At 49.0% G+C, this 65,284-nt stretch overlaps 1 protein-coding gene across 1 annotated transcript; it reads left to right on the top strand.

Moving 5' to 3' along the window:
* The first annotated feature begins 8,831 nt into the window (after positions 1-8,831).
* Positions 8,832-57,812, top strand: SLC6A5 (solute carrier family 6 member 5). Its single transcript, XM_066360552.1, has 15 exons — positions 8,832-9,353; positions 11,980-12,115; positions 14,988-15,119; positions 15,456-15,629; positions 24,404-24,545; positions 27,126-27,258; positions 33,686-33,820; positions 35,534-35,637; positions 37,040-37,164; positions 47,229-47,341; positions 48,096-48,227; positions 49,101-49,200; positions 51,363-51,463; positions 55,215-55,382; positions 57,657-57,812. The coding sequence occupies exons 1-15, from the start codon at positions 8,832-8,834 to the stop codon at positions 57,810-57,812; spliced, it is 2,373 nt and encodes a 790-aa protein (XP_066216649.1).
* Positions 57,813-65,284: the final 7,472 nt, after the last annotated feature.

The raw sequence follows: 65,284 nt of genomic DNA, 5'->3' as shown, positions 1-65,284 counted from the left end.
TAGAATTTTCTGCAGTGATGGAAATATTGCCTACACTGTCCAGTGAAAATAGCTACTGGGCATATAGTTGGTATAACTGAAGAATAAAATTATACATTTACTTTTGATTAATTTAAGTATAAGTAGCCATATGTGGCTAGTGGCTTCTATTTAAAAAATACATATGTGGAAATAATTATAATGCTCCAGGTGCTAAAGAAGCACAGAGAGTGGAGGTATTAACTCTGTTCATAAAAAGCCTCTGAGAGGAGATACATTTTGGGCAATAAGTCTAAAGGTATAGTTAAAGTACTTTAAATGCAAACACATTAAATTCTGGTTGGGGCTGGCATTTTTTAGACAGACAAAAAATAAATAAGTAAAAGACACCAGGAAAAGCTCATGTCCCTCATCAAGAAAGATGAGGAGACAAAAAACTTGGCCAACAAATCCAGTAATATTAATATCTAGAGCAGGGGTCCCCAAACTTTTTACACAGGGGGCCAGTTCACTGTCCCTCAGACCATTGGAGGGCCGGACTATAAAAAAAAAAAACTATAAACAAATCCCTATGCACACTGCACATATCTTATTTTAAAGTAAAAAAACAAAACGGGAACAAATACAATATTTAAAATAAAAAACAAGTAAATTTAAATCAACAAACTGACCAGTATTTCAATGGGAACTATGGGCCTGCTTTTGGCTAATGAGATGGTCAATGTGCTCCTTTCACTGACCACCAATGAAAGAGGTGCCCCTTCCAGAAGTGCAGCGGGGGCCGGATAAATGGCCTCAGCGGGCCGTAGTTTGGGGACCCCTGATCTAGAGAAAGGACTTACTTTGTTACGTCTAAGGGAATAGTGTCACTTTTGGTAACAGTAACACTGTTGCTACCTTTTAAACCCACTAAAACCCACTATATCTCAAGGTAAGGAGGAGATAGTGCCAAACATTGTGCTGGTAACTTCCATACACTTTATATCATTTAATCACAACAGAAACCCCAACTGTACTGAAAAGGAAATCAAGGTTCAGCAGATAATTAAGTGGCCAAGTACACACAGCTGGTAATTGGTAGAACTTAGATTCAAACTTTTGACTCGTATTTAATTTTAAAGCCCTATTTCCACTATTTCATGTTGCCCCCCCCCCAAGTAAGATGTTTACAGTGAAATTAAAAACACTCCAAAATAAAATGTAGACCCTAACAGATTATGTTAAAATATGTCTAAGCTCTAAAGGTGACATCTCAGGAAACAATTACCATCATGCTTAATTGTCTGTCAAAGATGGTAGAGTGGGCTAGCCATTGTTGGATGTGGTCTCATTTTTGTATTGTATATGGGCAGATTACTAGAACCAACAGTACCTAATTCAGTGCCAATGTCCATAGCACCTTCTGCCCAATTTACAAGGATACCACTCTGTGACAAATCGTAAGATCCTGAAATTTATCAGTGCTGCCTGGCAGTTCCCACAGATATAAAGGGTCTTAAATTTTCACTGTCCTCATTATTGTGTCTTTCTGAACCTTATTCAGATTCGACTCTATAGCATTGCTTAACTCCATCAACTGCTTATAGCGGTACAATGAAGCTTCCCAACATCGGTTCTGCTCTACTTGTGGGAATTCCTGCTAGGTTTGTATGACATTGAACTCAGTTTTGTTTCTGGGTTGTTTGTTTTGGTTTGTTTGTTTTCTGTTTTTACCCCATTAAATAGGACAGCAACAGAAAGCCAGGGTGAAAAGAAATATTCAAGAGAAAAAGGAGAGAATCCTTGTTTTGAACACTGTAGACATAAAATATCAACTTTCTTACACCTTATGTATTAGAAATCTCTTATTTCCAATAAGGAAGATGTTTGAACTGGACTTTCTTTCAAAGTTGCATTCTCCCATTTTGGGGTTTGGGAAATTTGAGGAGATGATAAATATGGAAGACTTAAACTCAGAAGGAGATTGCCAAGTAGTTACACCCAACATTGGCAACTATCGTAAAGCGGGGCTACCCGAAGAACGATGAGAAAAGAAAGCAGAGGGAAGAAGGGAATGTTGCATCAGTGTTGTCGGTATGAGAAAACATTAAAAATCCGAACGCTTCCGGTTAGTGTCATTTGAGTTTGTTAGTTGGATGTCTATTACAAGGATGGGGGTGGGGGAGCGGAGCATGATCATATTTTCCAGACTCTGTCCTTTCAAGGCCTGATCAGGGCCTGCTTCCTCCCCAGCAAACCTAGGAGACAGAAACACCAGGACTTTACAAAGGAAGATTAGTCAAATATCGGTACCATGGATCCTTAATTAAATGGTGTTTTTTTTTCTAAGTTCTACTCTTTAGAGAAAGACAGCAAAATAGATGTAGGCTGAAATTTTCCTAATTAAACTACTGCATTTGGTGAATATCCTCATCAATTAAAGTAGTAGTTTCTAGTGCTGAATTTTTTCATTACATGTATATTTTACATAAATTTATAAGTATGACAATTACAACCATTTTTTAAAACAGTCTTTCCCTCTCTTTTCCTTTTTTGTTGTTTGTTCATCGGTCTGTTTACCTCTTCCCCTCCCTCTCCTCTCCTCCCCACTCACATCCATGCCCATTCTGCCCACCAGTAATCCTAGGTGCTACCGAACGTGTGGGCTTCCGCTTTGTACGGGGTCTTCCCTCACAATGCACACACACTCAGTGGAATCATATTATACACGTTTTCATGCCTCTGGCTTCTCTTATTCAATACCTCTTAAAAATCTGTCCAAGCCAACTGTGTGGCTCTAAATTATTCTTTTTAACAACTGCAAACCATCCCTTGCTTTAGCTACACTATTGATCTAACGTGGATATTCTTTTCCCCCTGGCTTCTGTTTACCAACTATGCTGTGACGACACTCTCGCCCTGTGCTGTTGTTTCTGGGGAATCAACTCCTGAAAGTGGGATGGCTGGATCAAAGGATGGCATAGTTCTTCTCTCTCCCTTTGAAAGAAGAGATGCCACAAGGCTGGTTCTGACTTGCAAGTGACCTTGCAGACTCATTTTTCCTCTCTGGACCTCTGTTTTCTCAATCCTAAAGCAGGCATGTGGGACTCTTCATGACCTTGAATGTCCTTTACAGCTTATTCTAAACTCCTCTGCTTCTGCACCTGCACCCACTGCCCTGTGTTTTGCTGCAGTGAAGTGAGAATCATCACTACGCTGACTCAGGAACAAGCATCCTGCCTGCCCGAGTCTCGGGATTTTGGACCTACATTTTTTTCTTTGCACACAGACTAGGTACTTAACTGAACCACTGATTTCCAAGTACAGATGCTATGGTGTGGGATGCTTGCCTTGATTAATTCGGGTCTTCCTGACACCAGGGTCTAGATGAGAACTGGACAGGGCAGCTGATTACAGAGCTCTAAGCCTCTGTCCTTATGTGGAGATTTACCTTGATGTAAACAAAAGGTGCCTGAGAGCACACTCGTAGCAGCCTCTGTGTCTGAGCACCTTTTCCAAATGCTCCCAGTTTTCTTTTAGTGACAATACAGACTTGATTATCGCACGATCAGACCCCTGAAGGAGGAGGGAAAATGTTGCACAGTGATTATCTATTTTGTAAGGCTTTCTCTTCTGGGCATGGCTCTCCATAGTAAACCTTTCAGACCAGGGAGAAAGGGCTGTTTTCTTTGTTAAATCTGAGGGGCTTTAAAACAGAAGATTCTCTCAGATGAAATAGTAACCATCGCTCATGAAAGGCCCACCAGGCAGCCAGCCTCGGCCTAGGCACTTTACGTGCGTACTCTCATTGAAGCCCTTGAGGTAGGTTAATATTCTTATTATCCTCGTTCATAAATCAAGAGTTTCCCCCGAGGTGGCAGAGCTAGGAGGTGGTCTGGTCTGTCTGAAGAACCCACACTCCTAGTAGAACACAACACTGCAGTGGAACCGGGCCGTGGTAGGCAAGTGGGACAAAAATACTGCATAACTTCTCGGCAATGTCACCCCAAACCCCCAGTGCGCCCTCGCAGCCATCAGCTGGAGAGGTTTTAGGTGTTTATGGCTCCCCTATGAAAATCATCCGAGCCCCGACACAGGCGTTCACATTTATCTGGTGTGCGGAGTGGAATGGAGTCGACAGAGACCTGGGCTCAAATCCTGGCTCTGCCCAGCTGACCTTAGGCGAGTTTCTTCGCCTTTCTGTCAAACTAGCCTGGCAGCTCTTTCTCCGCCTGCTGCCCTGAGGACCAGAGTAGGCGGGCGCGGCCGCCTAACACCAGAGCAGGCGTTCGACCACCTTTTCCCTCTCCTTCCTCTCTCCTTCCCTAGGGCCACAGGGGGCGAGAAGGCGCGAGTCTGCCCTCGGGGCCCTCTCCCGATCCCCAGCCTCGGTTACAGCGCTCCTCTCCGGTCTTAGGACAGACTCAGGGCTGCCACCGATGGCCTGTTTTTCAGTAGACCACCATCCCGTTCCATACTGCGGGGTGGACACAGATTTTTAAAAATAGCTTATTTGCTTATCTGCAAAGGCGTAGGTAGGGGCAAATGATCGAGGGCAAAATCAATTCCATTTTTCATCTTTGACAAAGTAATTAAGGCCATAGTGGCCGCCTAATTCCGGCCGAATGGCTGCGCCGTGATGGATGCGGATTTACGGTCTGCTCGGCGGCGGCGCGCGGTCGGATTATCACCCCGAACAGGCGGCCGCGGGGGGCGGGGCGGAGGCCCGCGCCCTGAGTGCGCCTTTTATTCTAATTATTTCCCTTAACGCTGAGACTCCGTCCCTGACACTCACGGAGCACGGACACAACCCGATTCACGACGAGCTGCCCCTGGCCCGCTGCCCCAGCACGCTCCGTCCCGTCCCGCCCTCGGACCCGAGCGCGCAGCGGGGCTGGAACCGGTCCCTCCGCCCCCGCGCGGGACTCGGAGAGCCCGTTCTAGGCCGGCGGGCTCTGGACCCTCCCTCGGCTCTCCACGCGGCCCCTCCTCTCCAGAACCCGGCGGCTGGCAGGGGGCCGGTGGGAGCCAGAGCCCCCGCCTCCCCACCCCGGGCGGCCGCACTCCTCCTGCGTCAGCCGCCTCTGACGGGGCTGCCACGTGGCGGCCCCACGCAGGAACTCCAGTGCGCACTTGGGTGGGAGGGTCTGCGGGCTGAGCGTCAGGCCCGGGGACTGAGCCGGGGCTGGCGTCACTCGGACCCGGAGCCGCAGCTGGGCCCTCCTCCTGCTCCCGCGCGCGCCGGGGGCGTCGGTGCGCCGGGACGGGACGCAGGTGCGCGTGTGGAAGCACCTCGCACACGGCCTTTCGCCGGCCTGGCTCAGACACAAATTGAGGAAACTGGCCAAAGCCTTTCGTAGTCGTGACTGTCCCTGGTACCAGCTGGCCCGCGGCCCGCGGAGGGAGGCCTCCACTGAGGGTACGCCCCGTGGTGCGGTGGCCCGAGGCTGCGGGCTGCGCCTTAAATGCTCGCGCCCTGATTTGGCTCTGTGGAAACTGGGGTCTGTTTTTGAGTGAAGCTTCGGACAGGGCCCCCCTCCTCAGTGTTCCCTGCGGCTCCCAGAGTCCAGAGTGTTTCCCGGCGCCCACCCACCAAAACCGAAGCACGCGGCGCGCGCCGCCGGGGCTTCTCGGCCCTGCCTGCTCTCCCGACCCTGCTCCCGCCGGAGCCCAGCGCAGCCCCGCCTCTGTCTCCCGCGCTCGCTGGGTCTCCTGCGGAGTGGAGCCTCCGGGGAGAGTTAGAGGCCCCACCTCCCCGCCCTGCCCTGACCCTGTGGGAGGGGAGGAAAGATTTTCCAGGATCAAAGGACAGTTTATGTGCCTCAATTTCCCCAGCCTTAAAGATGGGAGTTTCTCAACGGTTGTTGTCAATGCTGAGATAATCCATGGGAAGTCCTTGCACAGCGGTTCAGTACTGAGAGCTTTGTAAATGTTAACTCAAAGCTACAATAAAACGTGGCCCGAAACCCGCAAGGCAACTCTCCAGGAAGAACGTATCCTCCCTCAATACCAGTGCAGACCCTGGGTCCCCGGCCGTGTGCCCTCCGAGGGCTCGGGCGGGCCGGTCTGTGAGCCCAGGCGTCCCAGCACTTGCGAGTCCCTGGAAGGTGGCGAGAGGGGCCGTCACACTGCCCTGGGCACCACCGCAATCTGCCGCGGCAGCTTCCCCCTGCGGGCGAGCGCGGAATTGTCCTCCCGCCGCGCGGGGATGGCCCAGCCGCGCGCCACGGCGCCGACCCCGAGGCGGTGGGTCGAGCTGCTGGCAGGAGGGAAGGGACAAAGTGCTTTCTGTAGCTCCCCATCCCTGAGGCCAGGGGCAATCCGAACCAGACAGCCCTGGGAGGCGGGGAAGGGTACCCGTTTACCTACAAATCCTCTTGTCATCCCCAAACTACGCCTTCTTTGTAACGGTGCTTTCAATTATAGCCATTGCTGTGAACGAAAAATAAAGTCCATCTTTGTATCGCCACGGCCACCCCCGCCCCCTCCGAGGGACGGCAGCACCCCCCCCCCCGAGTGGCGGCCAGGAGCCGGCCCTGCAGCCTGGGGGGCTGGGGAGCCTGATTTGGAGGGTCCTGTGCTTCCAAACCAGGTCTGGCTGCGGTGGGTTTTTATTGGAAGGGCCAAGAAGAAAGAACGAGTCTTCTTTGACCTAAGAACCAGGTCAGTGTTGGAGATCATTTCCTTTTTATTTCTCGAAAATATTTTTTTTTTTTTCAGAGGAGCTAAACACATATAATGAAAACAGTCATAATTTTACCCAGGAATTTTCTCTCGTGTTAATAGAGATGAAAGAGGAATGCGAGTGCGAGCCCTTAGTGTGCAGGTGGGAACCCAGGACACCTCTGACCCAGGTTTCTGGCAGGGAAGGGCTGGGAGAATCTGAAGTCGGCGCACACGCCCGTGGCTACCCCCTTAGAAAAGCGGCGCCCGCGTGCAGCCGCCATCGCGGAGCTGTGTCTGCTACGAGCAGACCCGCGACCGTTTTCGGGGTAATATTGTGTCATCCGCTGCAGATCTGGGGCTCTAGTGGAAGAGAAAGACGGAAACATGACGGCGATTGAACTCCTTCCCCTGCATCCAATCCGCTCTGAGCCTCGTCTTGGGTGCAGTGGGACGTGTCCCTCCCATGTCTCCCTTTAATTAGGGAGAGGCGAACTTCTGTCGTCCCCTCCAGCCGGCTTCGGTTTAGTAATCAGACCCACATGAGTCACGCCGAACACGCAGCCCCCGTCCTCCGGGAGTGACAACGACGGGCCGGCGTACTCGCGGCTGTTGTCCCTTTAAAACTCGAATCCATGGGGGTAATGATTTGTCAAACTTGTATTATCAAGAAAATGTCAGACGAAGGGCACCTTGCTTTGCACTGACGCAAACCTGGCCTTTCCCAAGGAGATATAGAAAGCGCCTCTCTTGCTGGAGCCCGAAGCCAGTCTTGTCGATCAGCTGGTTTCGTTCTTCTACCCAGTCAATCTGTTGCCGGTGTCAGATATGGTGAGTGTTTGCTTTTGTTCTTTTAAGAGACGGTGCTGCGGGGCTAAGAAGGGCAGATTCGTTTTTGAATACTTCGTTTTGAAATGTTCTGTGCATTTTGGAAGGAGGGAGGACAGTTGTCACAACCGTAGTCTTTGCGCTTGTGGACATCACCTGAGATCGAAGAGAGGTTTCCGAAAGCTGTGGAGCTGAGAGGTTGGCCGCGTCTCCAATCCGCGGGATTCCGGACACTGTCCTCGGTGCTGAAATCAGAGGCTGGTACCGAGGCTAGTCGCTCTGGGTCCTAGAGGCTATTGAGATAAGAACGCTTGCGGGAGTCAAGGTACTTAGATGGATTCAAATTAAGGAGTTCTGATGTGCGCACTCGTGACAGAAGTGCAGTTAAGGTGAAGATCAGACTATTCTTGCAGTATAATAGTAGTTATTGGTGCTAAATTTAGGAAGCCTTGAAAAATAACTCGAGGGGAGAAAGCAGAGGGAAAAAAAAAAAAAAAAACCACCGCTGACAATTCTTTTTATTTGAACTCAACTAGGAGAAAGCAAATGAAATTAGTCGTGAGTTTTGGTGCCCAAGCATGTGTGGGGCCAGGAGGGATGTCAGACTTCCGTGCACAGTTATCTTGGATTGGGGAGGAGGGATGCTTTGCACATCCTTTTACATGTGTGAGAATCTGGGATTGACTGTGGATTGTATAAAATAACAAACCTGGTGACTATCTTGTGTTTTGAGTCTGGTTTATTATTGTTGTTGGGTTGTTGGGGTTGTTATTTTGGTCGTGATCCTGATTCCTGCTTTCTCCGCTACCTGGAGGCAGGGGTGGGTTTGGGAGCACTGGGATTCGCACAACCGATTCGGCCTAAAATACTCGCAGGTGCCAAGGCATCAGCTTTGTGGCCACAGCTTGTCTATCGCTTATGGGAAGAAAAAAAAAAGGCAATGTGCATTGTTGAATGACAAAGGAAATGGGGCGGAAAATTAAAGAATCTTTCTACAATGGTGACGGGGACATGGGCATCCTACAGCCGTGATGTGAAACCCAAAGAGGACGGGGAGCTCGTGGCTCTAGGGCTATTCCACCCTCCCCGTCACCACTCCAGAACGCACTTTTGCCTCTTTTCCTAGTACTGCTCTATCAAGGAGAGGAGCATGAGCTTTCTTATGTCATCTGGTTACTGACCAGCCGGGCAAATTGAAACTACCGATTGCAGTTGGAAAAGGGGGAGGAGATCCAGATTTCAGTTTGTGCCCTGGATATATTTCTAGACCTGATTTGTGAACGTCTCTATGTGTAGATACAAGTAATTTCAAAGCTGCCTTGATTTTTTTTTTTTGCACGAATTTTACATTGTATTTGCAGGATTGCGGTGCTCCCAAGGAAATGAATAAACAACCAGCCAACAGCCTGGAGTCGGCCGTGGCGCCGGGCCACCGCGATGGCTCGTGCGCACCCAGGACCAGCCCGGAGCAGGAGCTTTCCGTGGCCTGCGCCGCGCCGCCGCCGCCGCCGCGGGTGCCCAGGTCCGCTTCCATTGGCGCCCAAACTTTCCAGACTTCGGATGCACGAGTCTGTGCGGCCGAAAGCCAGGGACTGGGGGCTTGCAAACTCAGCGGCCCGAGAGTGCCAGCGGCCTCGGCGGCTCTGCGGGACTGGAACGAGACTCACGGCGTGCCCGCGGCCCCTCCGGCGGGCCCCGGGCCCGGCAACGTGCTGCCGTGTAAGATTCCGGCCCTGCGCGGCCCGGAGGGGGATGCGACCGTGAGTGTGGGCAAGGGCACCCTGGAGCAGAACAACACCCCCGCCGTGGGCTGGGTGAACATGAGCCAGAGCACTGTGGTGCTGGGCACGGATGGCATCACGTCTGTGCTGCCCGGCAGCGTGGCCGCCGCCGCCGCCACCCAGGTAAGCGGGTTGCGCTCCGCCCTCGCCTCCTGCTCCCCAGGCGCGCGAGGCGAGCGGCCGGCCGTCGCGGGTGCACGTGTGCTGATGGGGAGACTGGTTGGCAGTGCCAGGTGATGGATGCGGGGAGCAGCTTCGGGGCTTCGGAAACTTGCACTGCGCTGGGGTCTCCAGTTCAGGGCAGGGGGGCTGTCGTGGCCCTGCCAGAGGGGTCGCGACCTCAGGAGCTTCCACAACCGTCCCTTCCCAGCCCCAGTGGCATAGGAAATCCTGGCGCAAACTGATCGAGCAGTCGAGGCAGGTAGACTCCTACCCTTTATGTAAACACGACTCTCCCTCTTGCCAATAACTGGATCTTTAATTTTTTTTCTTAATTAAAGAAATATATATACAGAGAAAAACCCGGGGGGAAGTAATAGCTTAAGTCATGTAGTCTTTTCAAAGAGAGGTACCATTTGTCACATGAGAACTCTCTTGATGAGAGATGAGTCTACATGAACTCAAGCTTCAGGGCCCTTCCAAACCCCAGTACCTAATTTTAGCATTACAATTTTGTATATTCTTCTTTTTTTAATCTTTCAAGAAGATTCAATTGTATAAACTTCTGGCTCCACAAACCTGAAACCTCCCCTGCATTTGATCCTCATGGTCAACCAGAAGCACGAAACACTCACAGAGCAAACCTCAATCCTGGGTTAGGAATAAGCAACGATTATTGGTGGCCCCCTGTCTTAGATAGGCTTCTGTCTTCTTCTCATTTCTTCCAATCTCTCTCCCTCCCCTGATCTCTTCTTTCCTCTGTCCTGTTTCACGTGCTTCAGCTCTTCCCTTTCCATTGCCTGCCTTTCCACTGTCTCCTCTCCTCCCTGGGTTCAAGAGTTAAGCATGTGGACCCACAGTGGTGGGTCCCTAAACCAGAACATCTACATGTCTGAGATTTCAGGTCTATACAGCCCTTCGGTTTGTAGTCAGTCTAGTGTTTGTTCTCTCTCTCTCTCTCTCTCTCTCTCTCTCTCTCTCTCTCTCATCCACAGGCCCATGCAGCAGGAGCTCAGCTGTTGGAATAAATAGAAATGAACATACATTTCAGCTTTCCCACTCGCCCATTTTGGGGGTCCATTCCTGGAACGTTTGTGTGTGTTAACTGCCTCTGACTGCATGTGCTCAACAGTGTGACCCCAGGTGGAGGCAGAATTTTGTTTCACATGTCTTGTCTAACCTCCGCACTGCGGCAAAAGCAGCTGAAACTCCCACCCTTTGAGCTCTGGCAGGATTAAAGTGGGGTTGGGACTGGAGGTTGGATGCACCAGGAGGAGTGTAGGGGGATGGTAGAGATGTTCAGTATAGAGGGAGCCCTGCATCTGCCCGTTTCAGCTCTGCCCATCTTTCTGTTGTTGTCTTCCTGACACCTATCTCAGCCCTCCTTCTTTCTCCGAGACTTTTCCCCCTGACGGCTGCATTTTCCTCCTCCATGGCCAGTGGGACAGTGTGGGTCATACCAGGTTGTTAGAATAAGAGGTGGAAGGTGACTGAGGAGATGACAGCCGTGCAGTAGCTTGGGCTGCAGAAGCTTTGTGGGGTGTCTGGTGTCCTGTACATTTCCAGAGTTTTATTTGAGGCAGTTCCACCCCGCCAGCCTTTTCTGCTTAGTAGCGAGGCATTCCAGAACCAGGTGCTGCCCCAAGAGAACATTTTAGTGTGAGCTTGCAGAGGTGTGCCCCAAAGGCCCAGAGACTGCTGGGGCTGGAAGGTGCCCCAGGGCACAGTTATTCTAAAGCCCCTCATTTTACTGAGGCTCAGAGGGAGCAAGTGGCTTTTGGTGGTGGTGGTAGGGGGTTTATCCAGCTGGTTAATGGTAAATTTAGTACAGAATTTAAGGTGTTAGATGTCATGTAATTTACCACATCGACCTGACCTTCTGTTTAATCTTTCTTGTTTAACCCCCACATTTTCCTTCTGCCCATTTCCCTTAGCCCAGTGATGAAAGTGTCCCCCCCCCCCCCCCACACACACACTTAAATTAGCGGACCAAGCAGACTCTGCCTGTAGGCTTGAGCAGGGGAAGTGAGGCAGTGGCTCTGGCTGGCTTCAGGCATTGCAGCTTTCTTCCTGGGCTTAGCAGACTCCAGAGGGAGAAGGGGCGGAGAAAGGGGTCTGCTGAGCGACTTGGGGAGGGAAGGGTTGGTTAGGGACCTGCTTGCTGGAGACTCTAGGCATGATATTGGGGGCCTGCTTGCCTAATAAACTCTTGGTCAGGGGTTGGGGATGGAGGGACCTGCTTGTGATCGACAGACTGGTTCAAGGTTTGGGGAAAGCTGCTTGCTGGTGTGCCCTGACTGTAGGATCTGGGCAAGAGGGGCTCGGCGGTCTGTTTGAGATGGAGGTCAGATCAGAGACGGGAGCTTGCTTGAGGAAAGACTCTCAGGGCAGAGTTGAAGGGTGAGGGTCCTGCTTGAATATGCATTTTCTCTTTGGAATTGGGGTCCTGCCTGCTGATGCATCCTTGGTTGAAAAGTGGGGGCCTGCTTGCTGGGAAAAGACCCTCAGCAGGGGGGAGGCTTGGAATGGGACCTGCTTGCTGACCAACCGGGGGCTGTTATCCGACAATGTGCTTTTCCGCCCCCAGGAGGACGAGCAAGGGGATGAGAATAAGGCCCGAGGGAACTGGTCCAGCAAACTGGACTTCATCCTGTCCATGGTGGGGTACGCGGTGGGGCTGGGCAATGTCTGGAGGTTTCCCTACCTGGCCTTCCAGAACGGGGGAGGTATGGCTTTTCCAGTCTTTCCGCCGTGGCGCTGCGGGGTGGGGGCTCGGGGGCTGGGGGTGGGGCCCGGAGCCCTGGGGTGGGCCTGGAAGGGAGGCTCAGGACAGCCTCCCCGCACTCCAGCCCCAGCCCCTGAGGCAGCGGGGCCAAGCAGAGGGTAACTGGTACCAGACACCAGAAGATGGAGTTCAGGGAAGAGGTGGGCCCTTAAGATCCCCCTCTGTTTCTGTGGGGGCCAGGGGCCGGCTGGTCCAGAGCTAAGTGGGCATTGATGCAGGGAAGTTCTCTAATTCGTTGAGTATTGGGGGGAAGAGCTTACTTCACACACCTAAATGACTTTGGAGCCAGTAGTTTGTGCTGTCCCGGACACCAAGTTAAGTAAAGACGCTTTAAGATTATAACTGGAAATGTCAGCGGACAAAGGAGACCTTGGGAATGGGCACTTGGGTGGTGCTGAACGCTGGCTGCAGGCGAACCAGAGGCAGTGAGAGGGCTGGGGGTGGTGCTCTCTCTCAGGAACCTCTCAGAAGTACTCCCACCCAGTTGTCCTCTTGGACACAAGCAGGGCCTATTGGACTAGCAAAAGCATTTAGCAAAACGAGTTTCATTTCCTTTGTCCTAATTGGGTGGAAGAAAATGCTTTTGAAAGAAAACTATTTCTGAAATGGCGAGGACGCCAGTTGAACCAGCAGGAGTGGCCAGGCCTCTAGGCTCTGTGGAGCCCCTGTGTGCCCAGAAGCAGTTCCGTGACACATGCCAGGCCTCTCTGCTTGCCCTCCCTACGTGGAGGGGCCGCAGGGCCAGTGGCTGCTTCCATGTTGGTTGACACGTCATCCTCTAGGAATAGGAATTTGCGCCTAGAACCCCCTCCCCCAGCTGTTCAACTGGACCAGGGAGGCCTGACACGTGCCCCTCACCCATCAGGTTAGGCAGCCTAAGTTTTATTTCATTCTGGTTTTGGTGTTTTGGTCTCTTGGGTGGGCTCCAGGCGGAATCTGGTGCCTAAGGATTATGGACAAGTGCTCAGCCAGAGGACAATTAACAGGAGAAAATAAATGTTCATGTCCCCTCCTCCCAATTCCAAATTAGGACAAGTTGATAAGTACTTATGAGAACCACAGAGCATCTGCAGCCAGGGTTGCCCTGGAAACTGAAGAACGAGTGCTGGCCACCCAAATACACACAGCACTCCCGCAGGGCTTCCGCGGGGTTCCCTAGGCCCGCGTGCAGGAGGTGGGCGGGACGTGCTATCCCAGGGCTTTTGGTGAAGAAAGGCGTCCGCATACAGGATCCGGGTGGGGAGGAGGGTCCAGTTAAGCGGCGCATTTTGCCGGTGAAAGTGCCTGTGCTTTGCTAGGCTGGTGTCCAGGAGTGCGGCCCGCGCACGTGCGCAGTGGCTCCCGGAGCTGTGCGGAGCCAGGCGCAGGGAGGCAGTGGCCACCTTGCCCCGCACTGCGGCTTGCACCCCGTAGCCCTCAGATCAGGTTGGAGAGCTCGCCTGCCTTCTCCTTCTGGGGCGCAGAGGGGAAGGACTGCACCAGGGGTCCCCAAACTATGGCCTTCGGGCCCCAATGCGGCCCCCTGAGGCCATTTATCCGGCCCCCGCCGCACTTCCGGAAGGGGCACCTCTTTCATTGGTGGTCAGTGAGAGGAGCATAGTTCCCATTGAAATACTGGTCAGTTTGTTGATTTAAGTTTACTTTTTCTTTATTTTAAATATTGTATTTGTTCCCCTTTTTTTTTTTTACCTTAAAATAAGATATGTGCAGTGTGCATAGGGATTTGTTCATAGTTTTTTTTATAGTTTGGCCCTCCAACAGTCTGAGAAACAGTGAACTGGCCCCCTGTGTAAAAAGTTTGGGGACCCCTGGGCTGCACAAACCACTTCTTTCCCAAAAACCCTGTCAGGAGAGGACAAAGCAGGACCCCTATTTTTACTCCTTTGCAGCCCAAGGCTGCTGCCCGGCCTCCTGAGACCCCCTCTGACAGCAGGGGGGTCTTTCCGGACTAGAAGGAAGTGGGCAGAGGTGAGCAGGAGTGACTAGAAGAAGATGAGCTTCCCTTTTGCTGGGCACAGTGTGCTGGGCTCTGTTGTCTCTCGTCCTGGGATTGGCCTGACCCATGCAACATCACTTCCTGGTCCAAACCTTTTCAAAGGTCCTGGCTATTCCCCAGGCCATCAGAATAACCTCACAGAATTTTTAAAGGGAAAGAACTCCACAGTTTAGATAAGATACCAACATAAATATGGTCAAGTGCTCAGTGTCTGTGGGAGGAAAGAGAAGGGAGACTTCTTGGAGGATGAAGCATTTGAGTTGACCTTAAAGAATGGATTGACTTCTTATATGGAGAGGGAGGGACAGAAATGGGGACCTGGCTACCTGTATGTCAGAGCAGGCCCAACTCTGGTTGGCAGAGGGTGTGCAGGTAACTCAGTTTATAACCAAGGAGGACGTCCACAGTCTAGCTTAGCAGATATTAAACCCTCTGGGGTCAGTGGGTATGGAAGAGAGGATAAGATTTCACCAAATTTGACTCCAGCAATGAGTCAAAGGCATGGATTTGTGGAACACTAGAAAGGCTTACTTTTGGGACATGGCAGTACTACAGTAAGAAAAAGACTAAAACCCAACGAGCTCGCACAGCCTTAGCAACTCCTGCAGTGGGGAATTGAACAAAGGAGTGTGTTTGCAGGGTACCCTTGTACTTTTTAAACGAGGGCTCTCCTGTGTCCCTGGGTGCCCGTGGTTGGGCTGGACCTCCCAAAGCTTCCTGGGAAAGGACAGGGAGCCAGCTCCGCCACAGAGGGGAAACGGGCCCAGGCCTGGCCTTGGCCTCCCAGGGCTCTCACTTCCTGTTCTCTCTTTCCAAGGTGCTTTCCTCATCCCCTACCTGATGATGCTGGCTCTGGCTGGGTTGCCCATCTTCTTCTTAGAGGTGTCACTGGGCCAGTTTGCCAGCCAGGGGCCAGTGTCCGTGTGGAAAGCCATCCCCGCCCTGCAAGGTAAGTCCACCCTGCCTCTCAGCCCCACCCAGCTCCCTCTGGCACCACACGGCCCCAGGGAGGGGCACCGACTTTGTGATCAATAGAACTTACCCCTTCCTTTTTTATTTGATCAATTGCACCTCTGGGGCCCTCTGAAGAATGACCCAAGACCACTTCTGGCATTGTTCTATTCTTGGCAGAATGCCTCAATGTCCTTGGTTAACACAGAAGCCACTCCACTGTTAGTGTATCCATCTGTAAGAGAGCTAAAACCTAGGTCCCCACCCGTGCCCAGTGGTAAGAATGCCATAGAACTTGGAGTGAAACGAATCCCTGGAAATTTTGCTTCCACAGGCTGTGGCATCGCAATGCTGATCATCTCTGTTCTAATAGCCATATACTACAATGTGATTATTTGCTACACACTTTTCTACCTGTTTGCCTCCTTTGTGTCTGTGCTGCCCTGGGGCTCCTGCAACAACCCTTGGAACACGCCAGAATGCAAAGATAAAACCAAACTTTTATTAGGTAAGTTTGGATATGCCTTCATTAGGAGTATTCATTCATTTGGTCATTCAGTAAAGATGAATTAAGCACATATTATGTTTTCCAGGCCCTATGCTAGGGGCTGGGGACACAGAGATTAAAAAATACCAAAACACTAGGCCCTGGCCAGTTGGTTCAGTGGTAGAGCGTCGGCCTGGTGTGCAGAGGTCCTGGGTTTGATTCCTGGCCAGGGCACACAGGAGAAGCGCCCATCTGCTTCTCCACCCCTCCCCCTCTCCTTCCTCTCTGTCTCTCTCTTCCCCTCCTGTAGCCGAGGCTCCATTGGAGCAAAGTTGGCCAAGGCGCTGAGGATGGCTCTGTGGCCTCTGCCTCACGTGCTAGAATGGCTCTGGTTGCAACAGAGCGACGCCCCAGATGGGCATAGCATCTCCCCCTGGTGGGCATGCTGGGTGGATCCTGGTCAGGTGCATGCAAGAGTCTGTCTGTCTGTCTGCCTCCCCCTGCTTCTCACTTCAGAAAAAAAACAACACAAAAAAACCTAAAACCAAAACACCAAATATACTTAATTCCAATATTTAAGAAACTCATGGCCCAGAAAGGAGTAATCAACTTGTTATTTGCTCAAGAATAGCTGGAGTGTTTGCTAAAAATGCAGATTTACAGGCCTACCAGAGAGTCTGATTTGTTAGATTTGGGGCATGGGGGGAATTGGAAAATTTGCATGTTAGCAAGGTCCTCAGGTGACATGTATGCATGGTACGATTTGAAAAGCAGTGGTGTCCTAGAGTCTAGGAGAGTGATACGAGTGATCAAAATCCCGGGTCCATATTTCACAAAATACTGCTCAGTACATGAAGTAAATATGAGAACAGACACTTCAACTGAAGACCTGGATGGAAATGTACCTACTGTAAATGAGAAGCGGGGAAGTCAGCCTGGGGAGATAGGGAGTATTCCTGGAGGACTGTTCAGACCTGAAATCCACCAGCACTTGAGGACTTGGGCGAAGCTGCCAGCTTGTCGGGTCAAGGGCATGAGAGCGAATGTGGGGAGGCACAGGCACATCTGTCAGCGAGGCTTTCTGGTCCATAAAACATCTCGGCCCCTGAGGGTACGTGTATCTGTGTCAGGGAACTTCTTTTCTCCAAGTCTGAGTTCTCCTCAATTGAAAAGCAGAAACAGTAACAATATCCTTCGTGTTGCCTTCCTCATGGGATTGCTGTGAGGGGAAAGGAAATGAATGGATATGCTAGCAGCTGGGATCTGTCCCCTTCAAAGGCTCTGCTCATGTTAACAGGTGCTGTACACAAGTGGTTTCTTCTTTCCCTAGATGTTCTTCCATTTCCCTTAAACTGATCAGTGCTGAGGCCAGAATCCTGTGATCCCAGCACAATTGGCTCTTAGTGCTGGCCTCCAGATCTGCTCTTTGGCCCTTACAGAACTAGGAAATTATTTAATTCCTGAAGTGTATTAACAGAGAAAGTGCATCCTTCCCTCCCACACCCGCAGAGAGGTGCAATTACCTAGACCCAGTCATTCACACTGGGATGTTTTTACACACAGTCACGTGCATGCACACCATAACCAAGCTCTGCCTGGAGAAGCTTTGAATAAGACTGAAGAAAGCTAAAACTAGGAAACTAGGGACATATGACTATTAAAGTCAAACCTTGTGCACCTGGAAGTGCTCACGAATGGCAGATGGGGATTTGATAGATGGGGATTTGTGGAGGTTCCCAGGTGTGTGGCTCACTAGTAGTATGACCAGAAGTGTCTCCTAGCCTCTATGGATCTGAGTGTCCTCATCTTTTTTTTTTCTTTTGTGACAGAGACAGACAGAGAGAGCGACAGATAGGGACAGACACAAAGGAGAGAGATGAGAAGCATCAATTCTACACTGTGGCTCCTTAGTTGTTCATTGATTGCTTTCTCATATGTGCCTTGATGGGGGGGCTGCAGCAGAGTGAGTGACCCCTTGCTCAAGCCAGCGACCTTGGGCTTAAGCCAGCGACATTTGGGCTCAAGCCAGCGACCATGGGGTCATGTCTATGATCCATGCTAAAGCTAGTGACCCTGCATTCAAGCAAGTGATCCTGCGCTTAAGCAGGTGACCTCAGGGTTTCGAACCTGAGTCCTCTGCATCCCAGTCTGACACTCTATCCACTGCACCACCGCATGGTCAGACCTGAGTGTCCTCATCGTTATAATCTCCATGTTGACATATTCTTAGGACAGAGCAGTGGTTTTCAGCCCAAGCTGCTAAATGTTAGAATTACCTGGGGAACTAACAAATTCAACCATCACCGGTGTCCACATCAGACCAATTAATTTAAGTAATCTGGGATGGGGCCTAGGAGTCTGCACTGTTAAAGTTCCCTGGGAGCAGCCAAGGGTAGGAGACAAGAGGCTGCAGTCTGCCCATGTCCTAGTGGTCACCTCTGACCTGCTGCCGAGAGAAGGAATCCCACCTGGCATCTGTTTACAGATCCACGACCAAAAGTCAGCTGCCAAAGTGGCTCTCTGAGAATGGCTGCCCTGTTAAGCAAAGTGTGTTTTCCAGGATGTAAGGTCTGGCATGGAGAAATAGCTCAAGGTCATCCCAGAGCCCAGCTGTTCTTTCCAGATAGTACCTGGGAGGGGAACTGGGGAGTCACTTTCCAGGGGACTGCCTGCAAGAGGAGGCCTGTCACCTTAATTCGGTCTCTATGGGAGCTTCCTTGGGGACTTCCTTCAAGGATCATGTGGGTCTTAGTGATCTGTGCTGGGCCACTGTCCCCCAAGAGGGACAGTAGTTCAGAAACATCATTTTGCTCTACTAATAATATCCATTAATATGTGTGGAGCACCTTAACACCTAATAGGTAGCATCACTTACTACACACCGAGTGTCATGTTAAACCTTCTTGCTCATATTACCAATGTTAGCATGGACAACAAGCCAACGTATGGCTCCCAATATTATTTCCTTTTTACAGGTGGAAAAAATTGGAGCTCAAGGTCATAGAGTGGTAGACTTGGGATTTGAACCCAAGTTTGCCTGCCTCTCTAGGCCCTGGTCCTAACTACCATGCCAAATGCTCCCCAGACTACAGAATAGCATCATAAACAACGTCTCTGCTATTCCTGATAGGCCTATCAGCTCTGAGGAGCAGGTGACATGATTACTGTTTTATAGGTGAGAAAGTGAACTTGAAGGCTCGGAGAATGGAAGTGTCGGGCTGTAGTGAGAAGGGACAACCAGCACTGTGATCTGAGTCTCCTGACCCCTGGTACTCAGCTCATCCAGGGTTCCTGAGAGGCCCTGGGCCCGCAGGCTCTACTCCATTGGTCCCGACACCAGTGCAGGTGTTCCCTAACGATTTGTAGCTGAGGTTCTGTTGGGCAGAATGGAAGCTTGTCTGGACAGTAGTTGGACTTAGTAATTCTACTTTGGCGGATTTATCTTAAGGGGGGAATCAGAGGCACAGTTAAGGATTATACATGATAGTTCATTGCAGCCACACTTCCAATCCTGAAAAACACTGGAAACACTTAAGCATGTGACAAAAAATTCAAGTAATTACTGAATAGTTCCATGGTTCCAATAAATTATAGTGCATCCATATGATAACGTTTTCCATAGTAATTAAATATCAATATCCATAAAATATAGGAAAATCCTCACAACATTGTTAAATGTAAAAACAGGATACAGAGTTATGGTATATTTTTATTTATCTTAACAATACGTGCATAGATAGGAAACATGTAGGAAGGCGATACACAGAATGTTAACTGGCAGCTTTGGGGGCATGCTTGTCTAGATTATCTGTCATGGACATATATTTATTCTATCATCATGGAAATGTCTCTGATTATACCTTTTCTCTTAAAGCAGGCTGAGCACCTAGACGAGGCCAGGCATGTGAGAGGGGGTGCCCCTGGATCTGTGGTTTCCAGTCTGACTCACAATCAGCCAGGAAGCAGTACAGGTGGAATAAAGACATTACACAGCTAAGCTCCTGGTGGAGTGGTACGAACCAGAAAGACTACAGAAGCTCAGAGCAGAGAGGGACAATGGACCTTTTCCACTCTGATTATTCCCTAGGAGCATATGGACAGGCTGAGCAGATTTGACTTCATATGTTAAAAAGTGAGGGGTTTTGTGCGGCCCCCACCCCTGATCTGTTCTCTGTGTCATCTACACATGACTGTGCCCCCTTACTGGGGCCAGGCTCTCCCTCACAGAAGTAATATTGATCCTTTGGGGACTTGGGGTGACCTAGCAAGGGTGACTGTAGTCCGATTGCAGAGACATGGGTGGGCTTATAGCTCCACTGCTCTGATGGACAAGTCGGGAGACCAGTCAATGGATGTCCCAGACTCTCTCCCAAATGGCCATTCTGAGAGAGAAAAAGCAGCAACTCCTTCCCTTAGAACAGTGTTCCACAAATAACCTTCCAAGTTCACCCTCTCCCTCACAACCCTGTAACCACCTTACCCTCGTGATAGCAGGCAAGTAACTAGTCCCAGGAGAGGGGATAGATTGCCCGCCATTATGACCTTCAATCACAGCAGGAAGGTATTTACCCCAGAGTCCCCTCAGCATCTCTAGGGACAACTGCCCAGGGCTCTGCCTCACTGTCGAGATGCCAGAGCCCGGACACCCACGCCAGCCCCAGAGAAACTTGTTCTTGAGTAGAAGCAGAGTTTGCCACGTATTTCTAAGGTGTATTTTGTAAGAAAGACTGTCTTCCTTTGGGGGAATCAGCCACCTAGGTGTCTGTAATGGAGAACAGCTAATCCATGCCCTGCCAAGTGAGACCAGCGACTGCTCTGTGAAATTAGGGAGCTAGCTGGGTCATTTACAATGGGAACCACATAAATACCATTTCTATTTCTGGAATGGCTTAATTTTCATTAGAACTTTAATTAAATGATTCTTTTTCTCCCTAGCCTTTCATGTGCTTTCATTTATTAGTAATTGCCAGAGTAAAGAGAATCCCATTCGAACAGCTTCCAATTTAGAGTGATCATTATCGCTGTTCTTTGTTCAGGGTTGCTGGGCCGCGGAGCTCTCTGGTGACTCGGCCGCTGGCCGACCTGAAGGCGCGGAAGCTCGCTTCTGCCATCCAGTGGTAGGAAGGGATATTGCAGGGGGCTGGAGGCTGCAAGGCGCCCTGCTGCAGTGCTGCAAGAACGCCGTGACCTTGCACTGCTGCGGCTGCAGTGGTCCAGAGACTCTCTGGGGAGGAAGCTGCCAGCGTGCTTCCCAATGACACTTTTGGAAGCAAGCTATTTGGCGTTTGCCCACATGTTAGCGAGCTCTTCAGTCTTAAGGACTGGATGTGCTTTTTTTGGCAGGAGAGCAAGAAATAACTAATGTGCTTAAGTGACAGAAAAAGGGATATGGATGGGACTTTAAGTATCTTCATTCAGATCACTGCTACCACTATGCTTCCTCGATGGATATTTGATAGTTATGAGTTCAGAATTCTCTTGGAACACTGTTATTTGAGTAGACTAGAGAACAAAATAGTGAACAAGAAGTTATTTTGAAACCCTAAAAGCAGTGGTTCTCAAAACCAGGAGGTTTTACAGGAGACATTTGTCTGTGTTTATAGACACTTTTTGGTTGTCACAGCTGGGGGCTGGATGCTCCTGGTATCTGATGGGCAGAGGCCAGGGGTGCAGCTAAACGTCATGCAATGCCCACCACATCCCTGCAACAGAGAATTATCTGTCCAAAAGGTCAGTAGCACTGCTGTTAAAAAACTCAGGCCTAAAGAACTAATCAAAGGGAAGAGATTGTTCTAATTGTTATTTTAATTTTTATGCAGTGTTATGAGCTATTCTGGGGGCTGTGCAGGAGGCAGTCGGTAATTGATGACTGGCAAGCAGGATTGTGGGAGATGAGGATGAGGCCTAGAGGGGCTCACCCCATGAAATGGTACAACAGTAATGATTTGAGTTATAGATAAAGTTTATTGAGTCCAACTGTGTGCTGGGCATTGTATGAATTTTTTTTCATCTCTGCTCTCACTTAATTTGGTTCTTGTACAGATACAACTGTCATCCAAAAACGGAGACCTGCAGAGATAAAGGAACTTGTCTAAACTCTTAGGGGTTGTGGAATTCCTGAACCCAGAGTTGCATCCACTTTGCTATTTCACAGAGGGCAGAAATTGGAAGGCTATGCACCAGATTAAGACTGCAAGTGCTTTTTCTTTGACTCACAATATTTAAAAGCAACTTGAACTTCTATCTCACATTTTATTTATTTTATTATTATTATTTTTTTAGATTTCATTTATTCATTATAGAGAGGGGAGAGAGAGAGAGAAGGGGGGGAGGAACAGGAAGCATCAACTCTCATATGTGCCTTGACCAGGCAAGCCCAGGGTTTCGAACTGGCGACTTCAGCATTTCCAGGTCAACGCTTTATCCACTGCACCACCACAGGTCAGGCATATCTCACATTTTAAAATGAAGAGATTTTATGTAAATATCCAGGTGTTTTATATATATATATATTTTAATTTTTTTAATTAATTTATTATTATTATTATTATTATTGCCAGAATATCTGGAAAAGTGTATGGCACTGATTGGCTGGAGTACTCTTTGGGTGGCACTGATTGGCTAAAGTACTCTCTGGTGTGCCAGAGGCCCTACCTCTCCTTATTACCCCCTATTTTATGCCCTCCCCATCTGTGTCTCCAGTGGCTTCTGAAGGTGTTGAGTGTATGATCCCGCCTTGCTACCCCAGAGAAGAGTGTTTAAGTGCAAGGCTTTTAAAGAGGGGGTGTTTGTTAGCCTCCTGGTTTTGCTCTATGACCTTGGCCCTGGAGAAGTATCTTTCTCTGTAACGTAGAGATAACATAAAAATACCTACTTCATAGGGGTGATGGGAAGCTTCAATTAGTTAATATATATAAAGCAGCTAAAATAGTACCTGGGGAGTGCCACTTAAGTGTTGTTGCTGTAACTTTTTGATCCTTTATAAAATAGTATCCTTTGGGATAAGTGCTGGTAGACTATTTAAATTATCTGTCAAGTGATCAGTATTTATAAAGTCAGAAAGACAGTTTAGCATGGTCAGAAAGGCTTCAGCTTCTTTCTATTTAAAAGGAGGAAAATAATATATACCTCCCAGGTTTTATGAGGATTTCACAAGAAAATAATTGTTAAAGTGTCTAGTACTGTGCCTGACAGATTGAGACTCGCATGGATAGTTTCCTTTCCCCATTCCAGCCTGGGTCAGGCACTTTCAACCTTGACACGATTGACATTTGGACAAGGTTATTCTCCGTTGTGGGGGGTTGTCCTGTGCACCATGGGATATTTAGCAGCATCCCTGGCCTTTGCCCACTAGATGCCAGTAGCTTCCTGTCCTCTAGATGTAACAACTAAAAGTGTCTCCAGACAGTGCCAAGTGTCCCTGGGAAACACACTCACCCCCAGCTGAGAACCACCAGGGTCGGTCCTGCTGCAGGCTCACAAGCACACTGCACAGCCGCCGTCTCCTCTAGCCATGTGAGTGTGTTGAAGCAATGTTGCCTGTATCTTAGAGCAGTGGTCCCCAACCCCCGGGCTGCGGACCGGTACCAGTCCGTGGGCCATTTGGTACCGGTCTGCAGAGAAAGAATAAATAACTTACATTATTTCCATTTTATTTATATTTAAGTCTGAACGATGTTTTATTTTTTAAAATGACCAGATTCCCTCTGTAACATCCGTCTAAGACTCACTCTTGATGCTTGTCTTGGCCACATGATACATTTATCTGTCCCACCCTAAAGGCCGGTCTGTGAAAATATTTTCTGACATTAAACCAGTCCATGACCCAAAAAAGGTTGGGGACCACTGTCTTAGAGTACTTACTGTATGCTGGCCATCCGTCCAGGCAGTGGGTTCACGGTAAACTTACAGTAAGCTTCTGTGGCCATAGCTCTTCAGGAGGTTTGCTTACGTCTGATTGAATCCGCCTCTGGAAGCCTTTTACTTTCTCTGGAGTCCTAAGGATCTGGGTCTGAAATTGGTTCTCTTGAAGTCTCATTAGTTATGTGATTTCAGGAGTTTCTTAACCTCTTCTAGCCTTTTCCTCATTTAAAAGGAGAGGTAATAGTACCTAGGCCATTGTGAGCATTAAATGAGATAATGCCTGCAAAGTCTAAAGTGCTTAGCACAGCGTGTACCGCATAAGGAGTGCTCTGTAAATGAGAGCCACTGTTCTCAGTACAAATCACTGCTACGACTAAAGCATAATTCTGTGGTTCATCTCCATCTAGCTCAGCTCAGTTAGTACTTTCTCAAAGCTACTCTTCACTATATGGCAAATCTTTTTGGCTTTTATTATTATTATTATTCAGTGAGAGGAGGGGAGGCAGAGAGACAGACTCCTGTATGCACCCTGACTGGGATCCACCCAGCAAGCCCAGTAGGGGGCACTGCTCTGCCCATCTGGTGCCTTGTCCCATTGCTCAGCAACCGAGCTCTTCTTAGCACCTGAGACAGAGGCCATGTAGCCATCCTCAGCACTCAAAGCCAACTTGCTCCAGTCAAGCCATGGCTGCAGGAGGGGAAGAGAGAGAGAGAGAGAGAGAGAGAGAAGCAAGAGGGTGGAGAAGCAGATGGGCACTTCTCCTGTGTACCCTTACTGGAAATCGAGCCCAGGATGTCCACACACTGAGCCAACGCTCTACTGCTGTGCCAAGTGGCCAGGGCAGCTTTTGTTTTTAAATTGCTGCTAAGACACATATGTGTATTTTCTGCATAGATGTTGCCACGTTTCCAATCTGTCCTCTCCTAAACAGATTCCTGTATCATCAGTGACCATCCCAAAATACAGATCAAGAATTCAACTTTCTGCATGACTGCCTATCCCAACTTGACAATGGTTAACTTCACCAGCCAGGCCAACAAGACTTTCGTCAGTGGGAGTGAAGAGTATTTCAAGTAAGATGGCTTTTTAAAAAAATTTTATTTTTATTTTCTACAAGAAATCCAGTGAATTAATGATCCCTAAGCATGCAGACTGGAGGTGTCGGTGGCCAGAGGGTGGGTTGCCTCCCTCCGCACCCTCCCTAGCTATGCGCGTGATCAGTGAGGAAGACGTTTTCCCTGCTTGCTTCTGAGAGCAGACTGGTGTGCCTCTGGGCCTGGATAGCTGGCTGAATGCTGGTGGAGACAGAATTGCTATGGCTGTAATTCATGATGTTGATGACAAAAAAACTGCAAAACCTTCACACAGTGTGATCAAAGCAACCAACTCATGGTCAAGGATTGAAAGAACTAAAACCATTTTTTAAAAATCAGTTTCACCTCAGTTTTGAACTTTCTACATTTGTATTGCCAGACACAGAAGGTTGACATTCAGGGACACCAGAAGACCCTCAGCCACCACAGGAGGATTTAGTCGAGTGCATGGAGTTACTTCCAAAGGGAGGTGAATGTAGGCAGAGTTCAATAGATGGGTAATGAAGACTGTTCTCTGGCTAGGCCTTTAGTCAAGGGTGGTAAACTCAGGTGCTCAAGGACGTGGCAGGGACGATTGCCTGCTTGCCGGGCAAAGGAGCAGAGTATGCACAAACAGGCTGACAGGGAGCGGTGGGGCCTGGGGCAAACGCAGGGGATGTGACCACGTTCGAGAGAGGCTGCCGGTGCTCGGCTTCCCATCGTGCCTCGTGGGGACGTGGGCACTGCCGCTGGAGCGTCCCTGTGTCACAGGAGAAGTCAGAGATAGAAATCCGAATTTTTATGTATCTCTCCCACTTGAAATGTTAGCAAATGGATTCAAATAAAACATGGGGCAAATAAAATGCGTTATCAGTGGGGACTTGGTTTGTGACCTTTACTTAGTTAATAAAAAGTGGTCACTACTATCCCTACTATGTAGTTGCCCAGTTGCCACCGACGTCTATGCCAGATGTCTCTCCTGTACAGACTCAGAGGGTGCATGGTTGTCCCCTGCAGAACGGAAGGAGGACTGAGGCTGAATGATGAAATAATCCCACGTGGAGATAATGCAGGTGCGGTGAGGGTGTGCGTGGATTCACCCCGAGCTCTGAGAAACTGAGTCCGACCTGGTGGTTAGGTGAAGTCTGACCATGTGATCCACATGGTTTGGTATATTGTAAAATGATGTGTGACTCAGCTTTTGGTGGTCTTTACTAATCCTCTGAGACCAGTCTTAGTTTCCAAGAGGAAAAGTTATTAGGAGCCTTTAGGGACTCATCCAAGAGTCCTTATTTAAGAGGGGAGCATCTGAGGTGGCCGAGGTGCTGTGGAATTGTTGACTAAGAAGTTCCCCTACTGGGAGCTAGAGACATGGGGTGTGCTCCTTTTCACTACTCGGGAAGGTCTGGGCGCCTAGGTCGCGTCCACCCTTGATCACCTCTACTCAGCTCTGAGCCCAGGTTGCCTCAGGGGCTGAGACTGGAACAGGCTCCGTCACCACTGGGCATCCCTGTTCTAACAGGTGTGGCTGTGCCCAGCAAAACAGCCTCCCAGGTCGTCACTTGCTAGCTGGCCCGAGGGGCGTGGCCCCGCTGTCTTCAGTTTCCTTGGCAGGCCAGAACATTCTGGGCTGTCATTTCTGCAAACCTGCGGAGTCTGGATTCTGGCTGGGCCTTTGCTCAGGTCACAAAGAACCACCAACCAACAAACACAGCCCTCTTTTCCCGGATGCAGGACTTGATTGTTGCAGAGTTAAAGGAATGGTTTGAGCTTTATCAGATCTCACTGCCCCTACAACGACCCGCTATCCGCAGGAGTGAGGCTGCTTGCCCACCTTCCGGCCAGGCTACAAGTTCCTGCCAGGGACGTGGTGGTCACCAGGCAGGTCATGACTTCTTCCGCATGTACACAGGTATCAGCAGCTGCTGCAGGTAACCAGCAGCACCCCCTGTCTGCGGCTGGCACCTGTCTTTGATAATGGTCCTTGAATAAAGTCCAGACAGCCTATTGTCATGCCAATCTCAGCCTTGGGATGTGCCCGGTGTGACTTGAACTAACATGCAGAGCAGCATTTTTAGTCATTTAGCATCATGACCCTGTACTCATTTTTCAAATTTAAAATTATGCAAATACTATTAGAATACATCCTTATAAGAGAGTAGAACAATAGAGGAAATAAAAGTCATCCTCGACAGTTTAGGGTTTTTATTTGTGATGTGAGGTTCTGTACAGACATCAATGTTGGTAATGCCTGTTGGGAGGCTGTGCCCCCCACCCCAGTGCTGTGGGATTTGTTGCACTTCTCCTGGGTTATCTCCAATGACGGTGGAGCTGACAGTCTTGTTCGGAGCCTGTCCGGGGCCGTAAGTGGCCTCCCAGCACATAGCGAAGAGCTGGGTCAATCTGGTCGGTCAATCTGGTCGGTCTCTCTGCAGACGGCAGTGGGCAGGAGCCCAGGTCTGGTCAGGTCCCTGATGGGCGCGGTGGGGTTGCTGGAGTTTGTTCCAGGCTGCGGGCTCTGCTGGGAGATCGAAGCCTGCAGACCAGCACCCCGCCGCCTCCTTTCTCTCTCCCACTCAGGTACTTCGTGCTGAAGATTTCTGCAGGGATTGAATATCCTGGGGAGATCAGGTGGCCTCTAGCCTTCTGCCTCTTCCTGGCGTGGGTCATTGTGTATGCATCTCTGGCAAAAGGAATCAAGACTTCAGGAAAAGTAAGCGCTTGTATTAACTTAAAAGAAAGCTCCGAGGCACCCAGCGGTGACTGTGTCCTGAGGAGGCTAAAGAGCACTGGAAAGGGAGTCGGGAGCTGTGGGCACAGTTCTGTCTCTGGGCCTCAGTAGCCTTGGTGTGTGACTTCACTCCTGCCTGTAAAATGGGACAATGGCACCTTTCCTTCAGGGCTGTTTTAAGGATTAAACACTCCCTTCTTCTCAACCCTGAGTACCACATTCCTGCCCTTTCATGCCCTTCTTTCAACCTTCAACCCAATGCTCTTCCCCCCCCCCCACGTGACCCCAGCACCAACAGGTGACCATCCTGCCACTGGGATCTTGGTCGAGCAAATACTTGATGACTCTTGCTGAGCCATGGCTTGGCTGGCCCTCTGGAGATGATGGAACGCCCATCTGAGGCTCAGTTCCAAGGCATGAAGTCAAGGAGTCCAGAAACCCCAGGGCACACTAGGTGCTGCCAGAAGGGTCACCGTGTTTCTGTTATTCTGCAGTGGTTTAGGGAGGAGTTATAGCCACTCCTTCCTCTTGACTGAGAATTAAATCCTGGGTGCTAGGTTCTACGGCAGGGGTCCCCAAACTATGGCCCACGGGCCGCATGCGGCCCCCGGAGGTCGTTTATCTGGCCCCTGTCGCACTTCCGGAAGGGGCACCTCTTTCATTGGTGGTCAGTGAGAGGAGCACATTGACCATCTCATTAGCCAAAAGCAGGCCCATAGTTCCCATTGAAATACTGGTCAGTTTGTTGATTTAAATTTACTTGTTCTTTATTTTAAATATTGTATTTGTTCCCGTTTTGTTTTTTTACTTTAAAATAAGATACGTGTAGTGTGCACAGGGATTTGTTCATAGTTTTTTTTATAGTCCGGCCCGCCAACGATCTGAGGAACAGCAAACTGGCCCCCTGTGTAAAAAGTTTGGGGACCCCTGTTCTACAGGCTTTCTGGAATGGGGCTTTTAGAGCAGCCCCGAGCAGGTCTATCTTTCAGGTCTGCTAACTTGTCTCTCTGCTTCACTGAGAAAGGGTGCCAACCAGGGATCCATGATCAACGTTTGAAAAAAAACAAGGAATGGGACCAGAAATTGTGATGCTGCCCTGGAGAGTGCAGACCAATCACAGAGCAGTGTTTGGAAGCCTGCGGAAGGCGTGGCTGAAGCATCTTATGATTATAATGGGCTCCTTGGTGATTGGACTGCCCTGCCCTGTCCTCCTCCTGCAGTGAGATAGACTCAGTTCCTCTTGCTCAGCGCCCTCGGAGACAAGACAGGTTTATTGCTTCCTGTGAGACCTCACTCTCCGGTTTGAGCAGCTAGAATTCCAGAGGCAGGGGCGACCAGCAGGCAGCCTGAAGGTCAAATGCAGCCCGTCTGACCTGGGTCTCTCCGCCTGAGAGCTATGGCAACAACACAAAGCTGACCTAATTAGCTAGCACAGGCTGGTGGGGCCTTACCTTACCACCTGTCCAGGGCTCCCGCTGTGAGGAGAATGCAGCCGGGTGTCAGGCCAGCAGGCTCAGACCAACCATCACTGTCACTCCTGCCAGGTGTAATTCATTACTGTTCAAGTTTAATCCTTCTGACAGTGAGTACTGGAACAGGTGCGTCTGAGCTCCCTGGCACAGCGGAACTAGCTGGCCTAAAGCCTCCACGTGTACCTGACTCACACTTAGGCAGCCCCAGGATTTATAAGCCAAACTGTGGGCCCTTTTAGTTCAGAAACATCACTATTTACAAAGTGATTGCATCATTCTACCCGCCAGGGCCCAGACCCAGGTGAGGCCAGCTAGTGCGTAGGGTGTGAAATTTAAAGTGGCACTCCCTCTCAGGGTCCTTCCCGTGCTGGTTGGACCCTGAGAGTGGGTGCCTCTTTAAAATTTAAGCTCTCCGCGCTTCACTGGCTCTCTCCCTAACCCTGGCCCTGCCTCATACACATTGCTGATGTGTGGCACATACAGGGGCATTAATGGGAAGAACATAGCAGTTAGAAAGCTTCAAGTTTGGATCTTGGCTCCAGCTAGGAGATCTTGAGTGAGATATTTAACCCCTTGGGAGACACAGCCTCAGTTTCCTTTTGTGCAAAGCGGAACTACTAATAGCCGGTCCACAGAGGGCGCTGCAGAAACGGTCATGTTTGAACAGTCTCCACTAGTCCAATGGGAAGAGCTGTCTCACGTGACTGTTAGACTGGTGTCCGAGGTGGGGTTTTCTTCCCGCCGGCCGGCTGTCCAGGTCATGTCCTCTCCCTGGTCTCCTTCCTTCCTCCTGTCCCACCAGCCCCATGCAGTCAGGAGATGGTTATCACTCTGCCCCTGCTGTCTCGGTGGGGTGGGGTGGGGGGTCAGATCAGGCAGGCCATGCCCTGCCCGGTAGCATCTCCACTCCCCAGCCCTGCCTCACAGCGGGGAGGACAGTTGGGCCATCCTGGGGCGGGCAGTTTTCTCCTGAGACGTCAGATGCCTTGGGTTTCATCATGTCCGTGTAGAAGGGTGTTTTTAGGAGGAAGGAGAGAAGCAGGTCTGGCAGGAGTCAGAGGCAGCAGGGTGCCCCTGTCCCACAGTCCCCAGCAGTCCGAGTCCTTCAGGGCAAGGAGCAAGGGGGACTGCTGGCCTGGGGTGTGGGGCAGGGGCCCCTGGTCAGCAGAGGAAGCAGGGCAGAGAAAAGGAGACCAGCCCAGCCCCGTTCTGCAGTTAGAACAGAGGAGTCTGGCCTTGCTGAGTAACTGGGTTTAGAGGCAGAAATAAGTCCTCATGTTCCCTTAACCTGCAGCCCGCCCCATTTCAGCTAATGGCAACACCACCCTTTCAGTTGCTGAGGTAAAAAGTTTTGTGGTCATCCTTGCCTCCCCCCTCTCCACCCTTCATTCCGCATTAAATCGGTTAGGAAACTCTGTTGGTTTTTCCTGCAAAATGTGTCCAGTGTCTGGCCATTTCTCCAAGCTCCTGTGAAACACGCTGGTTAGACCCATCGCCTCCCTTGCCTGCATTGCAGCCGTGGCCTCCTAACAGCTGTTCCTGCTTCTGCCCTTGCACCCTGCGGTTTACTTGCAACAGAGCAACTGGGTGGTGGTCAAAATGTGAGCTCCCGTCACTCTGCCCAGATTCCTGCAGCAGCTCCCGCTGCCCATGGAACAAAGGATCTACACGGCTCTACAGGGTCTGTCCCTCCACGCCGACTTCCTCTCCTGCCTCTGATCAGCCCCAGCCACACTGGCCTCCTTGCCGTTCCTGGAAGTCAGGCACAGTCCCTTCTTAGGGCTTCACTCCAGCTGTGTCCTCTGTCTCGAATGCTCTCCCAGATTCCAGCTGGCTCACTCGCACTTCCTCCAAGTCCTGGCTAGCTTCTCAGCAAGGCCTCCCGCCTGCCCATTGTAATATGGCCACTTCGCAGCATCCTCCCCTGCACACCCCATGCGCGTTACTCTGCTCTACTTTTCCTTTCCCCAGTGCCCTCATCACCGTCTGGTATGCCACAGATGGTGTTTTGACTGCTTCTGGCTGGCTATCTCCCTAGCTAGAATGTAAGCGATTCAAAGGCAGGGGTCTTTGTTGTGATTACTGATATACCCCACGTGTTTAATGAAATGATCCTACGAGTTTGATCTTAATCTCAACCCCAATTTACCCCCAACCCATCCCCTGCAAGTCCCCAAATCAGTCCTCCTCCCCTGAGAACCCAGTGCCTGCCAGTCACTGCCATTCTGGAGCCCCCTTGCCAGGCCCGGGAGTGGAGCAGCCAGTGCATGGTGGGGCCTCTGCTCCCTCGCAGGCGGCAGGTGCCCCAGGATGGAAGACTGCCGGTGGGAATGGAGTGGCTCTGACCAACAGTGTTCGCCCTGCTGGCTGTTCTCACCCACCCCATTGAGCAGAGAGGGTTTGTGGCCAGGATGAGAGCTTAAACTCATCCTTCCTAGTCTCTCTCTCTCTCTCTCTCTCTCTCTCTCTTTAAGTGAGAGGAAGGGAGATAGTGAGACAGACTTCTGCATGCTCCGCAACCGGCATCCACCTGGCAACCTCCGTCTGGGGCCAATTCTCGAATGAACTGAGCTATTGAGCTATTTTTATTTAATTTAATTTATTTTTTTATTTTTATTTTTTTTATTTATTTATTTTTGCGAGGGGAGAGAGAGACAGAGAGAGAGAAAGGGGGAGGAGCAGGAAGCATCAGATCTATATGTGCCTTAACCAGGCAAGCCCAGGGTTTTGAACCAGCAACCTCAGCATTCCAGGTCAATGCTTTATCAACTGTGCCACCACAGGTCAGGCAATATCGAGCTATTGTTAGCACCTGAGGCTGACATGCTTGAACCAGCTGAGCCATTCTCAGTGCCGGGGCCAATGCTTGAACCAAATTGAGCCACTAACTGCAAGAAGGGAAGAGAGAAAGAGAAGGGTAGGGGGGAGGAGAAGCATATGGTCACTTCTCTTGTGTGCCCTGACTGGGAATTAAACCCGGAATGTCCATACGCTGAGCCGATGCTCTATCCACTAAGCCAATGGCCAGGGTGTCCTAGTGTCTTTTAATGCACTTTTGGGATGCAACTGGCCTGTACACTGAAGGTTGTCAGTGTTACTAAGACTGGCAAGACCTCGGCAAGACTGAAGTGGCCCTTCTATCTCTAGTGCCCTTGAGCCTGTACCACTCTGAATGGATTGTCCTATGTACTCTTCCAATGGACCCAGTGAGGGGTATGCTGTTGTTATCTTCACTTTGCAGGTGTGGAAACTGAGACTCTGAGAGGTTAAGCCACTTGTTAAGGCCGCCCAGCTTGTAAGTGATGGAGCTGGGATTTGAACTTAGGCCCATGAGACCATGAGACTGTATAGAGCCTGAGTGTTCACAGCCTGCTTTTCTCTCCAACTACCAGGTCTTGATCCCAAGCCTTTCCTTCATCCCCAGGTTTGACAGATAAGGAAGGAGTATACCTCCCACCTACCCCCATCTCTATCTAACCATAGTCCCCAGGTTCTGCTGATATTACTTCTCAAGTGATTCTTGACTCTGGTCCCTCCTTGTCCTCCAGAATCCAGGAGCATCCTTTGGCTGGCATCCCAGGCCTCCTATGACATGGTCTCCTCCCATGTTTCTGGTGTCCACCTCCCCATCACTCTTAGCCTCAACTCTATTTTGTCCTAACAGTGATTAAAGCTTTGCCCTCGCACACCTGCCTGCCCCTTTCTTCCTTCACCTTCCCCCGTGCCTCACCTCGTGGGCCTCTCAGACCCAGCTCATGGTCGTCTCCATGAATCTTTCAGTAAACTCCAAGGTTGAGCACAGTGCCCTCTGCTGGACGTCACAGTGTCTTATGGGTACTGTTCCAGTGGTAGTCAACCTGGTCCCTACCACCCACTAGGGGGCGTTCCAGCTTTCATGGTGGGCGGTAGCGGAGCAACCAAAGTATAAATAAAAAGATAGATTTCACTATAGTAAGTTGTTTTATAAAGATTTATTCTGCCAAACTTAGCGAAAATCCGACATAAAGTCCTTGGTAAGTAATTATTATTATATGCTTTAACTTGCTGTAACTCTGCTTTTTAAATTTTATAAAGTTCCTTCCCTACTTTATAAATCACCATTACTGTGAAACCAGAGGGCAGTTGGAAAATTTTACTACTAACAGAGATACAGAAGTGGACGGTCGGTATAAAAAGGTTGACTGCCCCTGGAACATGAGCCCATTGTTCATACGCTGTCTCTGGGTCTTCTAGGTCACGAGTCCCTTCCTCTTCATGCATCTAGTAGCTGCCACTATGCCCCATTCATCGTAGGTCCTTGCTAAATGATTGTTGCACTTAATTGTATTTAATGACCATCTATTAAAAATCAGACACCATGCTGGGGATTCATTTGATCCTCACAATTACTTATTTTTGCGAAAGGTCTCCTTGTCCCTGTTTGTAGATGCAGAAACTGAGACTCAGGAATCTTATGAGCCTGTCCGAGTCCTCAGAGCTCCGCAGTGCCAGAGGTGCCGTTTCACTGGAACCTAAATGTGTCTGGTTCTCGGATCAGGGTCTTCACACCTCACCAGCTGCCTCACTTGGGGTGTCTGTTAGAGACAAGGATGGAAAGCTTGAGCTAAAAGGATTCATCTCCAACTCTGGCCTTTGGGGCCTCAAGCAGAGGGCGGGGTAGGCGTTAGGGAGGCAGTTATCACTCCGCAGGGGACAGGGCGCGGTCTCAGGAGCCATGCGCACTGGTGGCTGGCCCACCCCACAGCGAGTGTCCTCCCCCAGACTTCACTTTCGGGTCCCTCTGAGTCGCCTTTGGTCCCAGTGCCTTCAGGGTGTTGGCAGACTGCCCTCGCACCAGGCACTTGTATCCAGCTGGCAGGCCCCCCCACCCTGCGGCTGCCCCTCAGGCACGTCCTGCGGGCCTGCTCAGCCCTGTCCCTTGTCCGGTGGTTTTCCAGGTGGTGTACTTCACGGCCACGTTCCCCTACGTCGTGCTCGTGATCCTCCTCATCCGCGGCGTCACCCTGCCCGGAGCCGGCGCCGGGATTTGGTACTTCATCACGCCCAAGTGGGAGAAGCTCACGGACGCCACGGTGGGCTCGCGGTTTTGTTCCTGATCCGCAGGTGGGGGGAGGGCACACAGGGGTGGTTCCTGCGCTGGGATGCTGATTGACAGACGGGGTCAGCCCTCCCTCCATGGGGCTGTGCACGGTTCCCTCCCACAAGGTCCGGCTGATCTTGGCACAGTCTGCGCTCAGGAGATCTTTAATGAGAAGCGGGCAACTGGGGGTTTTCAGATTCCTGGAATAGTTGTCCTACATCTAGAGTGGCACCAGAGGCCAAAATGAAGAATGAAATCCCTTTAATAGCTCCGGGCCACCTCACACCACTTCCCTGTTCCTAATTATAGTGTGTTGGAAATGAAGTTTTGCTGGTTGGAAAAGAACAGCACTTAGGCTAAGCACAAGCTATTCTATTTTAAAGGGCTCAGACACACTTGGGTACTTCTGACCTGCTGATCTGGGGCCAGCACATGCTTGCACTTCCTCTGTGTTGTCTATTCAGGCACATCTTACTCTAAAATTCCCAGTCCTAAAACCTCTCAATGAGGAAGTTCTCTCACCTTAAAGAAATATATGCTTTTCTAGAATATGTTAAGAATGCATAGCTCGGAGTGAGTTTGCACATAAAGGAAAAATCCTCAGATAATGGCAACTTAAATAAGATAAAAGTTTATTTCACCTGCATGCACTGAAGCAGCCCAGTGGTAGATAGTCAAGGAAACACTGGTTGGGCGGTTCCATGGTGTCATCAGGGGCCCAGGCTCCTGTGTTTCTGCCCCAGCATCCTCAGCATCCATAGGGCTGCCAGAGATCCAGCCATCACATCAGCATTCTAGGTACCACAGGGGTCAGTAACGGGGTAGAGTTAGGTACCCTCACTCCCTTTAAAGGTGGAGAAACCCCAGAAGTCCCACATCATACTTGATCTTCACATCATTGGCCAGAAACTGAATAGTATAATCATCCTTCCCTAGCTACACATCCCCTTGATGTTGGGAGGTGGTCCTTACCTAGATGAATGGCTGCCTGTAAATAAAACAACAACTTTGTAACTAAGGGGTGTGGGAGAGTGGGTGCTGGGGTAGGCCCAGTCTTTGCCAGCATACACTTAAACTTCCTCTGTGCATGTTTAAAGCACAATTTTAAAACGGATTTAATTTATAAAAATGATGGGCGGTCCATTATACAAATCATATAAATTGGTAGCTCACTTTTAAGTGGCCTTCCAGAGTTTTATGAGGACAATTAGGAGAAATCACCATGAGAACCCAGAGGCAGTGTTGTACTATCAAACCCACTCCGCTCCGGCACAGAGGTTGCTCTACTAAAATGAGGGGCTATAGAATTCAGATTTTTCATCGCAGTTGTAATCTATAGGAATGTTCTGTTTTGTATCCATGGTTATATCTTGCTGTTGCAAACTGTTTTTCTAGAGTGATTGCAGCTAAAGAGTGGGCTCCCCCCTTCTGCATGGCTTTCCGAGGTAGGAAATAGAAGATGAAATGTCTGTGTAGCTTACTGAATTCCTCTTTGATCAGAGTGGAGTTGAACTCTCCCAGGTGATTCGCTGCCCCTCTGGCTTCCAGCACAAATGGTATTTCTCACTTACACTGGTGCGGAAGTCCTCACGTCCCCGACGGCCTTCGCCTGGGGAGATGCTGTGGCGTTGGTGACAGCAGACTCCCCTTGCGTGGGTGCTGACCCTCTTTTGGTGACCTTGCTCTTCTCCCCTTTGCCGGCCAGGTGTGGAAAGATGCTGCCACTCAGATTTTCTTCTCCTTATCTGCTGCGTGGGGGGGCCTGATCACTCTCTCTTCTTACAACAAATTCCACAACAACTGCTACAGGTGCGTGGTGGCCCTCCATGTCCCAGAGGTGGCTGGTGGGTGGGAATAGGATCTGGGGACAGGAAAGTGGACTGAGGCCACATCCTCACTTCGCCTGAGGAGAAGCCCCCTGCCAAGGCCTTGCTGCTGGCTTCTGGTGGCCGGCCTCCCAACCTGTCCCGCCGACTCTGACGTGGGGGATGGGACTGAGCCACCCTGGGGGTGCTGTGCAGCCAGCTGTGTCCTGGGAGAGCCGTTTTGTAAGCTTTCTAGTTCATGGGTATAAGTCCTATGGCAGGCACTGTTGAAGTGTGGTCATTTTAGTCATTCAGTAAATATTCCTCTAGAGACCCCTACAAGGAAAGAACACCTTGGGGATGGATGTGTTAATTAATTCGATGGTTAGGGATGCTGTCACAATGTATACAGCTATCAAATCATCACATTGTGCACTTTAAATGTGATACAATTTTATTTGTCGTCCAAAGCTGGGAAAAATGCAAATTTCGAGTCCCCCCCCCCCACCAACCTCAGATCTGTTTATCAGAGTGTCTGGAGGTGGGGCAGGCCCAGGAATCTACCTCTCCAGACAGGATCCTCGGGTGGTTCTGATGATGGCGACATTTGGATACTGTGATGTTGGGGGGGGGGGGGCTCCCCAAAGACCTGACCAGTTCTGCAGGAGATGGTATCCGAAAGTTAAATATGTCTATGATGGGCCACAGGACATAAGGCCGATTCTCTTGGGGAGCTGATGGATGGATGGATGGAAGGAAGGAAGGAAGGAAGGAAGGAAGGAAGGAAGGAAAGAAGGAAAGGAGGAAAGGGAAAGATGGACAGACTTGCATTTGAGTTATGACTTTACCATCTGCTAACACTCCCTGATGTGGATAAGATACATCACTTCTCTGAGCCTGTCTTCTCATCTATAAATTTCAGTTTATATTTTATTGAGTGGTAAGAAATGATGTGTGCAAAGTTTTCAGAGCAATATTTTATACATAGTAGGTGCTCAGTGAATAGCAGTTGCTCTCATTATTTTTAATAATGTGTGGGATATTTTGTGAACCAAGAAGACGATATTATAGCTAAGCCATGGCCTCAGATGGCTGGGACAGCCTCGCGGGAGTGAGATCTATACTGGGCCAAATTTCAACAGGTGGCAGAAGTAGCTCGAGGCGGGAATGGGTAGGACTGAGTGTTACAGAGATGTGGGTCCGGCACAGAGTCTGGAAAGAGCCTTTGTACTAATCTGCTAGAGCTGCCTTGACAGATACCACAGAGTGGGTGACCTAAACAACAGACTTTTCTCACAGTTCTGGAAGTTCAAGATCAAGGTGTTGACAGGGCCGATTTCTTCTGAGATGTCTCTGCTTGGCTTGTAGATGTCCATCTAACAGCCAACTCTTGTCTCCTCCTCCAGGGACACTCTGATTGTCACCTGCACCAACAGTGCCACGAGCATCTTTGCCGGCTTCGTCATCTTTTCAGTCATCGGCTTCATGGCCAATGAGCGCAAGGTCAACATTGAGAACGTGGCGGACCAAGGTACAGTGTAGTCAGTCATCACCTGCTGTCGCAGGGCGGGTTCCAAGCTCACGAGGTCACAATGTGTGCTCGACTGGGATGCTGGCCTTCTGGAACAGGGTGGGAGATAGGGCAGCCTGGGTCCCCCTTTGCAGAGGGACAGAGATATGTCCTCAGTAGCAGCTCATGCAGGCTTAGGGCTGGCTGGTCCCTAACCAGAGAGGTTGCTAAAAGAAAAAAAAAGCCCCTGTCCTGCTTCCCTCTCCTTTGCTTCACGTTTCCTTTCCCCTCTTAACTCGGTGCCAACCTAAGTAAGGTCTGCCCTGTTACACCTGCTAGGCGTGGGCAGAGGATCCATGCCAGGGGTGGTCAGCCTGGTTCCTCCCACCCACTAGTGGGCGCTCCAGCTTTCATGGTGGGCGGTAGCGGAGCAGCCAAAGTATAAATAAAATGATAGATTTAACTATAGTAAGTTGTTTTAGAAAGATTTATTCTGCCAAACTTAGCGAAAATCCGACATAAAGTACTTGGTAAGTAATTATTATTATGTGCTTTAACTTGCTGTACCTCTGCTTTATACATTTTATAAAGTAAAGTTACTTCCCGACTTTATAAATCACCATTACTGTGGAAACGGTGGGTGGTTAGAAAATTTTACTACTAAGAGAGATACAAAAGTGGGCGGTAGGTATAAAAAGGTTGACTACCCCTGCATTAGGCAAGCCCATGGGCCGAGTGGACCGAGCTGCTGCAGGACGGCATTCCTTGCAGAGGCGCTGTAGAAACTGAGCGCTCATGCTTCACAAGATCACTGGCTTCAGAGCAGCCTTTTCCTGACTAAGCGCTTCCCTGACTGCTAGGTCAAGCATGTGTGCTCAGGGCTTTCTGCTTAGTCAGCAAGGCAGGCCTGCACTTTTTTCCAGTGGGTAGAAAGGTTGGATGGTGGCAGGGGACAGATGTAGGATAAATGTTTACTAGCATCACCCCCTGTGTTCATGGCTCACATTGTGTGGCCCTCCCGAGTCTGCAGAGAGCTGTCTTTTATCTCATTTCATCCGTATTTCTAGCATAGTGTTTTGCAGAGTGTGTTTAATATTTTTATTTTTAACTTTTGATTTCTACCCAGCCTGCCCTCCCAAGAATTTGGGTGTTGGGTAGGGTTTGGGGATCGAGGGGTTTCCTGGCGGCTGTCACCTATCATTATGATCATTCTCTGGTTGACCTTTGGGGATGCCTCAGTGTGGGGACCGTGCCAGGGGCGGTAAGGACGTGACTGTGTGCCCTGGATCACCCAGAGCAGCTCAGTGCGGTTCTCAGAGAGTGACTCTGGTGCCGGCACGTGAGAGAAGTAAGACCTAGAAGTGACACCTTCTTGCTGGGGTGCCGGGTCTCTCCCCGCTCCCCAAAGAAAACTAAGTAGTGCTTCAGTGGCGCTGACGGTACTCTGCGGGCCTCGAAGGGTTAAAGCACCAGCATGTTGTGTGTGTGTGTGTGTGGGGGGGTAATTATCTCCCCCTGAAGAGCCTGTGGAACCCCAGGGAGGTTTGGTTCTGCAGCAGAGCCCTGAATTAGAGGGGCTGAGCCAGCGCCTCTCCCCCGTGGGAAATCCTGGTCCCTGGAGAGCAGGGAGGGAATGAGAGAAGGGAGAAGGCTCTGTCTTCAGGGGTGCCCACGCCACCCCAGCTGTCCTCATTCCCTTCCAGCAGAGGAGCCGAGCAGGTAGGGTCCTGCCCCACTTTCTAGCAGAGCTGAGGTGTCTTGTTATTTTTGTGACATTACTCTGTTCCTTGTGAACCAGTGGCCATGCCACATTAATCAACACATCTGAGCTCTTCTCTGCCCCAGGAAGGGGATTTGTGGGCACATGTCGCCAAAGCCCTAACGAGATTTTCCTTTTCCTTTACGTAAAAAGCACCAGACAATTGCCCTTTCTAGACTGCTTTAACTTCCTCTGATTTTAACAGGGAGGAGAGCACTTCTAACAGGTTCCGACATGTTGTGTTAACAGTAGGTACTTTCTCACTGTCGCCAGCACAGGGACAGTGGGCTTCACTCCCCACAGCGGAGGGGGCTGGACCCACGAAGACTCCTCCCGGACCCTGTGAGGCAGTTGGCCCTGCTTTTCTGAGTTTGCATGTAGTTCTGTATATGATTTGCAGGCTTGTCTGACTTCTACGGTACAGAGGAGGTTCTGTTGAATATAGGGCAGGGATTTGGGGCCAGGCAGCAGTAAATGCCAACCCTCCGCCCTCCTAACTGGGCAAGTTTGGTGTCGAGGCATGAGGTATGGTTCTGATGACCCGGCATTAGGAACTATGGTTCGGTCGTTAGACAAAAACAGGTTCTCTTTAATACCTAATAACACTCTATCTTGCTTTTGCCTCCCCTCTTTTTTTAAAATTTATTTTTATTTTTTATTAAGAAATTAAATTTAATGGGATGACTGATCAATAAGAGTACACGTGTTTCAGGTAAACATCTCTATAGCATTTGAACTGTTGATTGTGTTGTGTGCCCATCACCCAAGGTCAAACCATTTTCCATCACCATGTTTTTGTCCCTCTTTACTCCCCTTCCCCCACTCCTCCCCCTGGTAACACTTCACTTTTATCTATGTCCATGAGTCTCAGTTTTATGTCCTGCCTATGTGTGAAATCATACAGTTCTTAGCTTTTTCTAATTTACTGATTGCACTCAGTATAACATTCTCAAGGTTTGTCCATGTTGCCTTAAATGGTAATATGTCATCATTTCTTATGGCTGAGTAGTATTCCATTGTATACATGCACTGCATCTTTATCCAGTCCTCTGTCGAGGGACACTTTGGTTATTTCCGTGTCTTGGCCACTGTGAACAATGCTGCAGTGAACATGGGGGCTGCATGTGTCTCTGTGTACCAATGTTTTTGAGTTCTTTGGGTAGATACGCGGTACAGGAATTGCTGGGTCATATGGTAGTTCTATTCGTAATTTTTGAAGAACCACAATACTTTTTTTCCATAATGGTTGTACCAGTTTACATTTCAACCGAGAGTGAATGAGGGCTCCTTTTCCCCCACAGTCTCTCCAACACTTGTTATTACCTGTCCTGTTGATAACAGCCAATCTAACAGGTATAAGGTCGTATCTCATTGTAGTTTTGATTTACATGTCTCTAATAGCTAGTGAAGATAAGCATCTTTTCATATATCTGTTGACCTTTTGTATATCTTCTTGGAAGAATTGTTTGTTTAGGTTGTCTCCACATTTATTTTTAAGTGAGAGGAGGGGAGATAGTGAGATAGACTCCACATGTGCCCCCAAATGGGATCCAACTGGCAACCTTTGTCTGGGGCTGATGGCTCAAATCAACCAAGCTAATTTTAGTGCCTAAGGCCGATGCTCAGACGAATGGAGCTATCAGCACCCAGGGTGAAGCTCACACCAGTTGAGCCACTGGCTGTGGGAGGTGAAAAGGGAGAGAAGTAGAAGAGGGAGGGGGAGAGAAGCAGATGGTTGCCTCTTTTGTATGCCCTGATCAGGAGTCGAACCCAGGATGTCCATATCCCAGGCCAATGTTCTAATACACTGAGCAACCAGCCAGAACCCTCTCCCCATTTTTTTTTTCTTTACAAGGACAGAAAGAGAGAGTCAGAGAGAGGGATAGAGAGGGACAGACAGACAGGAACAGAGAGAGATGAGAAGCATCAATCATCAGTTTCTCGTTGCGACACCTTAGTTGTTCATTGATTGCTTTCTCATATGTGCCTTGACCACGGGCCTTCAGCAGACCGAGTGACCCCTTGCTCGAACCAGCAACCTTGGGTCCAAGCTGGTGAGCTTTTTGCTCAAACCAGATGAGCCCGCACTCAAGCTGGCGACCTCGGGGTCTCGAACCTGGTTCCTCTGCATCCCAGTCCGACGCTCTATCCACTGTGCCACCACCTGGTCAGGCGCTCTCCCCATTTTTTAATTGGATCGTTTGCTTGTTTGTTGTTGAACTTTGTGAGTTCTTTATATAATTTGGATATGAACCCCTTATCAGAGCTGTTGTTTGTGAATATCATCTCCCGTTTGGTTGGCTGCCATTTTTTTCCTATTTTTTTTTCTTCCTTTTCCAAGTGAGAAGAGGTGAGACAGAGAGACAGGCTCCTGCATCTACCTGGCAACTCTCATCTGGGGCCAATGCTCTGCCCTTCTGGGGGCATGCTTGCAAGCAAGCTATTTTTAGCAACTGAGGTTAGAGGCTCCACAGAGCTGTCCTCAGTGTCTGGGGCCAATGCACTCGAACCATTCAAGCCATGACTGCAGGAGGAGAAAAGCGGGGGGGGGGGGGGGGGGAGGGGTAGAAAAGCAGATGGTCACCTTTCCTGTGTGCCCTGACTGTGAATCAAACCCGGGACATCTATACACTGGGCCAATGCTCTACCACTGAGACAACTGACCTGAGCCATTGGCTGCTTTTTTGTTTTGTTGTTGGTTTCTGTTGCTGTGTAGAAACTTTTAGTTTGCTATAGTCCCATTTATTTTTGTTGCCTTTGCTTCCCTTGCCTTTAGGGTTAAATTCATAAAAGGTTCTCTATGGCCAAAGTCCATAAACTTAGTACCTATGTTTTATTCTATGTAATTTATTGTTTCAGATCTTATATTTAGGTCTTTGATCCATTTTGAATTAATTTTTGTGCATGGGGACAAGGATAGTCAAGTTCTATTCTTTTGCATGTGGCTTTTGAATTTCCCCAGCACCACTTATTAAAGAGGCTTTCTCCATTTTGTATTTTTGGCTCTTTTCTCATAGATTTTTTGTCCATATATATGTGGTTTTATTTCTGGGCTCTTGATTCTGTTCCATTGGTCTGTATGTCTGTTTTTGTTTGTTTGTTTGTTTTTTGGATTTTTTTTTGCCAATACAATGCTGTTTTGATTATCGTGGCTCTATAGTATAATTTGAAGTCAGGTAGTGTGATACCCCTGGCTCTATTTTTTTCTCCTCAGTATTGCTTTGGCTATTCGGGGCCTTTTATGGTTCTGAACAAACCTGATGTTTTTTTGTTCTATTTCTTTAAAATTGACATTGAGGCCTGACCAGGTGGTGGCATAGTGGATAGAGCATCAGCCTGGGGTGCAGAGGACCCATATTCAAAACCCCAAGGTTGCTTCTTGAGCACGGGCTCATCCGGCTTGAGCAGGGGTCTCCAAACTTGTTACACAGGGGGCCAGTTCACTGTCCCTCAGACCATTGGAGGGCTGCCAAATACAGTGGTCCTCTCACTGATCACCAATGAAAGAGGTGCCCCTTCCAGAAGTGCAGTGAGGGCTGGATAAATGGCCTCAGGGGGCCGTAGTTTGGGGACGCCTGGTTGAGCATGGGGCCCTGGTTTGAGTGTGGGATCATAGACATGACCCCATGGTCACTGGCTTGAGCCCAAAGTTGCTGGCTTGAGCAAGGAGTCACTGGCTCAGCTGGAGGTCCCTGGTAAAGGCATGTATGAGAAAGCAATCAATGAACAAATAAGGTGCTGCAATGAAGAATCGATGCTTTTCATCTCTCTCCCTTCCTATCTGTCTCTATCTATCCCTCCCTCTGTCTCTCTGTTTCTGTCTCTCTCGCTAAAAAATGACAGTGGGATTTTAATGAGGATTTTATTAAATTTATATGTTGCTTTGGGTAATATGCTCATTTTAACTATGTTGATTCTTCCAGTCCATGAACGTGGAATATTTTTCCATTTCATTTTGTCTTTTTCAATTTCTTTTAATAATTCTTTGTAGTTTTCAGTATATAGGTTCTTCACATCCTTTGTTAAGTTTATTCCTAGGTATTTTTTGTTATTGTTGCAATTGTAAAAGGAATTGTTTTTTTCAATTCATTTTCTGAAGTTATACTGTTGGCATATAAGAAAGCAATAGACTTTTGTATATTGATTTTGTATCCTGTGACTTTACTGTATTTGTTTATTGTTTCTAATAGTTTTTTGGTATAGTCTTTGGGGTTTTCTATATACAGAATCATGTCATCTTCAAAATGTGATACTTTTACTTCTTCTTTCCCAATATGGATGCCTTTTATTTCTTCTCTTGCCTGATGCTCTGGCTAAAACTTCCGGAACTATATTAAAGTGGAGAGTGGGCAGCCTTGCCTTATTCCTGATTTTAGAGGAAAAGCCTTCATTTTTCACCATTTAGTATGATATTAGCTGATGTTTTGTCACATATGGCCTTTATTATGTTGAGGTACTTTCCTTCTATACCCATTTTATTGAGTGTTTTAAACATAAATGGATGATGTATCTTATCAAATGCCTTTTCTGCATCTATTGATAGGATCATATGTTTTTTTGTTTTGTGGATGTGGTGTATTATGTTGATCAATTTACATGTGTTGAGTCATCTTTGTGCTCCTGGAATGAGTCCCACTTATCGTGATGTATCATTTTTTTCGTGTGTTATTGTATTTGATTTGCTATAATTTTGTTTAGAATTTCTGCATCTGCAGTCATTAGAGATATTGGTCTGTAGTTTTCTTTTTTTGTGTTGTCCGTGTCAGGTTTTGGTATCAGGGTTATGCTGGCCTCATAAAATGTGTTAGAGTATTGCTTCTTCTGTTTTTTGGAAGACTTTGAGAGGATACGTACCAAATGTTCTTTGAATATTTGGAAGCATTCACTGGTGTAGCTGTCTGGTCCTGGCTTTTTGTTTTGGGAGAAGTTTTTGATAGTTGTTTCTATTTCCTCCCTGCTTATAGGTCTGTTTAGGTTTTCCACTTCTTCGTGGCTCAGGCTAGGAAGATTGTATAGTTCTAGGAACTTACCAGTTCTCAGCTCCCTTTTAAGGGAGGCATTTTGTCATAGTCACTACCCCAAATATCAGCCATACCACAGTTTGGGGGGCTTAGGGTGGGATTGGTAATGAGACCAAGCTGTCCTCTCTTTACAATGAGCGCAGGAAAGGGGACATGGCCTTTTCTAGCATCTGCTCCAGAAAAGCAGCTTCCCGGACAGCCAATCTTTTATCAGCATCCCCATGGCTACCTGAGGAGCGGTGACTCATGGTCAGAATTCGACCTCAAGCCCCACCAAGACGCTCACTCCACAGCGGAAGCCTGGGTGAGACCAGAGTAAATGGACACACATGTGCATATTGTATTTTGAGTTGCCAAGTCCAGTGGTAACTGTCCCGTGACCTGACTACCAGGAAGCCCTGCCTCGGTTCCCTTGCCCCCTAATCCTTTAGAGACTTTGCTAATCAGAGTGAACACTCTCCAACAGGCCTGACCATCCGACCATCTGTCTATCACTCGGATGCCAACCCTTCTGCCCAAAGGCACAAGGGTTCAGGTGTATCTTCTAAGAACTCATCCGTTTGTAATAGGTTTCACAGCAGAGTGACCACTCCCTGTGTGCTGCGGCTTTCGACATATTGTGTTGACCTGCGCCCCTGGCTGTGTGTTCAGTGACTCTCTACAGTGGTCGGCAAACTGCGGCTCGCGAGCCACATGCGGCTCTTTGGCCCCTTGAGCGTGGCTCTTCCACAAAATACCACCTGTGGGCGCTACCTCGATAAGGAATGTACCTGCCTATATAGTTTAAGTTTAAAAAATTTGGCTCTCAAAAGAAATTTCAATCGTTGTCCTGTTGATATTTGGCTCTGTTGACTCAGGAGTTTGCCGACCACTGCTCTAGGGTAAAGATTGCTGTCACTATAGGCCTCTGGGGGTCTGCCCACATTGCTGGCATGCAGAGTCCCTTTGATCCCCTCTCACAGGAAGAGTACATGCTTACCACGTTCTCACTGTCTCCAGGCATTGCTCTGACCCCTTTATTTGTTTCAACACCTTTAGTGTTCACAGAAACTGGATGAGGGTAGGTACTAGTACCTCCATGGTACGGAGAAGGAAACTGAGGTTTGTGCAGAGAGAACAAGTCTCACCTAAGGTCGCACAGCTGGTAAGAGGCAGCGCCCGTATTCCAGTCCACGGCGGGGGATGGAGCCTGCACCCCACCGCTGGGCCGTGCTGCCCCCCAGTGGGAGTGGAGAGATGGCGCTGGGCCTCTGTCCGAAGGAGGGACCTCTGTTCAGAGGAGGGGGCCTCTGCCTGACAGAGGGACCTCATCTGGGGGACAGCTCCTCTGTGGCTCAGACACCCCATCTTGTGAGAAGAAATATCTGAACGCTACACAATAATATAAAGAGCCCGCTCCCCAGCCATCTTGGACGAACAGAGTTTGCTGACAAGGCTGCCTTCCCCTGTGGCTCAGACACCCCATCTTGTGAGAAGAAATATCTGAATGCTACACAATAATATAAAGAGCCCGCTCCTCAGCCATCTCGGACGAACAGAGTTTGCTGACAAGGCTGCCTTCCCCTGTGTACTGAGGGGAGGCTGCTGAGATGGAAGCAGGCCATGCATTTTGAGGTCATTTTCACCCTGGAAGAGCAGTAGAGCCCAAAGGGCTGAATCCTGTTAAAGCAATCAGCCGAAGTCCTCCGGTGGTGGCCATTTCAGGACCTCTTGTCCACTTTATGGGCCTGACAGCCGGCAGAGCACTGGCCGCCTTCCTCACTGTTCTGCATTTGAGACCCATTTCGAATGGTAGTTTAATATAGACTTTTCCTTTATGGTTCACGTAGGGAGCCCACTGGGCTCTACTGTGTGTTCAACAAATGCGTGCAGTGGGGAAGGGGTATCCAAGGCGTATGAGGCTCTATACTTTACCCCAAGGCCCTTGGCAACGTCAGGAACAAGCAGCCTGATAAATTCTAGTTTAAAAAGTGCCCTAATGCTTGAGCTGTAAAACGTCCAGGTGCTATGATGTCTGGTTTCTTGATGTGTGGGCCGTGTATTACCCCAGCATTCATTTGTCCCTGCCCATTACCATTCAGTTTTCTACGGACAAGCACATTCACAACTGCTGATCCTTAGCCACTTTGGGATACAGCGGTCTTCCAGTGAGGACGTGAGGCAGACAGGAACGGCAGGCAGGCTTTATGATGGCAGAGAAAACTGCAGCTCAGACCTCCTCCACCAAAACCATACTCAGGCTGAATCAGGACTGCTAACTTCCGAGTTCATTGCTCACTCACAGTAGAAGCTAATATTCTGTGAGTGCTGGTAATGAGTAAGTCATTGGTCTCAGTGCTTTGCCTGCATTTTCTCATCTGATCCTCATAACCACCTGGTGGGGTGCTTTTGTTATCCCCATTGTACAGATGGGCAAAATTGAGGCTCACAGGAATTAGATTACTTGTCTAGGGTGGCACAGCTGGTAAGTCATGGAGTGTGAATTTGGACCCAGATCTGTCTGACCATTAGAACCCAAACTTCCTTAACCCTTACACTGTGCTCCACCATCCCCTCTCCCCCAGCTAATTCCCATTCTGACATAGCCCCATCTTTACCAAGCCTCTGTAGGGCAAGATCCAAGAAGTGTTTTTGATGGATTTCTGTTCTATGTACACGGCTTCTCCTGGAGGTATGAGTAGGAGGAAGGGTAGTTAAAGAGGTAAATGATGTCGTTCTGGGCATAGTCTCACCTATAGAGCAGGGTTCTCACTCAGCCTTGGCACTACTGACGTTTGGGTCAGATAATTCTTTCTGGTGGGGACTGTCCCATGAAATGAAGGGTGCTGAGGAGCATCCCTGGTCCAGGCTCACGAGGTGCCAGTAATCCTCCCCTGCCTTCCCAGTTGTGAACATTAAAAATGTCTCCAGACATTGCCAAGTGTCCTCCGAGGGGCAGAACCACCCCTTGCCGAGTATCACTATTCTAGAGGATAATTAGTATATTCTTCCCCAACTCATTGGTGCAAAGATGGGGTGTTTGTGTTATTTTCATGGGATGCAGCCTGGCCTGGGCACTGTTTTTGAGCCTCTCCTCTGCATTCTGCAAGATCTGGACCTAATTTCTTGGTCCTTCCCTTCAGGGAGCTAGAGGTCCAAATGGGGAAATGGGTAGAAATGAGCAAAAACACAGAACAAACAACCAACCAGTGGGAGCGGCATATACTAAGTAACAATTCAGGATCTCTGTAGACTTCCTGAGGGCTTCCAGGAGGAGGGGGCCTGGAGCTAGGCCTGTCTTCAATCATTTGTCTTGTTCTTTCCAGGGCCGGGCATCGCATTTGTGGTTTACCCGGAAGCCTTAACCAGGCTGCCCCTCTCTCCATTCTGGGCCATCATCTTTTTCCTGATGCTCCTCACTCTTGGACTTGACACTATGGTGAGCCCCTACCCATTCCATCCCTGGCCCAGGCTTCTTCTGAAGACCCCCTTCTCCCGGGTGCTACATCCAGCCTGCAGTGGGGGCTGGGCTTTAGCGGCACCTGCGTTTTCCCCTTGAGCAGTGTAGAGATGTGAGGTACCTGCTCAGGGCTCAGGAGGACCTTGTATTTGTGGGTGACTCAGGTGATGGTGCCAAGGAGGGGTCCTCTCTTCCTTTATTCCTTGCTCCTCTTCCTGTGCAAGTTCTAGCCCATGAATTTCCCGCTTTGGTGTCATTTTTGGCAAAGCAAATTCGGTGGGGCTGGATAAGGGAGAATACGATGGAGGCAGTTTCCGGGAAATTGCTGAGAGGCTTAGACCAGGACAGATCATGCTGACAGGAGCGTAGGGGTTAGTACTCCGGTGCAGAGACGGTGTTTCCGCAAGCAGAAGACCGAAGGCAGGTAAACTGGGGGAGAGGAATTTCCATCTGATGAACACAAAGTGAAGCTTCAGGTATCCTGACGGGGAGGATGAGTGCAGGCTCTAGGGGGCTGGCGACACAGTTTCTAAGACTCAGATCCAGCTTGGAGTCCCCTCCCTGGCCTTGTGGGCTGGACCTCAGCATGAGCTCATAGTCCCATCAAGGGAGTGCCATCCTGAAGACCAAGCTTCCTACCGATACGGCTTTCCCTGGTGGGAAACAGAGGGCTTCTGGGAGCCTCCCGGTGGTGTGGTCTGTCTCAGACGCCCTCTCCCTGGCACCATTCCAGTTTGCCACCATTGAGACCATAGTGACCTCCATCTCAGACGAGTTTCCCAAGTACCTGCGCACACACAAGCCGGTCTTTACTCTGGGGTGCTGCGTTTGTTTCTTCATCATGGGCTTTCCAATGATCACTCAGGTAAGTTGGGTTGGGGTAGAGGGGGACCCGATGGCTACCTACCCTTCCACCCCTCGCTCTCAGACCTCCTCACAACAGCCAAGTCACCGCCACTTCCGTGTGCATGGCACCAGTCCATTAGGGACTCTGACCACAGAGGGAAATATGTCACCTTGGCTACTAGTGGTACTTCCAGTGTCTTCGTAATTGAGATGTTGCCTTCCTGAGCCAACGAGGCAGGTGTGTCCTACTTTCAGAGAACACGAAAATCCAAACGTAATGACCAGAGAAATTTCCAGTTGCTTGTTCATTATAAACAAGAGCCTATCACCGTTTGAGTTCCTTTGAGTCCTGAGTGTCTTGGTAAATCGAGTGTTAGCTCACTCGGTATACGGACTGCTTTTGCTCTCTGCGTGACCTTGAGCAAGTCGCCCTTTGGGCTTCGGTTTCTTCATCTGTAAAATGAGCTGGTCCTTCAGCCTCACTGGTTGTAGAGGGACTCACAGAGTGAAGTAAAGACGCAGGGTGATGCATAGGGAAGACCCAGAAACACCTCGAGGCCATAGGAAGGTCAATCAAATGCAACAGGGGTACAAATGATCACCTATTGCTTAAGGCTAAAAGCAAAGCAATCTGGCTGCTCTCACACATCTTTAGATGCTGGTCTTTGCCTTTTAAGAGTAAGATGTTAGGTCATTTTCTGTGCTCCTCCTGTTGATTGGCTCAGAGTCTCGTGAGGGACTGCTTGCTAACGCGGCAAGCCCCCAGCTGCATACTGGGTCGGCTGTGAGGAGGGCAGACCCTTTGACTCCTGTCCGCACCTGACTCTCCTCTCCTGTCAGAGGGAGAGCCCAGAGCCAGGCCCGTTGGTCTCGATTGTTTCTCGTCCCCTAGGGTGGGATCTACATGTTCCAGCTTGTGGACACATACGCCGCCTCCTACGCCCTCGTCATCATCGCCATTTTTGAGCTCGTGGGGATCTCCTACGTGTACGGTAAGGGACCGGCCGTGCCTGCCACCGCGGTAGGGCCTGGTGTCAGTAAGCGGATTTCCTGTATTTAGTAAGACAATGAAAGGGCCGAGTTCCTGCCACTGAGAAAACATCAGAGAGCGGCGCCTTTATTTCCCAGCTTGCCTCAGGACCACTGCGATGCCGACGTAACAGAGAAACAGCGTTGACTTCCATCCCAGAGGGTCTCATGTCCAGAGGCCACCCACTGCAGGTGTTGATAACACGAAAGGACAGACACAAACTACCAGCCAAGGACGGTCAGGCCTGCTGCTCATAGCATGTACTTCCTACCTGTGGACACAGGAAGGGGCCCAGAACCTCCTCGCCGCATGGATGGACCTCCCCAGACAGGCCCTAGGAGCTCATGGGGGCCTCAGTAAACCAGAGAGGACCCGGAAAGAGGAGTGCTGTCCCTGAGACCGCACAGTGAGGAGAGGCACAGCAGTGTTCAACTCGGATCCTCACTGCTGGTCCAGCGCTCTCTGCACTGCACGGTGTTTGTGGCTGACCCCCTCAGGTCTCCCTACAGCAGAGCGGGGACTCACTGCAACATGAGGACTTTCAGAGTGAGCGGGAGAAGCTGCCGGCCGTGACTCCTCGACACTGTTCTCAGCACAGACCGCGAGGCGTGGTGACTTTCCGGGTCTAGCTTGGCATGGAGTAGAAGTAAATGCCAGGCGCTGAGGGGCTACAGATGGTCTCGGGGTCCGTTTTCTGTTGCTGGTGGCTCCATGGGACTCCTCACCATAAAACAAGGGACTGAGGTGAACTGTTCGGGTCCTCAAAGGAACACCACGTCGCTGCTTTCTACTCCAGCAAGAGGCTGTCTTCTCACCTCACAGCATCCTCCCCACTTTCACAGCACAGAGCATGCATCGAGGAAACAGGACCAGGAGGAGAAGTCTGGGCTGGGGGGAGGGGTCCTGGCCAGGTGAGGGCAGCTAGGCCAGGTGGCACACCGGGCGATGGCACAGGGGCAGAGATGACAAGTGAGGCTGGAAGAGGCGCCCCCGGGACTGAAGCCTCCACTCCCCCGGAGTCTAAGGACCTGTAACTACAAGGGGGCCGAGTGAGCCCGGGAGCAAGAGGAGCAAGTGGCCAACGCCTCAGGGAAGAAGGCCCGAGGACGTGCAGGGGGTTATTCTCCACGGGAGAAGGCAAGGGGAAGTGGGATGCCTCTGCCCCCTTCACCTGCCAGCACCCACAGTCCGCATGGGTGGCCCCTGAGGGAAGGAGGGGATGAGAGGCATTAAGCTGACAGGCGGCTGGTCCACCTGTCAGAGATGCTGACTGTGAAGGCTCTTCCTAGTCACTCAGGTCCCCTCTGCTCAGCGAACCCACACTTCCGAGAAAGCTACATTTCTGATGAGTTCAGGGAACAATGCAAGAAATTGCATGATTTGAAAACATTTCTCAACCTTTTTCTTTCAAGGAGTGGTTTAGAAACTGTCCTAAACCAAACGTGCAAGGGGAGGGTGGTTCTGTGTGGCCGTGAGAGCAAATGTCTCCTCTGCGTGTTACTGAGGTTAAGTCGATCAGTGACCAAGAAGACAGCGATCCTTTGAGTGCCAGCAAAAGGGGTGTAGCCACTTGGAGATCACACTGGTTTTGGCCTGACATTATCATCTCACACACACACAGAGCAAAGAGACACTGACTCACGGAGGATGTCCTTGGCCGGGTGGGGGATAGAGAAACCAATGGACAGTGACTCAGTGTGGGTCCCAAGGCTTTCATAATACACTGTGCTTATTGACCACAATCTTAATTGGTTTTGCCAGAGTCGTTGCTCAGCACATAAGGCCACCTCCAAAAACCGCCACGCAGTGAATAAGCCAGGCTTTGGCAGTGCTGAGAAACCCGGGCTGGCACTGAGCTTTTTAGATGGCACCATGGGATGATATTTTTGAACTTCATGTGGAGAGGATTTAATATCTCTTTAACTGTCTAATTTTTTCCTAATCTTCCTGGCAGCGAGTCATTTGTCTGATAGTGTCCTGCACAGTAGGGGTCATGTTGACAGCAGGCTGGGCCACCCCAGCCAGGGCACTGAGGGAAGGAAGGGCTCAGGGCCGCCCCCGCAATGCCCCCGCAGCGCCCCCACCCCCGCACCTCACGCTTGATCTCCCCTTGTCTGTTCGCAGGCTTGCAGAGGTTCTGTGAAGACATAGAGATGATGATTGGATTTCAGCCAAACATCTTCTGGAAAGTCTGCTGGGCCTTTGTAACTCCAACCATTTTAACCGTAAGGATGGCATGCTTTCTTGGGCAGGTAGCACCTGGCATCTGCATGTGGCACTTTATGTTGGAAGGGGGCTGGGCCTACATGTGAGCCTGGGAAGCTGAGAGGATGGCTGTTATTCTTGTCTCTCGGACGTGGGAAAGGGGTGAAGCAAGCGCATGAAGGTGCTCAGCCATTGGTGGCTGAGCGAGGATCATGCAGTGTGGAGCAGCCTTCACATCTCCCGTGACATCAGTCTGCCTCACGCACCGCTAGCAGATAACGATCACACTTCCTGCTGCTCACCGGGGGCCCCGGCTCTGTTCAGAGTGCTTTGTACATATCACCTGAGCTCGCCCCCTGCAGCAGCTCTGTGGGGTCGCCTTATAATCAAATCCATTTTACAGATGAGGAAACTGAGGCCCAGAGGTTCTGTGATTTGCCTGGGACGGTACAGCTCCTAATCAGCAACAGGCAGTCTGGACAGACACTCTACACCTAATCTAGCATAAGCTAGACTTTTACTGTTCATTTTTGTTGCTCTGAGAACTATTTTGTCATCCTCAAGTATGGTCATGACATTTTGAGATCATTTGACATTCATCTTCTTAAAGATCAGAGCCCTTCATGTATCAGTAAATCTGCATAGGGACTTACATGCACATGCTGTCACCTCTTTCACTGTGCCATAGGCTGCAGGCTTGGCCTCTATCCATTCTCCAAGCACAGTAATTGACGGAGACCTCGCCTTTCTCCAGCCTTCCTCCCTGGCCTGTGGTCCTGGGTGTCCTCCCTGCAAGGATGGAGGAAGCCAGATGTAGTTCCCCTTATCCCCAGCAGGTGGCAGTAGAAACCAGATTAAGATCCTGAATTTACTAGTCAGTACCCGGCTTCTCTAAAAGAAAGACAAGACAGGATGGAAGTAAAAGTGTAAAGAAAATGTGTTTTCCTTCTTTCTTTTTAACTGCCGCAGAGTGAGTTTTATTCAAAACACCTCAACTTCTTTCTGAAAAGACAAGTTTACACAGAAAAGCCGTGCAGCACTGATCTCCCTCTGCAGGGACACAGGCTTGGTTCTGAGGCCCACACCTCACATTTCAGAGGCTGTGGCTTGTCTGAAAAGTCCCATCAGATTTGGGGCACAGAGAGTGGAAAAAAGTAAGATATACATCCCTGTCTCTTGAATTCAGGACTGAAATGTATACGAAGAACTCAGATTTACCGAGCTGGTGGGAAGAAAACTGGCGTTCTCCGTCTCTGCTGAGCTTGGCTTTGTTCCGTCACTACTGCATGTGACTGACTGTTGGGTGAAGTCAAAGTTAGAGTCTGTTCTAGAGTCTGTGTACCCTTCCCTCTGGTCCTGGAAGAGACTGAGCTTCAGAGAATGGATTATAGTCGGTATAAACATCGCATGATAACAGTCAGCACTGCCGCTGGCGGAGGTCTGGTAGGAGGCAGGCGCTTTATAGGACCATTGTCTCTGAGGCTCCCAGGCCCTCTGCTCACCGGGTGGTTCTTTCCCTTTCCCTTTTGCAGTTCCCTGCACTGAGGCTCAGAGAGGCCGAGGTGCTTGTCCAGGACCACCCAGCCTGCAGGCGGCAGAGCGGAGGGTGGAACTCAGGCTGTCTAAGCCGCACTCTATCAGATGTCTAAAAACCCAGGGCTTTTTACTTTTTATTTTTTGAGTCCCTCAGTGATGCGGTGTTTTACTTGATCCCCATTATAAAATTCCCATGACAGGCCTGTGGAGAGGTCCCAGGAAATATCCCGAGCCAGTTCCCTTTTTGTGCTTGGGAGCTAGGGACAAGCAGAAACGGCCAACTCCGTCACCATCGTGAACCAATGAGTCTCTCTCCTGGCCTTCTTGGCTGCCATCAGCAAAAGGTCCGGGTGGGCCTGACTCAGTGGCTAACTGGTCCTCTCTCGTGGACAGGCCTACCCGAGGGCCGGGCGTCATCAACACCGACTTGGCTCACGGGCATCTATCGTGAGAACAGTTTGCACAGATTAAGTTAGATGGTGTATTTGTCCAACTGAAAATGGGCATTAAAGGACCAAGCTGAACCCTTTTTTTTTTGCCATCTGCCCTGCTATAAAATGGATATTTGTAGTGTGCTGGAACAACCCCAGATGATGGGCTTAAATGACTTTGAAACCCCCTGAAATAAAATGGATCATTTTTATATGTGCCTTCATGGTTTTATAGGGCTATAAATACATTCCATGCAATTATTGTATATAGATGTAGTCAGATCACGTTACTGAATTATGCACACACATAAGCAGATGTATTGCTATTTATGTACTGAACGAAATGGAGCAACTTACCATAAATACATGAGGCCATGCTTCTGATAGACTGGTTAATAAAGCTAATAACTTGAGGGGCAAATGTTTAAGTAGGGGCCTAGAGTAAGGCACCTCTTTCCATAAGAGCAGTTTTTTTCAACAGTCGTCTTCAGGCTTGTGTTGCTTCGAATTGATGTATTGCGTCATTATTGCACTGACACACTCCCTCGCCCCACAGTCTGGGCTTGGCGGCGATAATACAGATGCCTTCCCTTTGTATGGCGCTTCACACTTCCCCCAAACACTTCCATATTATTATCTTTCCTGACGTAATTTGCTCCAGTCATTTTGGGGCAGATATTTTACTACTTAAAGAGAGAGCCAGAAAGGTGGGCGGAAGGAGGAACTCATGTCGTTCCTGTTAGGTACCTTCCAGGCCAATGCGCCGTAGGCAGGGCGACTCCGGGGAAGAACACGGTTTCTCAGGGCAGCGCCGCCAAGGCGTGGCCAGAGCGGAGGAACCTCCGTCCTGTCTCTGTTGGTGCCTCCCTTCTCGCGCACGTCTAGCCCCCCCCCCCCCTTCCTGTTTGGCCGCACGAACCACGTGGTCAGAGGGTCCTCGCCGCCTCTGCCAGCCAGCATGTGCAGGGGTGGGAGATGAGGGGCAGGAGGAAGTCATGACCTCTCTCTTAAGCTTGAGGGGGCACTCTGCAGTAAATGCCAGACTGTTGTTCCCAGAAAACTCCTGCGTGGTCCACAAGGTGTGAAATGGATCTGTTTGAGAGCAGAGACAGAGAGGTCCCTCAGTGAGTCAGTGGTGGAGCCACGATTAGCCTCTTGGTCTCCAGGCTCTCAGCCCACCATTCGGTGACGAGGCCCCTTCTCCTTGAGTGACTCTAAAGAGGGCTGTGCGTCTGTTGTATCGGGCCTACCACTCGTTATAGGACGCAGGTCCCAGCTCTGTCCCTGCGTGGGCACCGCTCCGGGTCTCACTGGGCCAGCTTTGTCGTCAGGCCGGTCCCCATTCAAGGAGAAGGAGTAGATTCAATTCACTTTTTAAAAATGAGGTAACGGATTTATTTCATGTAACAAAAGCTGATGATCCATCAGAGAGTACGACAACCCCTTGGAAGCACCCACCGCCCCCCTCCCAGCCCCGCCCTTCAGTCACCTGGCGTGCGTCCTCTACCCCGGTCCTCTCAGCCTGTCTGCCTGTGCACACCTGCAGGTGCGTCGCTCCGTTCCTGTGGGATGCCACACGCAGGGTCAGCAGCCGGGCGTGTGTGTTGGCGTCGCCTCTTTGAAATTCAGTTTCTTCCTTTGGCAAGTGGACGGCTCCTACTTCCCTTCCAGGGTCATTACGGGTGTAAAGGGAGATAAGAGACGTGAAGCATCAAACACACACAGAGCAGGGTTCAGTACAGGCTGTGGAGAGATGAAGGGACACTTCCCCAGCCTGACACGTGTGCTTCTCTTTTCTTCCTAGTTTATCCTGTGCTTCAGCTTTTACCAGTGGGAGCCCATGACCTACGGCTCTTACCGCTACCCTAACTGGTCCATGGTGCTTGGATGGCTAATGCTCGCCTGTTCCGTTATCTGGATCCCAGTTATGTTTGTGATAAAAATGTATCTGGCTCCTGGCAGGTTTATTGAGGTAAGTCTGTCGGCTCCTTTCCCCTGCCGTCCCCTCCCAAGGGAGGAGCTCTGAGAGCCCCTGTGCATTAAGAAACAAAAGATTTGGCAAACGTATTTCAGAGGGAGACTTGGTGATTAAGTGATTACAGTTGCCACCGTTTCTATTAAACCCATTTTTATTATGTATTATTCCCCTAATGGAGGCGCCGAGCCAATCCGCGGGCTGCTGTTATTATGCTATTCCTCAAGGCGGTGACAGCTCCGGGGAATGAGTGATGGAAGTGCCTCCTCTTTCCTGGAGTGTTCTCCTCCTCTCCCCTCACCCACGGGTTACATCCCAGGGTTTGGATCTTAACCACACATCAGATTCCGCCCTTCCTGATGTTCCTCTTTGTTCCAGGCTCCTCCCTCCACACATCCATTAGCATTACGTTCAAAATCACTACCCTTCTGATGTGCCTGTGTTAGGGATGGCCGAGGGGTCCCGGCTGATGAAAATGTCACCCTCCTGTAGAACGTAATGAAAGGTCCAGCGCATGGCTGGCAGAGATGAGACTTATCTTTCTTTGTTGGTTAATCCATTGCTGGACCTATTTTTTCAATTACAATGCAAAAAAAAAAAAAAATAAGAATAACCCCTACACGTTTACTCTAGAGTGGATGGGAAGGGGGGCTGACTGCCACTTGATGAGTCACTGCTCAAGTGTGGCCAGGCTTCTGTTATTTAGGACAAATCACTCGCTCGGATGTGTTAGGAGCGGATCAGCTCTGCCTCCCTCTGGAAGATCCCGAGGTCTGGCATTGTGGGCCAGAGCCGTGCTACTCAGGGTTTGGCCCAGGGACCAGCAGCATTGGCGCCACCTGGGAGCTCGTTGAAATGCAGACGATCAGACTGCAGCTTAACTCCACTGACCCAGAGCCTTGGGGAAGTGGGACCCTGGTGTCTGGAGTTTGACAAGCTCGCCCGGTGAGGCTAATGCACACTCACCTTTGAGGGGCATTGGATTAGACCCAGGTGCAGAAACAGCTGCTGACAGAGGGTAGGGCAGAACAGCTGTAGGGACTGTGCTTTGGGTCAGCCAGGTTGAGCAAAGACAGAGAAGTCTCTGGAATGTCCCACGGAGGCTCGGGAGGGAGAAGCCAGATGGGAAGGAAGCCGGTGAGTAAGTGTGTAGCCGGATGTCCACGTGCTGGGGGAAGCCTGTGTTTTCACTAAAGATGGAGATAGAGTTGGCAAAGGGGGATGCAGGAGTCTTCTTACTGAGGCAGCACGCTCTGGTTTTTGTCCCCAGGAAATTCTATTCATTGTCCCCTTGAGGTGAGTTCCTGTGGCTTCCTTGACCCCCAGGGAGCTTGCTTGTGTCCCAGATGAGCCTCCTCACCACTGACCGTGAAATCTCTTTCCCTCTGAAGGAAAGCTGGTGTAGCCTCTGCTACTTTTGTGTTAGGTTGAAATTCTCTAAACCGATGAGCTGGCTCTATAAATTTATTACGGCCGGTTTGGGACACATAGGTTGCAAACTGGTGATTAAGGGGAGATTAAACTAACAGCTATAAGAAGCAGCTTCACTTTAATAGTTAATAAACATATAATTGTTCCCTTTTATGTAGTGAGAAATATGTTTTCTTTCCTCTTTCAAAAATATGTTTCAGTCAAATTATGTTTTCCCTAAGAAGTTCAGCTGAAGGATTAGAGACCTCCCTGTGGTTTTGAGCTTGTCGGCAAGAACCCGACCCTGCTAACCAAGTCAGAAGCATATATTTTTCTCAACAGATAATTAAAATCTTTGCTCACTCTTGGCAATGTGTCTTTAGGGCTGGGATATTTTTTTTCCCGACCATTTATATACTTTTGGGAAATATGCTAAACAAAACCCAATTATTTTGGTGTAGCAACCCACTGTTGAAACTACAGAGCAAGAGTAATTGAGCGCACATGTCCTTTGCAAATTGTGCTTGGCAGTGGAGAGAGGAGCCTGCGGATTCTCTTCATTTGGAGGGAAAAAAATGTGTAATTAAAACGGGTCCTTTATCCTCTATTAATCTTGTGCAAGGCAAACCCTGAGCAACTGTACCATTGCTAACAGAGTAAATAATTTCAAGTGAGCCAAAGTCTCCTCTTCCTGGTTAAGTAATGGCTGATCTTCCTAACTGCTTCTGCTGGTGGGAGAGCTCTTGGCTCAAGGGGGCGTCAGGCTAACGGGGTTGCACACGGTTTGGGGGACGGAAGGGTGGGGCCTTGGGGAGGAAGGCGCACTACATCTGTGACCCTGTGTCTTTGGCTTCTTCGCAGAGGCTAAAGTTGGTGTGTTCACCGCAGCCGGACTGGGGCCCATTCTTAGCTCAGCACCGCGGCGAGCGTTACAAGAACATGATCGACCCCCTGGGAACCTCCTCTCTGGGACTCAAACTGCCAGTGAAGGATTTGGAACTGGGCACCCAGTGCTAGTCTGACGGCCTGGGATGGCCCAGACTCGATCCTGTTTCTTCTCTGCCTCCCCCACAATGTCTTCCCCAGCTTTCTTCCCAGTTTCCTTTTTTTTTTCTCCCCACATCTTGGTTCATATCTGTGCATGAGAGTGGTTACGTAGGACATAGTGTCGCATGCCGTAGTGAAGAGCTAGACGGACCACCCGAAGCTCTGTCTGCCCGTGTCCCTGGTGTCAGTTCCCAGTCGGGGGGTCCCCCGAGCACGCGCTTTCCCCCTCAGGAGCGGGATGCTTCCCAGTGAACTCGCACGGAGGTACGTGTGCTTGGGTCAACAGAAGGATGTCCACTGTGCGCTGTCATTGGTGGTGCCCGTTAGGCCTACACCGAGTGGCAGAATTACAGGACGGTTGGTTTGGACTCGTGGGGGTTGTGGAGCTGAGCTGAGCAGTCTACTAGTGCTTTCATTCAGAGACAGAACGATCAACCATCCAGACGGGCTGCCTTTGGAGGGCCAGCAGTGGTCAGGAAATGCTTCAGAGTAAGACAAGGCCTGTGCATTTGCCTATCACCCAGGTGGTTAAGTTCATGTTTCGGTTCACACTTGGGAACATTTCTTTCATGGGGACCAACGGTCTCAAGGGTGCCAGGGACTCAGGTACTTGGCACACAGCGAATCTCGGTGAAGAGTTGGCTCTTTTCTGTCTGTTGTCCTTTCTTTTTTACAGAACCATATTTGTGAGTTCTTTTAGTCATTTCCTTCACCTCTGCACAAGAAGCCATCATATAATTTGTGCCTAATTTTGTATGTTCCTAGTAGAGCTCCATTCTAGTTTTTACATGATATTTAGCACCATGGTTCAAGGTCATAGACCTGTGTTTCTTCTCTTCAAAATGTCTTTCTATAATCTGTAGACACCTTGCCTTTCAACCTCTGGGAAAACGCGACTTATCCTGGTTCTGTCTATATATTATGTATATATAAGACACAAACTCTTAAAACACAGATAACTTCACAGTTTCTACTCTTTTAACTTTTTCATTCACAGTCCATGCCAGTGGCGATCATAGAGACATCGAGGAAATAGAGAGTTGAATAGAAAATAACCATAATATTCCCTGTGCCGGTAGTTCATTCGGTATTTATAGAAATTTCTGACAAACACAGCTTAGGTAAGTAGTGAGTGAGCCAATTAAGACTCTAGCTTTTAAGACTACATTTAGCTAATTCAATCGAAAGAGTTTCCAATCCCCAGTACTCCCAACTGCACCCTAACGAGAGTGAGTCACGTGTCTGCAGAGATGGGCGAAGCCATGACCGTTTTTATCTTCCTGTATCCTGAACATGCATAGATGAAAATGTTCAACTCTGGCATGTGCTCATGCAGTGTGTACTCATAGTGGTGTTTTCTGTCCTTAGAAATATCTTGTGAATCACTGTAGAGATGATGAGCTTAGAATAGAGTAGTCCAGGTTTTTGTTTCCTTATGGTAATAATATCTAAGCTTAAAGTTGTTCCCTTTAGGGGGAGGCCATTTCAATCATTTTCTTATTTGTTTTCATATTACAGGGTTTCAGGCAAAGTTTTCAGTTCAGATCTTGTATATTGACATGACATTTTCATCCTGTTCAACAGCAACGAAATCCAACAACAGACCTTAATATAACATTTGTTAAAAAAAAAAAAAATGACTTCATTTGTTTTTTTAAGAAAAGAGTCTCAACTCATTTTACTAAGAGCTCCCTTTTCTAGGGCAAAGGTCATTGCCATTTGCCAACACCGATGTGACTTTCCAGTTTTCAAGAGCAGCCGTGGCAACTTTTAGAAAAGGGAACAAAGATGGGTTTCGCACATTAGGTTTTCACTTCATTTGTCTGCAGTGCATGTGTGTTCGTCCCCTTCCTTGATCTCTGTTTCCATCCAGCTCCCAAAGCTAGAGCTTCCCAGGACCTGTCTCAGAGACTAAACCCCGAGCTTCCCCTTGGCTTGGCATCAGGAAGCTGAGCTGTGGCCTCACCTGTCCCAGTGTTTCCCGTAGTGACCTGTCTGCCATTAACTCTGGCATCCGCAGAAAAGCCATATTGAGGAGAAGCCCCCCCACCCCCCCCACCGCAGCACATTTTGCACAGTGATATCAAAAATGAGCCTCTGCCGTTGATACTGGGTGGGGTGGGAGAGGCAGGTTCCCAAACGATCCGCAGCTTTTCCAGTTTGAAAGTCAATGAAAAGAGCGAAAATGAATTAGCGTTCTCTCGTGGGACCTGTACGTGTGTGTCAGGACAAGTAGTTGGAGGATTTTCTCTCTCACTTCCTGGCTAAAGCTTGAGTCTGAAGCTGGATGTCAACCCAGTTTCTGCTAATTATTGCTATTGTGATGGAAAGAAGTGTGTGTGCGTGTGGGGGAAACCCCATGGATGCTGCCGGATTTGTTTTGAACAAACTGCAAGTGAACGTCACTGTGAGAATGGGGAGCTCCTTGCCAGACAGCGTGTTTTGCAGCTGGGAGCAGCTGCACTGATGTGCATGATGACGGTTTGTCCAGTTAAGACCCAGTAGCTGGTACCAGAGCAGCTGGATTCCCCCCCCTGTTTTCCCTCCAGTTTCCAAGTTTTATATACCGTTTTCGTAAAGCTGAAAGGTTCTGGATTTATCTGGAAACGGTTACCTTGGCTTTAGTTTTGCCCACGTCTAGAGTTAGGTTCAGCTTGCAGGCTCTCTTAGCAGAGATGTGTCCAGGACCCGAGCTGTTCCGGTCGTCACGGCTTGCCCCTCCCGCAGACTTGGCTGGGCACTAAGAGTGGTGAGATGTCTGCCTGTGGCCAGATGGGTGTTTCCATGGTATGTTAAAATGCACAGTCAGTTGGAAGAAAAAAAAGTGTGAATGAATGAAAAGAAAATGAACAGTATCGTCATAAACTGGCACTTGAGAGTCTGTCTGAACACTGAGGGGAAAAATGAGTTGTTGAGGACACACTTTTACTGGTTCCTGTGCAGAATGTGGGGGATCTTCCACTTGTAAGACTGTTCCCTAACACCCACAAATGCCCGAAGCCCATTCTGAGTTTTAAAAAAAGCCATATGTTAAAAACAGTAACCCTATAATATCCTTAAAGGAGAAAAAAAAAGCGTATTTCTTAACTATTGCTGTTGTGGCTTCTTATACAAATATTTGTCTAGCATATTAGTAACTTGATCTTTAGGGCCATGTGTTTGTCGTGTATAAATGTGTCCAATCTTGTCTTTTTAAAAAAATTTTTCTTTATGTTTATTTATTGCATGAAACCTGTGGTCAATGCAAATCAGTGACCTTGATGTCTTTGAAATTTCCAATGTATTTTTAATATGTAGGAGATGTAATCAACTTGCATTCCAGTGAACAGCACTTTAAAAAGACATTTAACACTGACTATTAAATGGATATAAGACTCCCGTTGTCTTGATGCTGATGTTGCATTGGAGTTGAGTTTGCCTGTAAGTTCTCACTGTTATCTACGTGTGCCTCAGTGCTTCCTGATGACCTTCACCTGTCAGCATGGTTTTCCCATGCCTACAGTGAAGCTGTTTCTCTCCTGTTTGTGCTCTTGGCTATCGGTCATTGTCCTCTTCCCAGAGACTTGCACAATAACTGTTTGCTTATTGTATGTGAAATGGCAAGATCCTACCGCTGCTGTCACACCTGGGTTTGGGCGTAGGACACACATCTTTACGGCAGATGACTCAAGCGAGGGCGTGCTGCGTGGCAGGTTGTCTTGCAGGGAAAGAAGTTCAGGGTCAGTGAGTGAGCGTTTCTTCCGTTTCACACCGGGAACCATGCAGAAAACCTCCAGGCTGCGAGCAAAATTTTGGGTGATTTAGTCCTGGTACTAATTTCTCCCTACGATTTGTAAAAGCGAAGCTTCCTGTCCCTCCCAGATTTTGCGTCAGTTGTACAGACAGACTGAGTAGTTTTGAATTGGGATCTGCGCTCAGTCAGCTCTGAGCAGCCTGCAGCCAAAGAGAACGTGTTTGCAGATCGGGCATTCATTGATTGCCTCCGAAAACAAGCAGCGGTTTGATTTGCCTGCCGTGGATTAAATACATCTTCAGGTAACCATTTGCCTTATAGGTGTATTTTATTGTTAGGATGATACTTAATAATTTATTAGAAACTGTTTTGTCTTTCATTTTTTGGTCTTTTTTTTTTTTTTTTTTGCACTTTATTATGGACCTATCATGAAATAGGTTTATTCTTAAATTGCATACTTGGCTAATGTCCTAAATGTAGGCATCTTATGTGGTACTATCGCCTATGAATAAAGATATGTTCCCTAATCAGGTCCTTATATTTTTTCATTAACTGTACATGAAGAAAATATGTTACAAATGATGCATCATATATAAATATATATATTATAGAGTACATATTAGAGACTGACTATTATTCATTTAAGAAGTCATTATTCTTGAGGCCCTACCTCAAAGTTTGTATTTATGTATACAAATGCAATTTACTGTACTATATATTTGCTTCTTATATACGGATATAAATTAGAATTTATCTTAATGTATGAGTTCACAAAACCCTAAATAAACATCAGTGTTTAAAACACGATGATCACAGTGTTGTGTCTATTGCAAGCCCATCACTCACACTCGTTTCTTTCTTAACAAATGGCCTTCAGGTACCTCCAGGATTAATCAGTTTTGCTGGGAGAAAGCTAGAACAAAAATGGAAAACTGCCCTCCTGGGTAAATAAGATGTGCACTGCTGAAGAAACAAATATTAAATTGTCATAGTCTTAATGATCAGAATTACACTATTGTTTGCTGAATTATTGATTACCCCTTATAGCAGGGGTCGAGAACTTATGGCTTGTGAGCCAGATGTGGCTCTTTTGATGGCTGCATCTGGCTCGCAGACAAATCTTTAATAAAAAATAATAATAACATTAAAAATATAAAACATTCTTATGTATTACAATCCATTCATTTCCTACCACTCATGTTCATGGTTGCAGGTGACTGGAGCCAATCACAGCTGTCCTCTGGGACAACACCAAATTTTTACTGGATAATGCGTAAAGTATAGAGGTCATTGTATGGCTCTCACGGAATTACATTTTAAAATATGTGGCGTTCATGGCTCTCTCAGCCACAAAGGTTCCCGACCCCTGCCTTATAGGGAAGGACAGGGAGGGAGGGACAGCATCGCTAGAGGGACTGGACAAGTTAAATGCTCAGGTGTTTTCGTGATCACATTGTCAGTCTTCAACACCACTTGACTTCAGCAAACATGTACACAGATCCTGCATTGGGTTCGACCCCAGGCAAAACCAAATTAAAAAAATAAAACAGTCCTAGATCTCAAGGAAACCAGAAACTGGTCGTAAGACTATTCATATGAAACAGACATACAAATCAGTAAGTGCCATCTCACCCCTTTTAAGTGGATGGAACTGCCAGGTTTCCTGCCCAGAGATGGGGCCTGAGCTCTGGTGTCATGTGTAGGGACTGGCGACTGGGCATTGCTGTCTGACCATGTCCACCCCAGAGCTTGATTCTGCTCTCCTCAAGTGAACATAGCACACTCACAACCACGAGCTGGACCACCTTTGGTGGGAAAAGAATGCCCTCCCAAACTGATGCTGAGAAACCACAAGCTAAGATCATGCATGTCCATCCTGTGGAAATGAGACTTCCACCCACACCGAGGCTTGTTCGTTACACAGCGCACTTGGGAGGGCAAACTGGGCGGCATTGCTGAACTCAGCGTAAACCCTTCATGGAAAGAGGCAGAAGGCACTTCATGGGGCCAGAGTTCAGTGCTGGCTATCACTCTCGATTTCCTTCCTAAGATCCCTTTCCTCAGTTGTATTTTCTTTTAACTTTTTATTTGGAAAATTCTCAAGCATCCATACAAGTGGAGAGTATAATGAGCTCCCACATCCATGTTACTCAGTTTCAAAAAACTAACAACTCATGTCCAAGTTTATTTCATTTATCCCTCTCCCCATGCTGAATGGAGACTCTTTTCTTTGGAGTATATCCAAATAGGTTCCAGATAACATGGAATTTCACTTCAAAATCTTCTGTTGTGTGCATATGTGTTTATGTTAATATCTCTTACCTATTGATATTTCTTATTTAAAAAATTTTAAATTACAATTAACATTCAATATTATATTAGTTTCCAGAACACAGCAAAATGGTTAGAGATTGGCCCTGGCCAGTTGGCTCCATGGTAGAGCATCTGCCTGGCATGTAGATGTCCTGGGTTCAATTCCCATTCAGGGCACACAAGAGAAGCGCCCATTGGCTTCTCAACCCCTCCCCCTCTTGCTTCTCACTCTCCACTCCCTCTCATCCCCTTCTGCAGCCATGGCTTGATTGGAGCGAGTTGGACCTGGGTGCTGAGGATGGCTCCATGGCCTTCACCTCAGGTGCTAAAAAGAGCTTGTTGCTGAGCAATGGAGCAACAGCCCAGATAGACAGAGTATTACTCCCTAGTGAGCTTGCTGGGTGGATCCCCATCAGGGCACATGCAGGAGTCTATCTTTGCTTCCTCTCCTCTCACTGAATAAAAAAAAATGGTCAGACATTTATATAACATACAAAGTGATCCCCTAATTCAGCCTGGTACCCACCCTGCACCATACAGAGTTATCACAGTATTATTGACTATATATCCCTATGCTGTACTTTACATTCCCATGTGTGTGTATTCCTTTTAAATAGTTCTTCTCTCCCTAACTGGGGATGATGACAAAATGTGGGACACTTTAAGGTCGCACATCGATAGCAGGACCAACCTACTCTGGGCAGTCAAAGAGGGGCCCAGGGGTCTGTGAGGAAGGAGACAGACTTTCGCTGTGCAGCCTTCCATCTTGTTTTCACTTGTTTAGCAACAGTCCCCCCCTCAGGACTTGCAGCTGTGTTCTTGCTCCTGCCGCCTTTGACTCTTCTCTACTTTTGTTGGTGCTTCCTTCCTCCTCCTTCCCAGACGTCCCTCCTGGAACTGCAGACTCAGAATCTCACAGTTGCACAGAAGTCCAGCACAGAAGTCATTTATCCTAGCATCTCTGATATACAAGTGCTTCTACAGCAGTCTGTTTTGTGGGAACTGGATTTACAAAGAGATGCGTGTGAGATGAGTAGTCTGTCTAAAGAGTTACCCTGGGGGCTCTTTACAATAGAAAACTCCTCCAGTACCTTTAAAGCAGCTCATCTTGATAGAAATCGGGATTGCGTCTCCAATTCACTCTGTAAAACAGAGACCCATGTGTGGTTTGGGCCTCTCCTTTCTTGCCTTTTTGTGTAATCTGTAACTTTATGGGAATTTTGATATTACAACACATTTAACCCAGTCCTATTCCATTTCAGGAAACTTCTTCAGATGCTTGTAGGATTCAGAAAAAAATAATGACGGGAATATAGCGTAGGTCCATACTGAAACAGAATCACATTTTCATCATTCATTGATCCATTCACTCATTTATTTCTCATGCTATATCCAG

The sequence above is a fragment of the Saccopteryx leptura genome, chromosome 1, assembly GCF_036850995.1.
Source record: "Saccopteryx leptura isolate mSacLep1 chromosome 1, mSacLep1_pri_phased_curated, whole genome shotgun sequence".
In the NCBI taxonomy this organism is placed as follows: domain Eukaryota; kingdom Metazoa; phylum Chordata; class Mammalia; order Chiroptera; family Emballonuridae; genus Saccopteryx; species Saccopteryx leptura.
The sequence above is the reverse complement of the archived record's forward strand: the minus strand, read 5'-3'. Positions and strand labels throughout refer to the sequence as shown.

Bases quoted from the DNA above. Each gene is read 5' to 3' on its own strand.
- SLC6A5 (XM_066360552.1), top strand. From the start codon at position 8,832: ATGAATAAACAACCAGCCAACAGCCTGGAGTCGGCCGTGGCGCCGGGC. The intron at 9,354-11,979 runs GTAAGCGGGTTG...CGCCCCCAGGAG, and splicing joins CCGCCGCCGCCGCCACCCAG to GACGAGCAAGGGGATGAGAA. The intron at 48,228-49,100 runs GTAAGTTGGGTT...CTCGTCCCCTAG, and splicing joins GCTTTCCAATGATCACTCAG to GGTGGGATCTACATGTTCCA.